The 72,089-nt window shown below is 36.6% G+C and overlaps 2 protein-coding genes and 1 long non-coding RNA gene across 4 annotated transcripts; 2 read left to right on the top strand and 1 right to left on the bottom strand.

Moving 5' to 3' along the window:
* Nucleotides 1-13,333: 13,333 nt before the first annotated feature.
* On the top strand, nt 13,334-15,118 carry LOC114371643. Its single transcript, XM_028329015.1, has 2 exons — nt 13,334-14,098; nt 14,930-15,118. Exons 1-2 carry the CDS (start codon nt 13,334-13,336, stop codon nt 15,116-15,118), a joined length of 954 nt encoding a protein of 317 aa, XP_028184816.1.
* A 3,069-nt stretch (nt 15,119-18,187) lies between these two features.
* LOC114370967 lies at nt 18,188-20,167 on the bottom strand. 2 transcript variants are annotated; one of them, XR_003657975.1, is made up of 6 exons: nt 20,148-20,167; nt 19,623-19,751; nt 19,098-19,416; nt 18,794-18,920; nt 18,535-18,633; nt 18,188-18,226 (listed from the first exon to the last, which is right to left on the bottom strand). It is a non-coding gene; the product is annotated as an uncharacterized LOC114370967 (long non-coding RNA). The 2 variants fall into 2 exon arrangements; XR_003657974.1 differs by lacking the exon at nt 18,188-18,226 and having other exon boundaries at nt 18,360-18,633.
* Nucleotides 20,168-45,354: 25,187 nt separating this feature from the next.
* On the top strand, nt 45,355-47,169 carry LOC114371644. The gene is made up of 5 exons (XM_028329016.1): nt 45,355-45,704; nt 45,783-45,909; nt 45,992-46,270; nt 46,414-46,515; nt 46,801-47,169. The coding sequence occupies exons 1-5, from the start codon at nt 45,355-45,357 to the stop codon at nt 47,167-47,169; spliced, it is 1,227 nt and encodes a 408-aa protein (XP_028184817.1).
* Nucleotides 47,170-72,089: the final 24,920 nt, after the last annotated feature.

The following is a 72,089-nucleotide window of genomic DNA, read 5'->3' on the forward strand; positions in this document are numbered from 1 at the left end:
ATTTTTTTAAAATAATTAAATCATCTATCTATATACAAACAAGGCCCTGGGGTGCCACGTGTCGCGATTTCGTTGCCCCATTTCCCGCCCAAAAATGTCCAATCATGCTACAGTACCCCCCCCCCCCAACGCAGCATTTTTTGTCAACCTTATTTTTTTTCCTTTTTTATTTTTTTCTTTTACGAATACCAACGCATTTATTGTTTTTTCCTTTTTTGCGTTTACGGCCATTTCGCCTTTTCATTGCCCCATTTGTTGTTTGTTGTTGCTTGTTTTCGTGTTTCTTTTCTCTGCCGTGAGAAAAAAACATGGAAGACAATGCGTTGGTACTATTGTTCATGTTTTTTCTTATCTCACCACTACCTTTCCTTCACCTTAGGTGCATAGACGCATAAATGGAACCCGTCTTCTGCTAAAGATGCGATTTTTAACATGACATCTCTTCATTTGCCCACCTGTCTTCGGCATTTTTTCTTTTTGTTTTTTGTCATTTCGCTTCCTATGTTCTTTGTTTGGCAGAGAAGGTGGACGCACACACTAAAGCTGCGATTTTGATGAGTATAGGGACGTTTTTGTTGTTGCTTCGATGTTTCTTTTCTTGCATGCTATTCGTTTCACAGAGAAGCTCGAAGAACACACTAAAGCTTCAATTTTTGGATTTTTAGAGGTACGGTTGCATTTATATTGATCTCCTACAAAGCTTTCTCATGTTCCTTTGCTTAAACTTATATTGCATGTTATTTCTTTCGCAGAGAAGGTCAAACAACACACTAAAGCTTTGATTTTTATCTCAACAAAACGGCGATTTTTATCATCGTAGGTGCATAGACCCATAAACAGAACCCCTGCTAAAGATGCAATTTTTAACATCACATGTCTTCATTTGCCCACCCGTCTTCTGCATTTTTTCTTTTTATTTTTTGCCATTTCGCTTCCTATGTACGGGGGGTTTTCTTTGTTCCTTTAACGTTTCTTTTCTTCCATGTTTTTTGTGGGTGTTCCTGATACTTCGAGCTACTTTGTTTCGCATAGAAGCCCAAACAACACTAAAGCTTTCATTTTTATCTCAAGAAAAGAAGCAATTTTTATCACAAAGGTGTGTTTTCTTTGTAGTTCTTTCAAAGCTTAATTTTTTTTGGTTTATTGTTTTGGTGTTCCTCATCCTTCTACTACTTTGTTTCGCATAGAAGCCCGGACAAGACTAAAGCTTTGATTTTTATCTCAAGAAAAGCAACGATTTTTATCATAACAGGTGCGTTATCTTTGTAGTTCTTTCAAAGCTTATTTTTTTGGTTTATTCTTTTGCTGTTCCTGATCGTTCTTCTACTTTGATTCGCATAGTAGTTCGGACAACACTAAAGCTTTCATTTTTATCTCAAGAAAAGCAGTGATTTTTATCACAATAGGTACATTTTCTTTGTAGTTATTTCAAAGCTTAATTTTTTTGGTTAATTGTTTGGGTGTTCCTGATCGTTCTTCTACATTGATGGTGCTTTCTATCATTCCTTTTTTTATTGCTTCTACGTTTCCTATCTATTATATTTGGTTGGACTTTTTGTGTTTCAAATGTTAAATTGCACCTTTTGTATCCATTGCTGCTGGGTAGATTATTTTTATCACAACAGGTACGTTTTCTTTGTAGTTATTTCAAAGCTTAATTTTTTTGATTAATTGTTTGGGTGTTCCTGATCGTTCTTCTACATTGATGGTGCTTTCTATCATTCCTTTTTTTTTTTGCTTCTACGTTTCCTGTCTATTATATTTGGTTGGACCTTTTGTGTTTCAAATGTTAAATTGCACCTTTTGTATCCATTGCTGTTGGGTTGATTGTTTATTTGTGTTCTACCTCAGCCCTAATATTTGGTTGCTTTAGTGTCTTTTGCATTTGTTGGTTATGATTTTTTTTCTGTGGGTGTTTAACCATGTCATTTGAAGATAATAATTTGTTTGCTTTTGTAGCAATGGTACATTTTGTATCACATACTTATTATTTGTGTGTGCATTCTGTTGTTTCAAATATTGAATTGCACCTTTTGTATCCATTTTTGCTGAGTAGATTGCTTATTTGGGTTCAATTTGTATTAATATTGGAAAATAAAATTCTACTTTCAACTTTTGTATTTCAAAAATTAATTTATACATTCTTTGGTGGATGTCTATGATTCTTTTTTCTTTAGACTTTACCTTTCCTGTGTATTATATTTGGAGAAATCTAAGATGTTCAGGCAACCCTTCACAAGGCAAGACAACACTGTTATTCAAACCTGTGTTCTTGCATCCTCTGCATAGCCTTTAGCGGAACCTTCTTTGTTTCATTCTATTGTATGCCTTTGTGAATTTGTTAATGTTGTTGTCATAGTTGTAGTGTTATGAATTGGTTAGTTGTTGTGATTTGTGATCCTGTTTTTTTGGTTCTGTTTCAGATTCTACAATGTGATAGTTTGTGGTGGCTTTGCATTTTATCAGCGGTGAAAAACAGTTACCATGTTTTCAGAAAATTAGAGTCATGATCATCCCATTTGTATGGTTTTTTTTTTCTTTAGCTTTTACGTTACCTTTCCTGTGTATTATATTTGGTTCGACCTTTTACCATTTCTATGATTCTTTGTATCCATTGCTGTTGGGTAAATTGCTTATTTGTGTTCTACCTCAGCTGTGAATGACTTTTTTTTTTCCTTCTACCTTTCCTGTGTATTATACCTAAGCCTTCTATGTCAGCCCTTATTTGTTTGATTTTACCTAAGCCTTCTATGTCAGCCCTAATATTTGTTTGCTTTATTGTCTTTGACATTTGTTGGCTATGATTTTTTTTTCTATGGGTGTTTAACCATGTCATTTTGTAGATAATAATTTGAAAAATTAAGTTGCACCATTTGCACCATTTGTATTATGTTGTTTAGTTAATTTTGTTTATATTTTGGTATATCCTAACTGACATTGGTTTTTAATTTTGACCGAGACCAACAAACTACACAAATAATAGTGTTTGGCATTTCAAATACAACTTTGTTGAAATTTTGATATTGTTTGCAATATTTATTGTCCTGAATTGAAGTAATCCAAATTCAGAGTCACCGGCGATTGTTACTTTGCTGAAGTAATCCAAATTCAACAACACCTTTTTGTATCTTTAACCGGAAAATTTAGTTTGGTGTACAAATAATGTTGTATGCATGAATGTTGATTTTTTGTGTTTCTTTCCTTTGTCTTTTCAAGGTAACGTATAGACCCCTACAAAGTCCCGTCAGCAGATTTTTTGGAATTTGTGTTTATACAGGTGCTAATGACTACTAACACTTTATCCTGTGGATATCAACATGTATTATATTAATAGTCTTTGTGTAGTGACCGTCAATATTCTGATTTCAATCTTTGAAATAGGATGTCACATCCATCATCCCTCATAATTATTATAGTACACTACCAGATGTTTCCTAAGGTATAATTTCCCGTGTAATTAATACACTACTAGATGTTTGCTGAGGTGCAATTTCCCAATGTCAAAACACTACGTGTCTATTCATATTTCATACATCGGGAAGTAAAAAACATCATCTTTTCCATATACACATAATTACTGTTTTTGATAAAGAGTTACTGTTATTATTTTTTAAAATTTAACCTTTGTATGTAATTATTTATTACTATTTAATTATACACCAATAGTCATCATAGACTAGCACGGGAAGTGTACTAGCCTCGCAATAAAAACACAACAACAGTAACCATAATAAACTAGCACGAGAAGTGTAAAAGGTTATCAGTTACTTTGTACATTGTTAACTGTTCTTGATAACTGTTCACCCTCCCCTTCCCATAATTAAAACGCAGTATTATATATATCTATAACCACCCAGTATCCTCAAATCTTCACCCATTTGTCGAAGGACTTCTCCAAACACAAAACACTATGAATACATCATCATCAAATGTGTCTGATGTTGTAAGTTTAACTTTTCCATCCTTTATGTTTACCTTCTTATATGTTCGAGTTTGCTTCATCATGCAGCCTTCATCCTTCTATCCTTGCTCTTTTCGTTCATACTACATGTTTGATATTGCGATATTTATCTTCTCCTTTCAATGGGTACATCTTTGTTCACTTACTCATTACATAAACGTTTCTCATCTTAGGCCCATCAAATTTACATGTACCGAGAATTGTGCACCGATTTGAAGCGTCATTCCATGTTCAGCAGGTTACGACTCTCACCCCTAAACATTTAGTTATTTATGTTAATATCAAATAAATAATATGCTTCAAATTTTAATATGCAGAACATCATTGAGGTTCCTTTGTCTTATCATAGACAATGGTCCCCAAATTATCCAAATTATGTGTTATTCGACTACGAAGGAGACAAACATTTTATAAAGCTTCATAAATATGGTAATCGTTTCTATTTTGGTGATGGACTCAAGGAACTTAGGAGAACCCATGGCATTCATGAAAGTGTTCTCATGTGGTTTGTTGGAAGGGACAAAAATACTACTTTCAGTGTGGACGTTGTGGGACCTCTACACCAAAGGGCAGCCCCAACCATAAGGCACCATGTTTTTACCATTGATGTCTCTGAAGATATGATACATCAAAATTATCAATTGGTAGGTGTTTCTTAATTTAATCATAATCCTTTATATTATTTATTGTTGACTTCTTATATTTAATCACCATGTTCCTTCTAACCTAGGTTCTGCCACCAGAGGCTTCAATTTATTTAACTACATCAAAAAAATATATGGTTGTAGATCGTGGTAGTGGTAGGCATTAGAAATGGATGATCACCATGAACAATGGCCTGTCATGTGTTGCTGACGCGTGGATTCATTATTTAGGTGACTGTCATTTGAAGGCTGGAGATGAGGTCATCTTTTTCTACAACATTGACCAACATTTATGGGAGGTCCTCTATAGGAAGCAAGTTACATGGGATGACACAGAGGATGAAGCTGACTCACCTTGAAGAAATATTTAATTACTTATCTTTGTTTTATTTTGATATATTATGTCTGTAATTTAATTACCCTCGGGTAATGAACAATTTTTTTTTTTAGTTTTGTTTGTTTAAACATTGCTATCAACAGTATAATTATTATTATGTTTTATTCTATATTTGTGGGTTTAATTTTTCTATGCTATATTTATTATTTAGTTTGATTCAATTTTGGTGTTTCCAAATAATATTACTTGGGCTTTCGAAAAAAGCCTGCACTTTAGTGAAGGTGGTTGTTCACCTTTGCAGAACCAAGGGACAATGAAATGTAGATCTTCAAATGCTTCAAGTACATGTAAGTTATTTTTCTTTGTATACTTTGTGATTCATTTTTATTTACTTATTGTATACATTTATTGTTGTAGATCATTGAAGTTGTCGATGCTTATTGTTTGAGATCAGAGACCCTAATTCAAGATGGAACCTCATATTTTATGTGTGTTTGACATTGTACTTTGAATTGTAATTACATTAGCAGTCTTTTCACAGAATGTTACATGTTTTTACATTAGCAGCCTTTTCAGTCTGTATTATCTGTTTGAATATTTAAATTAATTTTTCGTACATTTTTTAAAAGATTATTAATATTTAACAATTAAGAAATCTCAAATCCTAGAATGAACACATGTTGGTAATATTCAAATAGGAGTATGAGCCCGAGCGTTCACACGGACAAAACTCTAGTTATATAAAAAATAAAATGAAAATATTTTCTATTTTTAAAATATTTATTTATGTAATTTATTGATAATATTTTTATCTATAATACAATAAATAACATGAATTTATTAATATAGATAAAAAATATTGTCACTAAATCAGAAACATTATTTTAAAAAATATTGTCACTAAATATTGTCACTTTGCCAGACAAAGTGACGCCAACTGAGCCAAAAGAAAAGCACCCAGATGATACTCTTGAGGACTGGAGCGTGGTTCCCAGTACAAGGAAGGATAGAGGAAAAACAAAGCAGAATGAAGGAACTCCATCACCTATCAATTGCAAGAATGGTTTTGAGACACTAAGGGTTTCGAATGGCCCTTTAGTGATTCGAGACTGTGGTACATGATCGTCGCTTGGAACGTTCGGGGGCTGAACAAAATGGGCAAGCTAAAGGAGATTAGCTCCCGTCTCCTACAGCTTGATCCAATGATTATTGTACTAATTGAAACTAGAGTGAAGAAATCAAAAGCTACAAATATTAGGAAAAAAATGAGGTTCAAAGGTATGTATCTTGATAATTATGTTGATCATGATAATGGGCGTATTTGGCTGTGCTGGGATAACAATAGAATAGACCTAAAATTTGTCCATAGTTCTAGCTAGTTGGTGCACTGCGGTGTGTATGGTCTGGATGGGATTTTTAGATATTGGCTCACTGCGATTTATGCATTAAATAAGCTTGAGAATCGTAGAAGTCTATGGAAGGATATTGTGACTTTGCATAGCCACCAGCAAGGTCCATGGTGCCTGATAGGTGACTATAATAATGTCACAAAAGCTCAAGATCGCATAGGAGGTAAAATGGTGACGGAAGCCGAATATACTGATTTTTCTGATATGCTTGAGCAGACTGGTCTGGCCAAAATGGATAGTCAAGGAGACTATTTTACTTGGTCAAATAAGCATGTAGAAGGCACCATTTACTCGAGAATTGATAGAGTTATGGCAAACATTTCATGGTTTCAGAACAATCTGGATGTGAACCTTCACATCATGCCCCCAAATGTCTCAGACCACGCTCTTCTATGGCTGCAACACCGCGATAGGGTAATTCTGAAAAAAATCCCACTTCAAATTCATTAATGGAAGTGTCGATCTGGATGGTTACAATGATGCAGTCTCAGCCAGCTGGAGAGAGCCAATCACAGGCAGACCTATGTTCGTGGTCTGGGAAAAATTAAAGCGTCTACAGCCAGTTCTGAGAAATTTAAGTAAACCACTGATGCATCTCAAACAGAATATTCTCCAAGCCAGGGGGAACCTGCAGTAGGCTCAACTTGATCTCTCCATCGACCTGATGAATAGTACCAATATTGCTAAGGTAAAAAAGTACACTGATGAACTTATTTACTTTCAGGAACTTGAGGAAAATGTTCTTAGGGAGAAGGCGAAGATTGATTGGCTAAAATTAGGTGATGGCAACAATTCATTTTTCTACGCAACCGTTAAATCGAGGGCTAATGCTAAAGGGATGAACATGCTAAGGAAGATTGATGGTACAGTTTGTGCAACTCAGGAAGATATTGAGAATATGGTCCTGGAGTTTTATGGTGAGCTGATGGGGAAAAAATCTACCAATCTGAAGCATATAGATGCAAATGCTATGCGAAGAGGTGGGTAACTTTCAATGGAGCAATGACAGCTTCTTGTTGCCCCAGTCAGTGATCAGGAAATCCTAAAAGTGCTGAATGGTATAGGCGATTTGAAGTCTCCCGGTATTGACGGATACGGGGCAAAATTCTTTAAATCCAGTTGGGATACTATCAAAGATGATATCAATAATGCAGTATATGACTTTTTCAATAATGATAGATTGCTTAAGGCATTTAACTGCACTATTGTAACTCTTATTCCCAAGCATGAGAAGGTTGTCTCTGTGAAAGACTATAGACCGATTGCAGGATGCACTATCTTATATAAGATTATCTCAAAAATACTTACAGCTAGGCTTGGAAAAGTTTTGAATAGTATTGTAAGTCCGTGTCAAGCGGCCTTTGTTCCTGGACAGCAGATCCATAATCACATTCTGCTGGCCTATGAGCTTATAAGAGGGTATGCTAGGAAGAATGGAACCCCCCGATGCATGATTCAATTAGACCTTCAGAAAGCGTATGACATGGTGGACTGGTTTGCTCTAGAAACTATTCTGCTTGAAACAGGTATTCCTAAACAATTTGTTAAGTGGATTATGCTTACTGTCACTTCCGTCACCTACAGGTTTAATATCAATGGTAATTACACCAAATGTATGAAAGCTAATAGGGGCATACGGCAAGGGGACCCCTTATCCCCGGTGTTGTTCGTTATTATCATGGAATATCTAAATAGACTCCTCCACAAGATGCAAAGGAATCCTGATTTCAATCATCATTCCAAATGCGAAAAGCTAAATATTACTAATTTGGCCTTTGCTGACGATGTCTTGCTTTTTGCCAGAGGAGATTGCAGATAGTAGAGATGTTGATGCAGACCTTGAATACCTTCTCTGAAACAATTGGTTTACTGGTAAACTCGAGTAAATGCAATATTTACTTTGGGGGGGTTGATGCTCCTATGAAGACTGATATTATGAAGCTGACAGGTTTTAAAGAGGGGCCCCTCCCTTTCAAATACTTAGGTGTACCCTTGACTAGTAAGAAGTTGTCTATTTCTCATTATCTCAGTCTAGTTGATAGAATAACTGGAAAGATTAATCATTGGAGTAATAAGTTGTTGAGTTATGCAGGCCGGCTACAACTCATTAAGAGTGTTACCTTTTCCATAGCAAACTACTGGATGCAATGTTTTCCGTTGCCTAAGTTTGTTATCCATAAAATTAATACTACTTGTAGGACTTTCCTTTGGACAGGTGGTGTTGACAAAAGTCGTAAAAGTCCTGTAGCCTGGACTAATGTATGCAGGCCTAGGAAATATGGGGGTTTGAATGTTATTCACCTCCAAACGTGGAATCATGTCACTATGATGAAACTACTTTGGAGTCTTAGTGAGAAGGCAGATAATTTGTGGGTAAAGTGGATACATATCTACTATTTAAAAAATCAAAGTATAATGGAGATTCCATAGAAGACAACTCAGTCTTGGATTATGAGATCCATTCTCAATCAAAGAGTTCATATTAATAATATGCAGAGTGATTTGGACCAGAAGGATAGGGGAAAATTCAGTATGAAGACACTGTATCTGAAGATGCGATGTGAAGGCTCGAATGAGGTTGTGTGGAATAGACTTTTCTGTGGTAACCCTGCTAGACCTCGCGCTTTAATGACTCTATGGCAAGCCTGCCACGGTAGGCTACCCACAAAAGATCATTTGCTAAGATTTGGAATGCTAGGTGATAAGATTTGTTGCTTCTGTGAGGGACCAGAATCCCATGATCACCTTTTCTTTGGATGTAGTGTCCTTGGTGATGTGTGGAAACAAGTCCTTGAGTGGATTCAGGTAAAGCATCATCCTCAGGAATGGAATGAAGAGCTAAAATGGATTATTAGGCACGGTAAAGGAAAGGGACATAAGGCCTCTATTCTAAAGCTGGCGATGACTGAGACTGTCTATGGCATCTGGAAACACCGCAATGCTAAGATTTTTGAAGAAACTATAGATAATACGAACAATAGTTGATTATATTATAGATAATATAGTTTATAGAGGGTGGTATAACAATAAACTGAAATCTCACATAGCTCATTTCATGATGTTTTGAGTTTTTTCCTCTTTTTGTCCTTTTGTCCTTGTTGATGGCAGGATCATTTGATGGCATTGTAATTTTGGTTTTTTGAATTAATAAAAGTTCCTTGATTCAAAAAAAAAAAGATAAATATAATATATAAAATAAAAAACTTATATAAGTATACCTATTCTAATTTATGTGAATAGTACTTTTTACATATATTAAGATTAAGTTAATTTTGTTATTTATTAGAATAGTATTTTTTATTTATATTTAACTTTATGTAACCAAGTGATTATTTTTTAAAAGAATTAAATTATATAGTAAATAAATGTACTTAAATAAAATGAGAATATTTTCTATTTTTAAAATATTGATTTATGTAATTTATTGACATTATTTTTATTTATATTACAATGAATAACATGAATTTCTTAATATAGATAAAAAATATTGTCACTAAATCAGAAATATTATTTTAAAAGATAAATATAATATATAAAAAAAACTTATATAAATATACATATTCTTATTTATGTGAAAATATAATTTAATCTTATATGTTATGTATTAAAAGATAATATATAAGATTATAAAAATATAATAAATACAAAAATTGAATTTGAACTATTTTTGCATAAAATTTATATTAATATCATATTTTGTATCAAATATTCAAATGATCACTTTTATGTCGTCATAAAAGAGTGTGTTTCTCATTCTAAACATCATGGTTCTCGTCCTTCCTCAAACATTTTTAAAATTTTTATTTTTTTAAGAAAATGTTAGTCAACTTTTTATTATAATCAATGTTTGAAATTTAACCATCAACGGTTAAAATTAGGTGTGGGTAAGCAGGCCGTCTCGCCCGACATAAGCCCACAATGGTAGCAGACGGACCACTCTGTCTCGCACTCTTACACAAACTTAATACATTAGTCCGCACTCGCCTCGCAGGCCTAGTTTTTAAAGAAACACTTAAATTTGAAAATAAATATAGTTTTTTCTCTTTAAAAAAAGTCAATTACACTCAATTATATATATTTTTTTTAAAAATCTTAATAAATCTCTAACAAATACTCAATTACAAAATTTTTAATACAACCAAATCAATTTTCAACATAAATCAAAAGAAATTTTGGATTAGGCTTTTAGGATTAATTTAGTTTGAGTTGGCCTTGGTTAGTAGTTGTGGGTTTGCGGGTCAACCCATGAATCCCGTCGTCCAAACCCACACAGCTTGCGGATTATGTTGGACGGACCCAAAATCTTGCATAGCCATGGATTTTATTAAAAAAATGGTTTGTGGCTTGCGCGAACCACAAACCTTGCTATCTGATTCATGAACCCGAGCCTCTTTATCCACCCCTAGTTAAAATCAGTGACTCAAATGGGAATTAAAAAATAGGAGGACTAATTTGGTGAAATTATAGGTAAAATAGGGGGACATATTTTGCAATTAAGCCTTAAATCAAAGTAAATTTGGGATTTTAGTGAATACATATGTTTCGCATTGCATCTTATTGGGTCTTGCTCAATGCACATGTTGTACTAAAGTCAAATTGGGTCTTTATCAATGCATAAATTTTACTTATGTCATATTTAAACTTATTGAATAATTCTCGTGTTACACTTATATCTTATATTTTGAATTACCTAATTTTATAAATTTTCATTATCATATATTTTCAGACTATAAAGGGTATTTATTATCATTTTTAAATATTTATTTTGTAAAAAGCACAAATTAAAAGACTAATGATAAGCATGCCTTATTTATCTATATCAAATAATGTAAATACTAATTTCTTAATTGAAAAATATTACTAATATACTAATTTGAATATTTTTCTAGTATAAAATATATTTAAGTATATTATATATTTATAATAAATACAATATTTTTTTACTTCACTTATATAGAATAAAGAAATTTTAGTCGCTAATTCGGTCACTAATCTCAAAACAGAAATACGCATAACGATCGAATTCATTTCGGTCGCTATAATCTTCATTAAGCGACCGAAACATCTTCGGTTGTTATCTTCAATTACATATCGGTCGCTACTTCGGTGGCTAAAGTAATTTTGTTTTTTAACATATTCAGCAACCGAAATAGCCACTGAAGTTTTCAGCGACCTTTCATTTCGGTCGCAAATTCAGTCGTTGACCCAAGTTAAACATCATGACCAATTTCGGTCGCAAATTCAGTCGCGAAATGCAACGTTAACTGTGTAGTTGCTAATTCGGTCGCTAACAGAGATCGAAAATTTTTGGTCGCTAATTTCGATTGCTAAATTGCATTTTTCTAGTAGTGGTGAACAATGACTCTAACACCTCACAAGTCTCACTCTTTAAGGATTCACTTCGGGTTCGTGCTATGAATTTGAGATTTCATGGTTTCGAGTTCCAGGAAGAAGGATAAGCTCAAGGACAAACAACTTGTCCGAGGTAATTACCAATGAGGGTTGAGGTAATTACCACAAATGGTTAAAAGTGTGCACCAAAATGTTGTTCAATCAAAGCCGGACACGTGGCAGTCCACGTTCGCAAGTAACAGTTAACATCCAATTTCGGGCTTCGGGACTGAAATAAGGGACTGCAAAAAATGGGGGACTCAATCTGTAAATTAAATTATAGGGGGACAAAATTCAAAATTTGAATCAAATAGGGGGACTAAATTTGCAGTTAAGCCAACATTAAAAGAGTACAAAATAGCAGAGTAAAAATTGTAAAAAAGTGTGAGAAAAATCAAAGAAAGAAGAATTTAGATAGAGAGCTGAAACTATAGATCTGAAAATGTAATTTCACAATTTCAAAAAATTGATCTATACAAAACCTAAATGTATATAGTTACATAGTTAAGCTCAGTTACAACTCAAAAATAACTTAGACAAATCTAAAGTAATTGCACCTAACAGTAGAAATTATAGAGAAGTCACAACTAAACACCATAGGTTAAAGTTGTAAAATACTAACAGAGTAACAGCAGTAATGTGACATCACTCCAATACTCCCCCTCAAAGTCAAGAGGGGCTGATCCGAGAATTGATAAAAACAAAAAAAAACTGAGTTTTTGTTGAAGTTCTCTAAAATGGAGGTGTGACAGCTTTGGTTCAGTTAGAATGTGAGTACATTTGTCTAGAGCAGAAACATAATAGAGATGAAAGCTTTGGTTGTTCACCTTCCTTACAAATAATAGGACAAGTCCCACATGCTTTGTTCTAACATGAAGAAAGGGATTACGAGCTGGTGACTGTTAGATATTAATTAGAAAAATAATAATAACAAGTTTTATGAGCCTTAAATTGTGGAAGATGAAAGTTGTAAGGTTGTAAGTTACAAAGTCTTGAATAAGCAATTATGTGAGCATTTAGTATTCTTGAATAAGCAAATTATGTGAGTGGTCACTCCATTTTAGTATAAATAGGGGATCATACTCTTGTATTTTGTGTGCCAAATGAAATAAAATCTTCTTCTTCTTCCAACAAAGTGGTATCAGAGCTTGAGTTCTAGAGTGTTGAGAGAGAAACACTTTATGAGTTGAGAGAGAAATACTTTGTGAGTTGAGAGATGGCAAGCAATGGCTTGAGTATGTTTCAATTCACTCGTCTTACCAAAGAGAATTATGATAATTGGTGTCGTCGCACGAAAGCCTTGTTAGGTTCTCAAGATGCATGGGAGATTGTAGAAAAAAGTTATACCCAACCTCAAAATGAGGCTATTTTGTCACCAAATGAGAAAGAGACTTTGTTGAAGTCGAAGAAGAAGGATCAACAAGCACTTACTTTCATTCATCAAGGTTTGGATGAAGCTATGTTCGAGTTGGTGTCAAATGCAACCACATCCAAAGAAGCATAGGAGATTTTGAAAACCTCCCTGGAAGGTGTTGATAAGGTAAAAAAGGTGCGCCTACAAACTCTATGTAGAGAGTTTGAATCATTGCATATGAAGGAATCTGAATCTATCTCAGATTTTGGCAACAAGGTGTTGGCTATTGTGAACCAAATGAAGCGTTATAGAGAAAATATGGAAGATGTTCGTGTGGTGGAAAAGATCCTTCGGTCCTTAATCGCTAAATTTGATTATGTGGTTTGTGCTATTGAAGAGTCTAAGGATTTAGACTCAATGACCATAGATCAATTGATTGGTTCTCTTCAAGCCTATGAAGAAAGGTTCAATAGAAGACATGATGAGCCATTGGAGCAAGTCCTCAAAGCCAAAGCTTCTTTGAAAGAAAATGGAGGAGAAAGTAGTCAAAAAGCACGTGGACGTGGTCGTGGACGTGGTCATGGCCAAGGAAGAGGAGGAAGAGGAGATCGTGATAATTTTGACAATAATGAATGGAGGAGCCATCAATCCACTAGAAGTCGTGGAGGAGGAAGAGGAAGAGGTAGAAACAATTATGAAAAAGCATATGAAAGGAGGTATGATAAATCTAATGTTGAATGTTTTAATTGTCATAAATATAGCCATTACTCTTGGGAGTGTAGAACAAATGTTGAAGAGAAGGTCAATCTTGTTGATGATAAAGAAGATAAAGAAGTTGAAGAGTCAACACTACTACTATCACTTAATAATGGTGAGAAGGAAGACAAATGCTTATGGTATCTTGACAATGGAGCAAGCAATCACATGTGTGGATGCAAAGAGAAATTTGTGGAACTTGATGAGAAGGTGAAAGGAAATGTTTCTTTTGGAGATTCTTCCAAGGTGCAAATCTAAGGAAAATGTATCATTTTAATTTCTTTAAAAGATGGTGCTCACAAATTAATCACGGATGTTTACTATGTTCCTAAACTAAAAAGCAATATTTTGATTTTGGGACAACTTGTTGAAAAAGGGTATGAAATTCATATGAAAGATTGTTGTTTATGGCTTCGAGATCAAAATTCTAATTTGATTGCCAAGGTGTTTATGTCAAGAAATAGAATGTTCACTTTGAACATTAAAACCAATGAAGCAAAATGTTTGAAGGCTAGCATAAAAGATGAATCATGGTGTTGGCATATGAGATTTGGACACTTGAATTTTGGAGCACTAAAATCCTTAGGAGAGGAGAAGATGGTGAAAGGGATGCCTCACATCAACCATCCTAATCAATTGTGTGAAGCATGTCTCCTTGGAAAGCATGCAAGAAGGAGTTTTCCAAAAGAAGCTAATTCAAGAGCAAAGGAGCCTCTCCAACTTGTTTACACCGATGTGTGTGGCCCAATCAATCCTCCTTCATGTGGTAACAATAAATATTTCTTGTTTTTTATTGATGATTATAGTAGAAAGACTTGGGTTTATTTTCTAAAGCAAAAATCTGAGGCATTTGTAGCTTTTAAAAATTTTAAAGCTTTTGTGGAAAAGGAGAGTGGTTATGTAATCAAAGCTCTAAGATCCGATAGAGGTGGCGAATTCACATCAAAAGAATTTAATGAATTTTGTGAAAAATATGGGATTCGTCGCCCTCTAATGTTTCCTAGATCTCCATAACAAAATGGGGTAGCGGAGAGAAAAAATAAAACTATTCTTAATATGACTAGATGTATGTTGAAGGCTAAAAATATGCCAAAGGAATTTTGGGCCGAAGCTGTTGCATGTGCCATTTATTTGTCCAATCGCTCCCCAACAAAGAATGTCAAAGATCAAACACCACAAGAAGCATGGAGTGGAGTGAAGCCAAGAGTTGATCACTTGAGAGTATTTGGGAGCATTACATATGCTCATGTACCCGACCAAGGATGATTCAAGCTTGATGATCGGAGTGAGAAACATGTGTTCATTGGCTATGATGCAAGCTCAAAAGGCTACAAATTGTATAATCCAAACAATGGAAAGACAATTGTGAGCTGAGATGTCGAGTTCTATGAAGAAGGCACATGGAATTGGGAGGAGAAAGAAGACACTTATGATTTTTTTCCCATACTTTGAAGAAATAGATGAAGAAGCCTTGACTCCAAATGATTCAACTCCAGCACTTTCACCAACTCCTTCAACCAATGAAGCCTCATCATCTTCCGAAGGGAGTTCAAGTGAAAGGCCAAGAAGAATGAGAAATATTCAAGAATTATATGATGAGACTGAAGTTATAAATGATTTGTTTTATCTTTTTATTGATAGTGAATCCTTAAACTTTGATGAAACAATGAAAGACAAAAGGTGGAGACAAGCCATGGAAGAAGAAATCAAAGTCATTGAGAAGAACAACACTTGGGAGTTATCAAGCCTTCCCAATGGTCATGAAGCAATTGGAGTCAAATGGGTGTTCAAAATCAAGAAGAATGCAAAAGGAGAGGTTGAGAGACACAAAGCAAGACTTGTAGCTAAAGGTTATAAGCAAAAATATGGAGTTGATTATGATGAAGTGTTTGCACCGGTTGCCCGCATGGAAACCATTCGTCTTCTTATTTCCTTGGAAGCTTAAATGAAGTGGAGAATTTTTCAGCTTGATGTAAAATCAGCATTTCTAAATGGCTATCTTGAAGAAGATGTCTATGTTGAACAACCAATGGGTTTTGTCATCGAAGGTCAAGAAGGAAAAGTCTTGAAATTGAACAAGGCGTTGTATGGTCTAAAGCAAGCACCGAGGGCATGGAATACTCGCATTGACAAGTACTTCCAAGACAATGGGCTTGTTCGTTGTCAAAATGAGTATGCTCTTTATGTTAAAACTTTTAATAATGGTGATGTCTTATTTATTTGTCTTTATGTGGATGACCTTATCTTTACCGGCAATAACCCAAATTTGTTTGAAGACTTCAAGGAGTCTATGTCTCGTGAATTTGATATGACAGATATGGGACTCATGTCATATTACTTGGGAATGGAAGTGAAGCAAATGGAGAATGGTATCTTTGTCTCACAAGAAAGCTACACAAAAGAAGTGTTGAAGAAATTTAATATGCTTGATTGCAATCCCGTGAACACACCTATGGAAGGTGGCTTGAAGTTATCAAAGTTTGATGAAGGAGAGAAGGTAGACTCCACGGTTTTCAAGAGTCTTGTGGGGAGTTTAAGGTATCTAACCAATACAAGGCCCGATATTCTATATGCGGTGGGAGTTGTGTGTCGCTTTACGGAGGCTCCTACCTCTCCTCATCTAAAAGCCGCAAAAAGAATTCTTCGTTACTTGAAAGGTACAATTGATTTTGGATTATTTTATTCTCCCTCCAATAACTATAAGCTTGTGGGATTTTATGATAGTGATTTTGCCGGAGATATTGATGATAGAAAAAGTACTTCCGGATTTGTATTTTTTATGGGTGATTGTGTTTTTACATGGAGTTCTAAGAAGCAAGGCATTGTGACACTTTCTACTTGTGAAGCCGAGTATGTAGCTGCAACTTCTTGCACATGTCATGCCATTTGGCTAAGAAGATCGTTGGAGGAACTTCAGTTGTTGCAAAAGGAAAGCACAAAGATCTATGTTGATAATAGATCTGCACAAGAGCTTGCCAAGAATCCGGTGTTCCATGAACGAAGTAAGCATATAGATACAAGGTATCATTTCATTAGAGAGTTCATTACAAAGAAAGAAGTAGAATTGACACATGTGAAAACTCAAGATCAAGTTGCGGATATTTTCACCAAGCCTCTCAAATTTGAAGATTTTCGAAGATTGCGAGCAAGACTTGGTGTGCAGAAGAATTTTCCAATTAAGGGAGGATGTTAGATATTAATTAGAAAAATAATAATAACAAGTTTTATGAGCCTTAAATTGTGGAAGATGAAAGTTGTAAGGTTGTAAGTTACAAAGTCTTGAATAAGCAATTATGTGAGCATTTAGTATTCTTGAATAAGCAAATTATGTGAGTGGTCACTCTATTTTAGTACAAATAGGGGATCATACTCTTGTATTTTGTGTGCCAAATGAAATAAAATCTTCTTCTTCTTCCAACAGTGACATAGTACTGAGATTGGCACATAGGATAGTGGGTGTAGTAAATGTTAGAAAAATAAAATAAAAAAATGAAATAAAATAAATACGAAGAAGATGCACAATCTTGAATTAAATAACAAAACAACAGTAGCAAAATAAATTTAATTGACAACACATGAATAATGCATTATAACATACAATAAGCACAAGGAAAAAATAAATTAAGGGAAAGAATTAAATAGCCTGGGTTGAAGCGCGTAAACGTTGTCCTTAGAGAGAAAACGCCCCCACTGCACGGGTAAGAAATTTTGATTGCGCTCCTCTCCCAAGATACGACAACCCGTTGGTTCCGATCGTGTGCAGCGAAAGAATCCCCGAACCTTATGAACACCAATGCTCTTACTCTCAAGAAATAAATTATTTTATAAGAGAAGAAATATAAAATTTTGGGAGAAAGAGATGAGACCGTAGCTCTGTCGGTATTCTCTCTCTAGAGAGGAAGAAAGATATATATAAGCATTTATGCAACAACAGAATAATATGACCGTTGGAAAATATGATTGTTAGATAACAACTTAGAGGTATCAAAACAACCTTAACAAATTGTTAACTCATTAAAACAAAATCTTAAGAAAATCTAAAATAAATATTTTATTTTATAAAATAGAATTAATATAATTAATATATATTTATAAATTTTAAATTAAAACACAAATATTTATCAACAGTAAATTCAACCCCAAGTTCTGTGAAAAGAGACTGCAGCCATAATACTTTTTTCTGTTGCGTGTCAAACAGAAATGCTTTACCTCCATGCTCGATTGGGCCACCAAGGTTTGTTTCTTAGACCGCCAAGAGACTAGGTTAGGAGCAAGAAATACGCAGGACACATATGTGAAGATTCCAACATCTCAGGTTAAATGCCTAATCAACATCACGGTAGGCATGGAGAGCAAGGGGCAGAGCTGAATTTGCTGGTTGAAACAACAGACCATGATTAACTGTGCCTTTAAATCAGCCAATATATTATTATCATAATTATAACAACCAACTTGAAAGCTCAAGAAAAATTAGAGAAAGTGAAAGAAGAATTCTGAAAATGACATTTTATTATTTCATAAAACTGATCTCATCCATACAAAACCCAACTATGTAAGGTAGGTAAGTTGACTCAATTACAGCTAAGCAATAACCATAGAGAAATCTGAAGTAATTGGAACTAACTGTAGAGAAGCTATATTCAAACACTGTAGTTCACAGTTATAGAAGTTGTAATACTTACTCCAATAACCATATTGCTTATTTTCAATTTCAAGTTGGATTTCTGTCTGTTATGGATGATGCCTTAACCTCTGTCCATATGCCCCTTCCTTCTTTTAATCTATTAAATCCACAAATCATCAACTTTCAACTCACAAATAAAACAAACATTAGCAAAAAAGACAAGTTTCTTTTCCTCACTGATAACCACAACAAGCTCTATCAATTGATGACACACCCCCAAACAGAGGCCATTGACATATAGAAAATGTTGTACATACCCAGATATAAAGAGACGTTTCCTGGATCGAGCTTGAGTTGGGCCCTGAGCCTGCCTCCTCCACAATGCAGTGTTGAGACCAAAATTTATTAGCAGCATGTACTCATAGACTGGTAAGATGGCAGGCACTATGAGAATTTACAAACAACATATGTGAGTAAATAGGGATTAGTCCATTTGGGTTTCATTTTGAAGAATGCTACAAACAGATGGACAACAAAAGATAGCATAAGTTCAGTCATGGAGGGATAAAAATTTAAACAGCATAAAAAAATGGTAGAGCATTGATTAATTGTTATACTCACCACTGAATAACCGCTTTGTGTCAGATCATCTAAAGTTTGTCGAAGATTCTTTGACCAAAGAAAGGAAGAAAGTGATTATTATACATATAAGAAGTTCATTCACAATTATCAATATAAAAATTAAATTTCATGAGAAAAGAAAATAACCAAAACAAATGGCAGCATCAATATAAAAGTTTGCCGACAAAAATAAAAATACCACAACAGGACAACCAGCTCTCGGGATACTATCTGATTGCAGACCGCCAAAAGGATTTAAACCCTCATATTCAACAAGAATACATACATTTATTCCCCAAGCTTCATAAAATTCCCCAACCTGAGCAAAAATTTAAAAATAAATAAATAAATGATACCGAGAAAGAAAGAAAAATTTACTTCATGAAAGGTAGAAATAGAATGCTAGTGAACCAGCTAACAAACAAACCAAATTTTATTGGCAATGCGTAACCATGCTCTCTTCCAACTAAATTTACAAGAGCACCAGTGACAAAGCTCTCAATGAATGATATAACTATTACTTACTCTGCAAAGCAATACTTGACGTGGAAATTTTGGCTTGAATTGCAACATTTCCCAGTTAAGTGTTCCTTCCTTCAGACTACACACATGAAAATTGATTCCTCCATCAACTTTCTCACAATAATACCATCCCTAGAAATAGAGAATAAGGGAATTCAAGTATTTATGTGCAAGTTTATTGAACAATAGCCAATGTAAATGGTTAAGAATAAAGGGTTATGAATTATATACAATCTTAAATCTTGAATAGCATTCTTGTTGACATTGGTCCATTAGTTGTGAGTTTGTATTTGAACAGAAAAGAACTTACCTGTATTGCAATTTATGCAGGGGAAAACAAATCCTTTATATTGAGAATAGAATAAAAGTGCAAAATAAAGCATGGTAACAGTTTGAAAGTAAACTTGTAAACTATAAAGCCCTAATAAATCTGTAGGTAAATGTTTTAAAAAGAAAACCGCAATTAATGTTTTCATATTTTTTATTACAAAAATGACGAGAACGCACATGAATTTCATACAAACTCACCTTCCATTTTTCATGTTGGAATTCAGGCCAGGCAAATTAGAATATAAAAATAACTTATATATAAATAAAAAATACTATTCTAATAAATAACCGCTTGGTTACATAAAGTTAAATATAAATAAAAAATACTATTCTAATAAATAATAAAAATAACTTAATCTTAATATATGTAAAAAGTATTATTCACATAAATTAGAATAGGTATATTTATATAAGTTTTTTATTTTATATATTATATTTATCTTTTAAAATAATGTTTCTGATTTAGTGACAATATTTTTTTTACCTATATTAAGAAATTTATGTTACTTATTGTAACATAGATAAAAATACTGTCAATAAATTACATAAATAAATATTTTAAAAATAGAAAATATTCTCATTTTATTTAAGTACATTTATTTACTATATAATTTAATTTTTTTAAAAAATAACCACTTGATTACATAAAGTTAAATATATATAAAAAATGTTGTTCTGATAAATAATAAAAGTAACTTAATCTTAATATATGTAAAAAATACTATTCACATAAATTAGAATAGGTATATTTATATAAATTTTTTTATTTTATATATTATATTTATCTTTTAAAACAATGTTTGTGATTTAGTGACAATATTTTTTTATCTATATTAAGAAATTCATGTTTTTTATTATAACATAAATAGAAATACTGTCAATAAATTACATAAATAAATATTTTAAAGATAGAAAAATTTTCTCATTTTATTTAAGTACATTTATTTACTATATAATTTAATTCTTTAAGAAAATTAACCACTTGATTAAATAAAGTTAAATAGAAATAAAAAAAACACTATTTTAATAAATAATAAAAATATCTTAACCTTAATATATGTAAAAAAATAATATTCACATATATTAGAATATGCATATTTATATAAGTTTTTTATTTTATATATTATATTTATCTTTTAAAATAATGTTTCTAATTTAGTGATAATATTTTTTATTTATATTAAGAATTTCATGTTATTTATAATAATATAGATAAAAATACGGTCAACAAATTACATAAATAAATATTTTAAAAATAGAAAATATTTGATGAAGAAAGGGAAAATGAAGCGCCAATGAAAGAGAAATATTTGGCAACCATGAATCAGATCCAACGCCTTTTATTCAGCGTTCACCTCCCAAAGCCAAACCCTATTTCTCTTTCTTCCCTATTTGGTTCTAGCGAGCACAATGAGGAGAGGAGCTAAGAGAAAGATGAAGCAGGGTCAAGAAGCCAAACACGATGCACCCGAAGATAACAAGCCCAAAGCTCAGCCTCGAGCTAAACGAGCCAAGACCTCCAAGCCTCAATCCGAACCTGAGTACTTCGAAGACAAGCACAACTTGGTTAGTTTAATTAACACTTCACCATGGTTGTTCAGTTTTTTTATTTCAATTCGAACCTTAGAAAGAAAAAGGACATAAAAAATGATGAAAAGAAAAAAAAATAAAAGAAAGAAAAGAAAGAAAAAGGAAGGAAGAAAGAACACTACAAGAAAAGAAATAAAAAAGAAGCTAAATGTGAAAAAAAAGAATTTAAATATAATAATAATAATAATAATAATAATAACAACAACAACAACAATAATAATAATAATAAAGAGAAAATAAAAAAAAAGAGATAAAAAAGAAAAGAAAAAACACAGAGAAAACAAAAGAAAAGAAAAAGAAAATGACGTCAAAAATGATGAAAAGAAAAAATAAAAGAAAGAAAATGAAAAAACAAAACAAAGAAACACACAAAAAAACGTGAAAAGTAGTGTAGTGCTTTTTGAAAGAAAGAGAGTAAAGGTCTAGTGCTTTTTGAAAGAAAGACAAGAAAGAGTAAAGGTTATTGTACAGTGATTTTAGAAAGAAAGAAAAGAATGAGAATAAAAGTTATCAGTTCTTGCTCTTCCTAGGGTTTCATCTTTTAAATTTCATCTACATTGCAGTGCACGCTATACCTTCCTCTCTTCTGGTTTGGAGCTCTTACATAGTAAGTTATTTCATCTTTTTTTTTTTTTTGCTTATTCTGTTTTGGGTTTTGAGTTCCCTGTTTTTTCCAACACTTTTGCTCCGATTTAGATATAATTAGAACAATTTTTGCTAACTGAAATATTGCTGCTGTATGTTGAAATATATTTTTTTATGGAATTTCTTTGCTCTGAGTTTTGCATTGCCAGACCTAGGTTGTGGAACTTCAATTTTTTTTTTGCTGGTTGTGTGTTTTGAGTGCTTTGTAGTAGGGATAAGTGATGAAGAACCCCTCAAATTGCCTCTATGAAACCATCTTTTAGAATTAGTCCTCCTTATCTCAGACAAACTCATGTTTGTGGTAGATGAAGTGCCAAGAACAGTCTTGTCCGTGATGATTGACACATTTCAGGCACTCAAAACACTTCACATGTTTTAGGACATGTTTAGTTCTGTGTTTGACTGTGCAGTGTGTGCTAGGTTGGCATGCTGGAAGCACAAAGAAGGAATAAAAAAAACGAAAGGTAGAATTAATGGTATTGTAGGGTTAACACTTCCCGTGTTTTAGAACAGTATGATGTGACTCTCTCTAAGAAAAAAATTCATTCATGAACCCCAGTTCACGTTGCTTGAACACTAGACCAATGCAGGACTACAAATAAAATTAGGATTATATAAATATAAATACATGTTAGAAAAAATTAGTATAATTGGCTAACAAAAAGAATAAATAGAAAGGTTTATCGATAGATAACATCAAGTATTATGATTTTCAATGAAAGTTTTATTGGCAATGGTCTTAAGGGTAATATAATTAACAAAATTACTTGATGTTCAGAAATAATATCCTGACATAAGTGTACATAAATCAATGTCTAGAGTGGGGAAAAGATTAAAAATGCTAACATTTCCTTAATGTTTAGGAATAATATCTTGGCATTCCTTATATATTAAACTGGCATGGAGTATATGTTTGGTTGTGAAATGATATCAATTCACAATGTTCCTAATTGTTAGAGAAAACACCTTGAAAATAATTCTTTTAAATAGTTATTGATTATAATTTGTGGGTTGATCTGTCCAAATACAATTTTTCATACAAAATAAATGCAAAAATTTTAGACAAATTATTGCTGATAAATTTGAGTGCGATAATTAATAAAAGATTATCAAAATTTAATAAGTATCCAGGTTAATCACTCTCTTGGCAGAGGAACTAGCTACAGTGGTCGACACATCTCATTGGACCCCTCTCTTGGTTTGTCTTTTTTGTTCATGTTTAAATTGTTGCAGTGTATGTTATAATATTGATACAATAAATTACTTAATTAAATATATTTAAATTTAAGTTAAAGATAATTCAATAGATAATTTAAAATTAATCATTCTTTTCTATTTTATATTTTTTTACGCTCATAATTAAATGTAAGCAAATTTATAATTACTTTATTTGAACTAAGCTCTGAACAATAGTTTTATTTTTCTCTACTAGTATAGTACTACTATAATTCATTAATTTCACATAATAGACACAATTTTATTTTTTTAAAATAAAAAAGACTTATCCAAGCTAGCCCTTAGATCACGGGACACAAATTGATTAAGGAACATGAATGATATTAGAAAAAAGAGCATTGCATGTGTAAGTTTGCACTATTTTTCCCTATTAACTATTAAAAATAAATATAATGTATTTATTAATTTTGTGTAGGAGTTTTTTCTTCATTGTCTAATTATACCTACATTGAGGTACTTGTAATACACAATATCCATGTTCCATCATCAACCTTACTTTATCTAAAGTTTCAAATCAATCATAGTAAATAAACATTAAGTTGACTGTTTCAACTTCCATGCAAACACTATAGTAGTATGTCTTTTGTGTGTTTGCATGAACACACTCCATTGAATACTATCGAATCATTTCATTTGATGATGATATTTTCTTGCTTCTTGACTTTTCTTGATGGAGATTTGTTGTTGGTAGTTTGTATCAATGGAGATTCCTGAGAATCGAAGGTGGATGTATTAGAGGTTGGATGATAATAAACGTTGGACAAATGAGTTTAGAGAAGGAGTGTTTGAATTTGTACAATTTGTTAGTAGTTAGGACATGTTTCAAATGCAAGGAGAACAAACAAGGTGTCCCTACAAGAAATGCAAATGTAAAGTTTTCAAGTTTGTGGATGATGTGATGAAAGATCTTTATGAGGAAGGGTTCATGCCAAATTATTATTGGTGGACAAACCACGGTGAAGAGTTACCATGATTTCCTCCCATAGTGTTGCAAGGTTCCTACTTTGAAAGTGGTAGGCAAAGGAAAGAATTGAATCCTTACGAGCAAATGATCATGGATCATGCTGGACCATCAATTGGCCAATACATAGAACAACAGGGTGTAATTGAGACAGAATGCATGGAGGAGAATCCTAATCCTGAAGCTCAAAAGTTCTTTGATATGCTTGCAACTGCTCAAGCACCATTGTGGGAAGGATGTGAGCATCATTCAGAATTGTCAACTTCTTTGGCCTGTCTTAGCTTGAAATCTGATTATAATATGTCAGAAGGGTGTTTTAATCGTATGGTTCAACTTATGGGCAACACCATGCCAAAAAAAATACTATGGTTAGTAATTTTTATCAAGCTAAGAGGTCAGTGCAGAAATTGGGTCTCAGTTGTTTGAAAATTGATTGTTGCCCGAACGGATGCATGTTGTATTATAAAGAAAATTCAGATAAAAGTATAATGAATTACTTTTTTTTGTAAAAGTGATCGGTACTTGACGGTTAATAGGAGAGGGATTGAAAAGAAGTTTCCTGTTAAAAAAAATGTGGTACTTTCCACTCATTCCAAGACTAAAATGATTGTACTCTTCAATGGCCACTGCATCTCACATGAGATGGCATAGTGAAAATCAGAGGGACCCAAATGTCATGTGTCATCCATCTGATGGTGAAGCGTGGAAACATTTTGATAGAATGCATCTAGAATTTAGTCAGGACCCTAGGAATGTTAGATTGGGATTATGTTCAGATGGATTTAGTCCTTTTGGTCAATTTGGGAAGACTTACTCTTGTTGGCCGATTATTTTAACTCCATACAATCTTCCTCCTGGCATGTGCATGAAGAGAGAATTTATGTTTTTAACTGTCTTAATTCCAGGTCCATCAAATCCAAGGCACAAGATTGATGTGTACTTGTAACCACTCATAGATGACTTATGCACCTTATGGAATGATGGCATACCAACTTTTGATGTGTCATTGAAGCAAAATTTTTTGATGAAGGCTGCTTTGATGTGGACAATCAATGACTTCCCAGCTTATGAGATGTTGTCAAGTTGGACAACTGCTGGTAGACTTGGTTGTCCCATATGTATGGAACGATCAAAGGCATTCACAACTTTAAATTTTCACAAGGTCTGTTATTTTGATTGTCATCGCCAATTTCTTCCGCTTAATCATGCATATAGGAGGAATAAAAAGTCATTCAAGAAGGGTCGCATTGAGACCTCACCCCCTCCTCCACGTTTGTCTAGTCTTGATGTTTGGAATAGAGTTGCACATTTATCGCTCTGCCTTGAGTCGCAAGAAGAAAAAGATTTTCCTGGTTATGGTGTTGAACATAATTGGAAGAAAGAAAGTATATTTTGGTTGTTACCATATTGGAAAACCCAACTTCTGGGTCATAACATTGATGTCATGCACACAGAAAGAAATGTGTTTATGAATGTCTTTAACATTGTGATGGACATCAATGGAAAAAGCAAGGATACACACAATGCTCGAATGGATTTAGAAGAAATATGTAATTGGAAGGAGCTTGAGCTGGTAGATGTTGGTCGTGACAAGTTCTTTAAACCAAAGGCAGCTTATGCAATGACCAAATCCCAAAGACTCGTTGTTCTTAAATGGGTCAAAGAACTAAAGTTACCAGATGGCTATTGATCGAGGCCGTACCCGAATCAAATAAACATGAAAATGCAGTAACTAGGAAGTGATCCTAGGTCGTTTCCCAACGAGCAGTGACAAGCCAAATGTTCATAATATACTTGCAGTAACAGTAACGATGGGGGGGGGGGTTTAGTTGTTTGGTAATTAAAGAGCAGAACAAATAAAATGGAATACGAAACTACTAATATTAAAAACGGGTTATTTCCTCTGATTCAGAAGCCACTCTCTTATCCTGGGTTATGGAGAATTCGTCCCTAACAGTCAACCACTTAATCCAACCCTATTTCAATTTACTAAGCGAAAATCAACTTAGGGTTTTCAATACGTGATTAGGCACCACATACACCAGTTAGCCCTTCGTCCATTAAGCATGAACGCAAGTTAGGCTCAAAGGCAATTAATCGAACACGAAGCGTGCACTAATTAATATTCACGAAATTTGGGATAACTGGTGAAGGGAAAACTGCCAGGAAACCACATTACAAACGAAACCTCAAAGAGAGTTGGGCTTCGTCCTCAAAAGGAAACAACACCAGAAAATCTAGCCTTCCATGGATTTAAACAGAAAACGCAAATGAAACATGAAGCAGAAACGTAAATGAACAGAAACGTAAATGAAAGTAGAAGAAGAAGCAAGAATGAACTCGTAATTAGAAATAGAAAACAGAAATTTGCATTAAGAACGAAAACTGTAACGAGGGAACAGAAAAACGTGAAAACCTAAAACCAAAGCTCTAAATAATGAAAATAGCATAGCATAATAGAATGCCCTGCACGAATCCCAAGGCAGCTATTTAAAAAGAGTCGCTCAAAGTCACTGGGCCCTATTACAATACTCTGGCCCCAAAACGAAATAAACACTGAACAACATAAAATAAAATTGCGAAATTTCCTAATTAGAAATTAACTAAGGTAAGCGCTGCTTTATTTGCCCTCTTCAAGTCCACAACCAAAATCCGGATTAAGCCCAATGTTTCATTAATTCCTGAAATTAGATTAAAAACATCAAATTAGCTAAATGAGCCCAAATAATAAAACTGCCTAATTAATTGACAATTAAGACCAATCAATAATTAAAATGGTGCAAAAAGGGTTTAGAGAATAGAAGAAAATGATGGCACATCAGCTATGCCTCCAATTTAGGTCGGTGTGTGGATCTTAACAAGAGAAAAATTCATGGAATGAAAAGTCATGATTGTCATGTTTTCATGCAACGGTTGCTTCCAATTGCATTTGACTCATTACCAAAACCTATTTGGAAGCCACTTGTTGAACTTAGCCAATTTTTCAGAGAACTAACTTCGACAACTTTAAATGTTGAGCAACTAAGAATTATGGAAAATAACATACCTGTGTTGTTGTGTAAGTTAGAACAAATATTCCCACCAAGCTTCTTTGATTCAATGGAGCATCTTCCAGTTCATTTACCTTATGAGGCAAGACTTGGTGGTCCAGTCCAATATCGTTGGATGTATCCTTTTGAGAGGTATAAAATGAGTAATCATTTATACACCATTGTATTATATACATATAGTCATTTGAAAAAAAATACTTATTCATATTAATTTTAGGTTTTTGCACTCCCTCAAAAATAAAGCCAAGAATAAAGCTAGAGTTGAGGGATCGATTTGTGAAGCGTACTTAGTGGAGGAGACATCTACCTATGCCTCATTTTACTATCCGGATCAAATTGCAACAAGAAGGACTAGGATGCCGCAAAATGTTGATGCGGATGAAGGTTCTTCATCTTCTCATCCTATATCAATTTTCAATTATCCAGGAAGAGCGAGTGGTAAATCCAAAACATATTTTTTGGACCAAGTTGATGTTCATGTTGCTCACTTGTACGTTCTTCAAAATTGTCCAGAGGTTGAGCCATATTTTGAGTAAGATGATTTTAATACTTTTATAACTCTAATTAATATTTTAATGATGTTATGTTTTTTACGTTGACTAATTTGTTTTCTCTTTTCCAGTATTTATGAGAATTTTTTAAGGGAGTTGAATCCCACTACTTCGGATGCTCAACATAACCAAGACATTTCATCCAACTTTCTTGCATGGTTCAAGCAATATGTAGGTTAACACCTTATATATTATTGAAATAACATTTCTTCCATAATGATACGATGTTATATATGGTGTTAATTGTTAAATTTTTTAGGTTATGAATCCAGAAAATAATATTCAAGATTCAATATTGGTTAATTTGGAATGGGGACCTAAGAGAAAAGTTGAATCATGGCCTATCTAAATTATAAATGGATACAAATTTGAAACAATTAGTTGAAATGAAGGCACGAATTATTCAAATTATGGTGTTTACGTGTGGGGAATTGATGGTCAACTAGAATCTGATTTTTATGGAATGTTGTCTGATATTATTCAATTGGAGTATACTGGCATCCCATTGATGAAGTTAGTTCTATTCAAGTGTGATTGGTTTGATAATACTCCTTATATAGGGACATGAGTAGATAAAAAGTATGACATTGTTGAAGTAAGACAATAAAAAAGATATACTAAAGCATATGACCCATTCATATTTGCACAACAAGCAGAACAAGTTTATTACACAACATATCCTGAGGGACATCGAGGATGATTAGCCATAATGAAGACAAAAGCTCGCAGCAGAATCACTGACAATATAGTAAGTGAAATTGAACAAGAGGCTCCATACCAAGATGATGAGCTTGTAGGGCTTCAAGAAGTGTTGGAACTTGACCCTGATGTCATTAATGAATCTCTTGCGGATGTTGATGGAGGTGGAGACGAGATAGATGCAGATTTACTCAAACAACTAGACTTGATCAAACCAGACAAGGATGAATGCATGTTAAGTGAGAATGACATTGAGAGTGATTTTGATGATACAGATACTTCTTACGTAATTCATCGATTAAAATTGATTGCATGTTTTTTACTCTTGTAGTGAATATGAAAGAGAAGATAAGTGACATATTTTGGTGTATAAAACATTTTTATGTGTGCTTTCATTAACAAGTTGGATTTATTTGTTTACTAAAGTGTATTGCTTATGTCACTTCACTTTTTATTTATTGTTCTTAAATGTATTGCATGCCTTATGTTCAGTGTGTGTGTGTGTGTGTAGTTTTACATTTGTATGATGTGGTTTGCAATAATTATTACTTTTACTCTTGTAGTGAATATGAAAGAGAAGATAAGTGACATATTTTGGTGTAGAAAACATGTTTTTGTGAGTTTTCATTAACAAGTTGGATTTATTTATTTACTAAAGTGTATTGCTTGTGATACTTCATTTTTTTATTTATTTGTTCTTAAACATTATTGTCATACCCTAATTTCGTCCGGGGATTATAATTTGATTATATACAACCATTGATTGGCCGCTTCGAGATATTTGGCACCCATTGTTGCACAATATGTGAAGTCCCGAGACATGCCGAAAATCAAAAGGAAGCAGGCTTACGCGATCCGTGAAAATTCCGTGATGTGACGGAAATCGAAAGGAGGTATTTTTCGCAATCCGTGAGTTTTCGTAACTTCTTCGAAAGCTAAAAAAGAGTAAATACATAATCTGTAAGGACTTGTAACCTTGCGGAAGGAAAATAAGTATCGTTACGAAATTCGTAAATTTTCGTAACGTTACGGAAAAAGAATTACCAAAAAGGTAGATGGGGTGCATTTAGTAAAAAGGGGGGTACAAATAGCAATCAGGCCCACTTGGGCCTTCCAGATTCTTCCTCCAGAAGGCTGTTGCTTCTGGAGGAAGCAACCTTGCTCGCCTGGGTGAGCTGGGTGGCAAGCTCCTCCCCTATTTTGCTATAAATAGGGGGAGGAGTATAGGGAGAAGGGATTCAGCCTTCTTGGCACTTCTTATTCTCTCGAAATTGCTGAGGAAAATTATTTCTGTGAAGAAAATCCAAGCCGAGGTGCTTCCGTAACGTTTCCGTGAGTAATTACGCGAAGATTCTCGACCGTTCTTCAACATTCATCGTTCGTTCTTCATTTTCTTCAGTCTTCAACGGGTAAGTACTTCAAACCGAGCTTTTCAATTCATTCTATGTACCCGTGGTGGTCCACATTTTGTTTCATGTATTTTTATTCTCATTTTCATTCGCTTTCTATACCTCCTTTTGACGTGTTTAAGTCATTTATTTAAGTCATTTCTCGCCTAATCTAAAAATAAAATAAATTTCCACCGATCATTTAAATTGTAGTATTCGTTAATTTCTTTTAAAATGAATTCCGACCGTTCGGTCGTGTCGTAACCACGTTGGAAATAAAAAAAGAGGTAAAATAATAATATAATAATAAAAAAATACCTTTTAGTAAAATGAAGCGAAAAATCAATCGGACGTTTTCTCTTTGGGATTTCTCATTCTTAATTGAATCGACTAATAACTAAAGTGAAACTAAGGCTAAAATCAACTCGCCTAGTCAAGCTCGTCCACAAAAAATAGGGTTTTGAAAGTTTATCATTTCAGTTTCTTACCAAGTAAAATGAATCATTTTTAAGGTCCAACGCCTTAAAATGATCACCCTTCAAGTAAAAAGAATCACTTGATTCACGCATAAGAAAGAACTACGTAGGTCTAATTTCCTCTTCGATGGAGGGTACGTAGGAGCAAAAGCCCCGCTTTTGTTGACCTCAAAAAATAAAAAGAAATAAAAGTTAAGGTAATACAATTTCCACAATTCTAAAAAATAGGTTGTTGTCCTTTGAGACAAACGTGAGAGGTGTTAATACCTTCCTCAAACGTAAATACAACTCCCGAACTTAGAATTTTCATTTTGACCGGTTTCCTTCGGTTTTTCCGACGTTTTCCACAAATAAACGTTGGTGGCGACTCCACGTATCTTTCCTCCTTTGGAAAGCGCACCCGTGAGCCTCGTCCTCGCTCTCCCGCAAAGGGCACGTTGCGACAGTTGGCGACTCCACTGGGGACCTTTTTGTGAGTTAGGCCTATTTTAAAGAATTGTGGAATTGTGAAACTTTGTGTGTGCATTTTGTTGAACTGTGTAAAATGTAAATAATTGTTGTCTATTTCGCATTCTTTACACTGCATTGTAAGCACCCACGGGTTTGAGTAAAAAAGGGGCCCTATACCCGGGTTCATGGGAATTTAAGTAGTGGAGGTGAATCTATCATCATGCTAGGTCTCCGACTTGCTTGATAATAGTGAAACCTCGTCTAGAGCTTTCTCTCTTTATAATGTGTTGTCGCTGGTATTCCATACCGCCACAATATTATTATCTTGAGTGATGATACCTCTAGAAAACAGCCGTGTGAGTTATGAATTGTTGGGGAGTAGTTATTAGAGACCCCTAGATATTGTCCTATAGGTTCCCGAATAGGGGCAAAGAACAAACACGCTCCGTGCCATTCGTTCTCATGCATTTTTTGGTAAATAGCACTAGTTTATAGTTTTGCTAGTGATGTTTGGTTTCTTTAGAGTAATACTTAACCTTTTTAATATTACGTTGAGGCGCCATCATGCCCAAAACGTCGCATTAAAGTTGGATCTCTGTAGTTTCGTATGTGTGAATTACCCCTTTGTGTTGTTTTCTTTCTGTTTCATGCTTGCGCATTTGCATCATACCGTCACACATGCGTTGTATGTGGGTCTCGTCTTTTGTCATGGGAAGCCGGAAGATCCATATCATCTTCTTAACTGCACACATGGGGCACTGCGCCCCCCAAATGCGCAATAAGGAGAGATAATTTTCCGGGCTCTCGTGTCCATAAATGCATTCATATCATGCACCGCATAAACATGTCTTCAGCATCATAATGAACATATCGTTCCTGCATTTGTCGGTTATTACATTCCCATTTTGCATGAGTCATTGCATCATCAAGCATATGCGTTCAACATACTTTTTGTTCTACATGTTTGCTCATACATGATCCTTGTATTTTCCTCTACAAAACAAAAACAAAAAAGAAAAGAAGCACGAAAATTCACGCTGCATTCTTAGTTGCATATATTCGGTACCATGAGCCAACCATGTTGGGATCATAAACCCATTTCACTTAAAAACAAAATGATTGAACATGGTACCTAATGCATGGTTAACTAAGAAAGGGTGTTTTTTCGGGCATCTCAATTTCATGATTACATTTTCCATGCATATCATGCGGATTCCCGAATCTTTCATCCCTATGAAATGTTGTTGAAGTATTGGCGATCAAAATTGCCATTCCCTGGGTTATGGGGTTGAACCAAGCTCGTGCTTTTACGAAAAAGTTCATCAAGTCAAGTTGAAGCATGGAAGTAACCATCTTGCAAAAAAATTGGGGCAAAAGATGGATCGTGTTACATCGCTCCTTCGTCTACTGCCAAACACATTTAGGGTTGTCGATGTCCCTGTTACTTCCAGTTTCACCTTGACGGAGATGTCATGGACCATGTTGAAAATCTAAATTGATTCAACCCCATATCCTGTGTAAAAATTCGCAATACTTCAATTGTGCATCATTCGCATACATCCATGTTGTTCATTGGTTGCATTGCTCATTGCATTCTTTCCTTGAAAAGAAAAAGAGAATCTAATCATTGTTATAAAAAAGAAAAAAAAATGCTTTACGGTGCCCTCACCGAACCTGTGCTAGAGCTAGAGTAATAGGTAAAGCGGAGGAGGTACAAGAGTAGATGGAGGCCGACATGGAGGCCATGAAAGAGCAAATGGCCGCAATGATGGAGGCCATGATGAGCGTGAAGAAGATAATGGAAGCCAATGCGGTTGCAATTGCCGCTACCAGCGTTGTTGCTAAGGTGAACCCGACGTCCCCATCTGGCCTCAACCAAATGAATCATCCGACCTTAGATATGGTAGGCAAAGATTTGGGAAGTAGGGACGGCCTCCATGATGTGCAAAATCCAAACATGCACGCCTTCCCACCACAAGGCCTGCCTCCCAACTATACACCACCCAATGTGGCATACACTCTCAATGAGGATGTCAATAACTCCACTCCTATACCCATTGAGAGCCGGCAACCCCAAACTGTTCATGCACATGTCTCTCAACCCATGGGTGAGACACATGAAATTCCCCATCACAATCTAGCCGACTTCGAGCCTTGGCTCGGATATGCCACTGAAGGGCAAGCAGTTGGTGGTATACCCCTTGAAAACACTTCGGAAGGCCCTCAGTATCACCCACAACTACACCTCTTGCATTCCACGACAAGTAAAAACCCTCATGCTATGGCAGAAATGGGAAAGTTGGATCATCTAGAGGAAAGGCTCAGTGCCATTGAAGGAGGTGAAGATTATGCCTTTGCTAACCTAGAAGAGTTGTTCCTAGTACCCAATATCATCACCCCTCCCAAGTTCAAGGTGCTGGACTTTGACAAGTACAAGGGGATTACTTGCCCCAAGAACCATCTTAAGATGTATTGTCGGAAGATGGGGGCATACGCAAAAGATGAGGAATTGTTGATACATTCCTTCCAAGAAAGTCTTACTGGGGTAGTTGTTACCTGGTACACTAACTTGGAACCTTCTCGAGTCTATTCCTGGGAGGACCTAATGGTTGCCTTCGCTAGGCAGTGTCGGTATAATAGCTTCGGATAGGATGCAACTGCAAAACATGTGCAAAAAAAAGGGGCACGGATCTTTCAAAGAATACGCCCAAAGGTGGAGAACCTGGCAGCTCAAGTGGCACCTCAATGACGAAAAAACGATGACAATGATAGTAGACACATTACCAGTATTCTACTATGGAAAATGGTGGGCTACGCACCTTCAAAGCTTTGCGGATTTGGTCTTTGCCAGTGAAAGGATCGATGTGGGTCTGGAAAGAGGCAAATTTAGTCATCCTGCTTGGAAAAATGAGAAAACTGGGGCAAAGGAAGAGGGTGAGGATGAAGGAGAAGCCCGTGCTGTGACTGCCATTCCTATACAGCCAAGTTTCCCCCCAACCCAACAATGTCATTACTCAGCCAATAACAAACCTTCTCCTTACCCACCGCCCAGTTATCCACAAAGGTCATCCCTAAAACAACCACAAAGTCTGTCTACCGCACTTCCAATGATGAACATCACCTTTAGCACAATCCAAAAACACCAACCAAGAAATGAATTTTGCAGCGAGAAAGCCTGTAGAATTCACCCAAATTCCAGTGTCCTATGCTGACTTGCTCCCATATCTACTTGATAATTCAATGGTAGCCATAACCCCAACCAAGGTTCATCAACCTCCATTTCTCCGAGAATACGACTTGAACGCAACGTGTGCTTGTCATGGAGAAGCCCCGGGGCATTCCATTGAGCATTGTAGGGGCCTGAAGCGTAAGGTGCAAGGTCTGATTGATGCGGGCTGGCTGAAATTTGAGGAGAATCGCATGTAAATCCTGACATTAACAAGAGATGCGACACATGGGGCAATTTTGAAAGCTGTTGTTAGATGTCTCTAATGACCCATCAGGATTTTCAAGTTTGTACCATTATTGTAAACCACAGTTACAATGTTAAATGAAATGGATAAAGTTGATATCTTTGTTCCTCATCCTCTCACAAATGCATCTTTGCTTATTCAACTTTCACTGGAATGTGGGGGCAAGCCATTGGTCTGTTTGCTCAAGCGACCTGTGCTCCTGAGTTTGGACTTCCAAGACCGTTCAATCAGAGATTACTCGTGTTGCACGTTGGTGGGGGCTGCCGTAAAACAACAAGTAAAGTTCAAAACAAATAAATTTCAAAATAAAAATAAAAAAGGGTTCAAAAAGAAAAAGAAAAAAAAGCATTTGATTGGCTGTGTTTTCAAGACGTTCATGTGACCTCATTTTATCATTCCGGAAAGTTTGTCTTTTTAGAGAGAAGTGAGTTATCAAGAATAGGATGTTGGACAAATGGCCTCAGTTAACTTAAGAAAAATGGGGGTTGAATTAAGATACGAAGACTATTCCCCAATTAAACTTTCACTCTCTCTTTTTGGATTAACAATGCACCCTTAACATGAATTACTCAAAAGACAATTCAAAATAAACTTCTTTAAAGCAAAAGATAAATAGCAATAAATAAAAGAAGTTTAAGGGAAGAGAGGAATGCAAACTTGATTTATATTGGTTCGGCCACTTCCCGTGCCTACATCTAGCCCTCAAGCAACTCACTTGAGATTTTCCACTCTCTTGAGATTTTCCACTCTCTTTGTAAAACTCCTTTTACAAAGTCTGAACCACACAGGGATAACCCTTCCCTTGTGTTGGGGAATCCTCTACGACAAGAGACCCCTGGTCTCTTAATCCCTTTTCAGAAATAAGAAGAAGAGAAGAAGAAATCTCTCTTAAAAGAGATAGAATGTACAATGAAGATCAATCAAAATTCCTTATTGAATATGCAAGTGGTTGACCAAGGAATCTTTTTGAGAGGATAAGACAGTTCAGTTCAGAAAAACTCTTAATCTTTCGAGAGGATAAAACTGTTTGGGCAATGAAAACTCTCTTTAAAACATTTGAATGGCCATTCATAAAACATTTGAATAGATATGTCTCTTGGAAATTCTTTTCTGAAAATCCCCTCTGGTAATCAATTACAAGACTTATGTAATCGATTACAGGTTTTAAAAATTTGAATTAAAACATTTTCAACTACTGGTAATCGATTACCAGAGAGCAAATCTCAATTTGAAATGATAGAATTCGTTGGTCAAACCTTTTGTTTGTTTTCAATTTGGAAACTTCTTCCTAAAGATTCTAGAGATCAACTTGATCATATATCTTGATTTTCTTGGATTCTTGTCTTGAATAAAACTTAGAAGCACTTGATCCTTTAGCATCATCAAGACATCAAAACATCTTGCTTCTACATAGGAGTCATTTGACTTAATCCATCAACTGAAAAATCCTTCAACTATTTCTCGTCCTTGGAAAATTCTTTTTGCAAGAATCAATTGCTTCTTTCATTCTTCCTCACTACGAGGTTGTGAAGACAAGACAACAATTGGTACCTCAAAGCCTTACATTGGGGCAATGAAAGGTACCATGCAAAAACCTCAAGCGAGCCTAGGGGCAGATTAGAAGTTCTCACCCGATAGGTTCCCAGCTACAAGGTCATGACGAAAGACAACAATTGGTACCTCAAAGCCTTACACTGGGGCAATGAAAGGTACCATGCAAAAACCTCAAGCGAACCTAGGGGCAGATTAGAAGTTTTCACCCAATAGGTTCCTAGCTACAAGGTCATGACGAAAGATAACAATTGGTACCTCAAAGTCTTACACTGGGGCAATGAGGGGCATCGTGCATGAGCCTCAAGTGAATATAGGGGCAGATCAAAAGTCCTCACCCGTCGATGTTTTTAAATAAAAAAAAGGTGGGGGGAGACAAACCCTGGAATTTCAAATAGATTGATTAAACGTCAAACGACTCCATTGTCGTCACTCCAAAATGGTCAAGTGACTAAATCAAACAGAATATACACTCTGAGGGAGTTCTCGAAGAGATTTGCAAAAGATAGGATGAGGTTGCATGAATTATCGCCTTTTTCAAAAGGACAGTCAATCTGTGTTTTCCAAAAAGATTAAATCAAAATCAAAATCACAAAATAGGGAAAGAAGGTCATGAACATTGTACAACTTTCCATTGCATTGCATTGTTTCATATGAGGTCAACGTTACCAAGTTTCACAACAAAGGTTGCATGTGTCTGCATCCCTAAAAATCATGTTAACTGCATAGATTTCCTACATCTCGTGTCCAATCTTTTTGGATGACCGGCTCTCTCGATGAGTCAATCTCTTGCTTTCTCATAAAGGTGGACCCTTGGGTACTAGTACCTATCACCTTTAGAGGACTATATGTCCTCGCCTGTAGAGGGCTGCACGCCCTCGCCTTTAAAGGGCTATGCGTCCTCGTTTTCAGTGTGCTCCATATCCACACCTTAAGAGAATATAAGGTCCTTTGCCCTTAGATGCTTCACCGAGACTTGCGCTCCCGGTTAAAGGGCCAGTAGTTTCCTTTTATCAGTTCCTAGGCCACCCCCTGATATTAGAGGGCGACCAACTGTGCGAGCACATCCAGAGAGGGAGGCTATCATGCATCTACTATGCATACCGGGGCAAGATTTCACCCGTGCCGCTGCAAAAAGACGAGTGTGGATCATGCGCACCAACATGACCACTTTTACATGGATATGGATGACGTTGCTATTTAGTAACATTCTGCCTGACGACCACAATGCCAATCTCCCCCTGCTGATGTATCGGTTGGTCTGTGCCGTCATGACATAGGTAAGTATGCACATGGTTCAATTGATTTCTGATGTCATCTATTGTTTGCAGGGATTGCGCCCACAAGACGCCTAGTGGGCCTGAAGAAGTCCAACAGGGCCCTGGGGTTTCCAGCTCTGGTTACGGGCCTCTGTCAGTCCTACAAGGTGCTCGTCCCCCCAACGAGGTCATGCCATCGTGACATAGGTAAGTATGCATGTGACTCAACTGATTTCTGATACCATCTATTGTTTGCAGGAATCGCACCCACAAAGACACCCAGTGGACCCGGAGAAGTCCAATAGGGCCCTGGGGTTTCCAGCTCTGGTTACGGGCCTCTGTAGTCCTACAGGGTGCCCGTTCCCCCCGGCAAGGTCACGTCATCATAGGTAAGTATGCACATCGCTCAACTGATTTCTGATTTCATCTATTGTTTGCAGGAATCGCGCCTGCAAGACACCCAGTGGACCCGAAGAAGTCCAACAGGATCTTGAGTTGTCAAGCTCTAATTATGGGTCTCTGTCAGTTCTACAGGGTACCTATCACCTCCAACAAGGGCATCAGGCCCCCTACTAATCGAGCTTTCATCAAGAAGTACTGCGGCTCCAGGCAGGCGCAGGGTGAAACACCACAGCAGCCTGGGGATGGCGAGCAGCGGGCAACAGACGCACCGCCATCACCTCTAGAGTTTACCTCAGCTCATCCACAAAAAGGTTAGAGCGTTGCTTACGACCCATGGCCGACCAATAGGCAACCAAGTCCAGAGCCAAAGGTAAGCAAAGTACTAGGTCCGTGACCGACAAGTCATCAAGCGTCCAGCTCAAGACGTTAAAGAAGCGCTACTAGGAGGCAACCTAGTAACTTTTAAATCTTTGCTTGTTATTTGATCACCTTTGTTTCTCAGGTAATGGTAGGACACACCTAGTTGCTCATGATCCTAGGAACTTAAATAAAATGAGCACAAGCTCGGAAGGTAGTCATACCTCACAATATATATATATATATATATGTATGTATGTATGTATGTTTAGGTATAAAGATACCTCGGATATGCATGTATGTAGCAAAAAATACTTCACAAAATATATATATGTATGTTTAGGTAGAAAGATACCTTGAATATGCATGTATGTAGCAAAAATACTTCATAAAATATATATATATGTATGTTTAGGTAGCAAGATACCTTGGATATGCATGTATATAGCAAAAATATCTCACAAAACATATATATGTATGTTTAGGTAGCAAGATACCTTGGACACACATGTATATGGCAAAATACCTCACAAAATATGCGTATGTTTAAGTAGCAAAATACCTTAAAAAAAAAGAGAGAGCAAAAAGAGAGCGAGCAAGAAAAGAATAAGAAAAAAAATAATAAAAATTTGTCTAGCTAAAAAATAACATGCTTGTGAAAAGAGATAATTTCCAACTTTTCTTTGAAAGATTTTACTGATCTTAACCAGTTTTTGAAAAAAAAATGTGTGTACACATTTGAAGGGTAAATGCTGTGAAAAGTTTTTCGAACACCCAAGATAGACTCGGATGAATGCACAAATTGATAGAAGAACATATTTTGGAAATACTGGGTTGACTTAAAATAGGGAAAATAAATCCTGAGCCCTAGTGTCACATGACCATAAAAACTTGATGCTTGAGTGTCCACATGGGTGCATGCATGACCAGTTTTGCATAAAATTTCCTAATCATCATTTGTTGCATGTGTATCATGGGAATAATGTGGGGACATCCCCTTTATCCCCGAACCGCTGGCCAAATCCTGACATGTATCATGACCAGTCGTTCTACAAGCCTTGAGCCAAAATCCTAACTCACCATAATCCTTACCCTCGGAAGAAAACACAAAGAGAAGGAAAATTCCCAATCCAAGAAAGGGAGAAGACACAAAACAGAAAGAAAATTCCCAATGAAAGAGTGGGAGAAAGCAAAAAAAAAAAAACAAGGAAAATTCTCGATCAAGGATCGGAAGAAAACATAAGAAATATGCAGAAAGGTCTTCAGACCAGACAATATCTGAACAATACAGAATTGTCACCAAGTAAACAAAAAAGAAAGGAAACCACGACCCAAAGTGGCCCTCTCCCTTTGATTGCCAACCAAAATCCTGTACGCTAGTGACTTTCTCGCCACGCACTAAATAAAAACAGAAAAGGAAAAGGCAAAAACACTCAAAGCCAAATTCCCCACCTAAAAACCATTCCCAAAATAAGTCCTATTGATCCATGATCACGCATGTAATCTTTGATTTGATAGGAAATGATTTGCAAAATCAAGTCATGACATATCTATGGTTCGGAATTAGGATAAAACACTTACCTGTGTGAGATTGATACACTTTGAGTGATTTTCTCCTATCTTTGTTGGACCCAGTGTTTCCTCTAAATGGTCGTTTAGAAATGAAATGCTAACATCCAAAATCTCATTTACGGTTATGAGAAAATTTCATCAGCATACTCTCCTTCCCCGATAGACACATTGTTTTTCATCCAAAAAGCATATGTTGCTCTGATCAGTTGGAAGTTTTGTCTCTTTACTAAAGCATGTTCGCATTTTGGTGAAGAAAACACCGAGACTATTTTTAGTCTCACAGTTGTCAAGAACTACGTAGGTCTGAGTTCCTCATTACAAATTGAGGATACGTAGGAGCAAAAGCCCTGCTTTTCTCGATCACCCCACTTTTTGTTACCGTGACCCAAGAGCCTGGTGGCATGCGGAGCCACATGACCGTGGGATCCGCAAATTCGTATGTTCCATCATTTATCATTTGTATGCTATCTTTTGTTTAACTGAGGGACTAACGTTTGTTTCATTTTGATTGACTTTTGTTTTGTGCATACATGTCGTTTGAACTGTTACGTTAGTATTTACTTTGTTGTTGTCAATAGTGTTTTTTGAAATTCTGGAGTCGTGTGGAGTTTTCCATTTAGGAACGTCGTCCTAAAAATAAAATGAACCAAAATCATTATAAAAAAGAAAGAAGCATTGTGAATAAAAGTCATGTTCGTAAAGAAAAGAAAAAGGTTTTTATTTATATATATGTAAAAGGAAAATGTGTATAAAAGGATTTTTGTGTGTAAATGATGCGTGGAAAGGAATTCTTGTGTGTGTGAGCAACGAGTGTATATGAAGAAACTTTTGTATGAACCATAAGTGTGTGTTGGGAAAAATGAAAAAATCTTTGAACGTAAATAGGGTTTGTATATAGACCGTGTGACGTAAAGAGAAAGAGTTCCAATGCGTGTACAGAAAAAGTTTGTCATGTATAAGAATGTAGATGTACAAAGAAAAATTTCTTCATAGAGGATCATAGGTGTATAATTTTGTGAATATATAAAAATGAAACAAAAATGAAAAAGAAAGAAAGACCGCGAAGGTTGACATGTTATAGTTAAGAAGTATAAATCATTCGTAAAGAGCAAACGTATCTTCTGGAAACAAGGGACTGATGCTAAGAGTTTATTTTCCGGAATAAACCGAGATAAGAATGGATGAATTCATTGAACTGATGAAAGAACATAACTTGGAAACGTTGGGTCTGTCTGTGTAAATTCCCAATCGTAGTATCACAATGTCATAAATGGGATGCTTGAGTGCCCACCTGGCTGTAGCCATGACTAATTTTGCACGTTGTTTTCAAATCATCATTGTCACGCGTGCCTTATGGAATAATATGGAAGTTCGGCCCGAAATCGACACCTTGACACCCAAATTTGTTTCGCCCCAGATATCAAGATTGGGGTTCCCACAATAAAAGACCCCATTGAGACACAACCTTAGACCTTTTTGAACCTTGGCCTATTAAAAAGGAATCCTCATCCTTTCCCCCGAAGCAAAGGACAGTGGAATCTCCTCAAGGGAAAGCGAATAGAATGCTAAAACCCGATTTCCCAAAGAAAGGGGTGGAAAAGGAGAAGTGAAAAGAAAGAAAAGGAAGAAATGGGAAGAAGGAAAAAGAAAAGATGAAAATAAAGAAAAGAACAATAAAAAAGAAAGAAAAAGAAGGATTCCCGATCAAAGGTTGAAAGAAAGTAAAAAATGGAAAGGAAGCAATTCTCAATCAATGGAAGAGAGAGAACGGAAGATCTTCATACCAGATAAATTTTCGGCAAGGTAAGTGACTGCCGGCAAAGGAAAACCCATTTTTGGTGTCTCTTCCTTTCAGATTGCCATTCTCGACTGGCGATATCCCACCCCACATGAACAAAGAGGAAAAGACCGAAACACCCAGCTTCCTCTCCAAAAACACTTCCCTCGAGAAAATCCTATTGGTCCGTGATCGTACGTTTGATCTTTGATTTGATAGGAAGTCGTGTGCAAAATAGAGTCATGGTGTAGTTATGGTTTGGGAATAGGATAAAACACTTGCCTTGTGAGTTTTATACACTATGAGTGATTTATTTTCAGCTTAGCCTGATGTTTCCCCTGCATGTTCATTTAAAAGCTAAAAGTTGACATCCTGCCCTTCATTCTCGGTTACAAGGAAGATTACCCTTGGCACAAGTATATTGTTTCTCTAAGATATAGTGCTCTCGCGAATGATTTATTTTTCTTTACAAAAAGCATGTTTGCCTTTCAGGTTGAAAAACCCGGTGGACCGTTCGGTCCTGCCAACCCTTTTTTTTGGAGCCCCATGAATTGCGTTTTCGTTCATGCGTCCTCCACCCACGAGTTTGGAGCCAAGCGTAGTGATTGCTTAGTGCAATTCTCCATTCTCTACCCCTTTTTCGGAGCCCCATGAATTGCGTTTTCGTTCATGCGTCCTCCACCCACGAGTTTGGAGCCATGCGTAGTGATTGCTTAATGCAATTCTCCATTCTCAACCCTTTTTCGGAGCCTCATGAATTGCGTTTTCGTTCATGTGTCCTCCACCTTCGAGTTTGGAGCTATGCTTCATGATTGCCTAAGTGTGGACCCTCAAGTGCATTCCTCCATTCTCCCCTTTTTTTCGGAGCCCCATGAATGTTATTGCCTAGCGCTGTTCATGTGTCCTCCACCTTCGAGTTTGGAGCTATGTTTCATGATTGCCTAAGTGTGGACCCTCAAGGCAATCCTCCATTCTCCCCCTTTTTTTCGGAGCCCCATGAATGCTATTGCCTAGCGCTGTCCATGTGTCCTCCACCTTCGAGTTTAGAGCTATGTTTCATGATTGCCTAAGTGTGGACCCTCAAGGCAATCCTCCATTCTCCCCCTTTTTCGGAGCCCCATGAATGTTATTGCCTAGCGCTGTTCATGTGGCATCCACCTTCGAGTTTGGAGCTATGTTTCATGATTGCCTAAGTGTGGACCCTCAAGGCAATCCTCCATTCTCCCCCTTTTTTCGGAGCCCCATGAATGTCATTGCCTAGCGCTGTTCGTGTGTCCTCCACCTTCGAGTTTGGAGCTATGTTTCATGATTGCCTAAGTGTGGACCCTCAAGTGCAATCCTCCGTTCTCCCCTTTTTTTTCGGAGCCCCATGAATGTTATTGCCTAGCGTTGTTCATGTGTCCTCCACCTTCGAGTTTGGAGCTATGTTTCATGATTGCCTAAGTGTGGACCCTCAAGGAAATCCTCCATTCTCCCCCTTTTTCGGAGCCCCATGAATGTTATTGCCTAGCGCTGTTCATGTGTCCTCCACCTTCGAGTTTGGAGCTATGTTTCATGATTGCCTAAGTGTGGACCCTCAAGGCAATCCTCCATTCTCCCCCTTTTTTCGGAGCCCCATGAATGTTATTGCCTAGCGTTGTTCATGTGTCCTCCACCTTCGAGTTTGGAGCTATGTTTCATGGTTGCCTAAGTGTGGACCCTCAAGGCAATCCTCCATTCTCCCCCTTTTTTCGGAGCCCTATGAATGTTATTGCCTAGCGCTGTTCATGTGTCCTCCACCTTCGAGTTTGGAGCTATGTTTCATGATTGCCTAAGTGTGGACCCTCAAGGCAATCCTCCATTCTCCACCTTTTTCGGAGCCCCATGAATGTCATTGCCTAGCGCTGTTCATGTGTCCTCCACCTTCGAGTTTGGAGCTATGCTTCATGATTGCCTAAATGTGGACCCTCAAGTGCAATCCTCCATTCTCCATTTTTTTCGTAGCCCCATGAATGTCATTGCCTAGCGCTGTTCATGTGTCCTCCATTATCAAACGTGGAGCCTCTGGTGACTGGGAAATATGTTCTTCTGTTGTTTTCCGGATCGGTTCCTTCGCCAAACATGTGTATATGTATATTATATTCGTTGTTCTTGTTGTTGTTTGTATTTTGTTTTGTGGTACAGCAAAAAAGGAGTAGAGACGAGAATCGTCATCACGGAAAGGGCAGGATGGGTGAAATCAGTGTCTTATCTTTGCTTTCCTCTTATCTCCGATGAGAGGTAAGTAAAGAGGGGCAACTGTCATACCCTAATTTTGGCCGGGGATTATAATTTGATGATATACAACCATTGATTGGCCGCTTCGAGATATTTGGCACCCTTTGTTGCACAATATGTGAAGTCCTGAGACGTGCCGAAAATCAAAAGGAAGCAGGCTTACGCGATCCGTGAAAATTCCGTGATGTGACGGAAATCGAAAGGAGGTATTTTCGCAATCCGTGAGTTTTCGTAACTTCTTCGAAAGCTAAAAAAGAGTAAATACATAATCCGTAAGGACTCGTAACCTTGCGGAAGGAAAATAAGTATCGTTACAAAATTCGTAAATTTTCGTAACGTTACGGAAAAAGAATTACCAAAAAGGTAGAGGGGGTGCATTTAGTAAAAAGCGAGGTACAAATAGCAATCAGGCCCACTTGGGCCTTCTAGATTCTTCCTCCAGAAGGTTGTGGCTTCTGGAGGAAGCAACCTTGCTCGCCTGGGCGAGCTGGGTGGCAAGCTCCTCCCCTATTTTGCTATAAATAGGGGGAGGAGTGAAGGGAGAAGGGGTTCAGCCTTCTTGGCACTTCTTATTCTCTCGAAATTGCTGAGGAAAATTATTTCCGTGAAGAAAATCCAAGCCGAGGCGCTTCCGTAACGTTTCCGTAATGTTTCCGTGAGTAATTACACAAAGATTCTCGACCGTTCTTCAACATTCATCGTTCGTTCTTCATTTTCTTCAGTCTTCAACGGGTAAGTACTTCAAACCGAGCTTTTCAATTCATTCTATGTACCCGTGGTGGTCCATATTTTGTTTCATGTATTTTTATTCTCATTTTCATTCGCTTTCTATACCCCCTTTTGACGTGCTTAAGTCACTTATTTAAGTCATTTCTCGCCTAATCTAAAAATAAAATAAATTTCTACCGATCATTTGAAGTGTATCATCCGTTAATTTCAGTTAAAATGAATTCCGACCGTTCGGTCGTGCCGTAACCACGTTGGAAATCAAAAAAGAGGTAAAATAATAATATAATAATCAAAAAATACCTTTTTAGTAAAATAAAGCGAAAAATGAATCGAACGATTTCTCTTTGGGATTTCTCATTCTTAATTGAATCGACTAATAACTAAAGTGAAACTAAGGCTAAAATCAACTCGCCTAGTCAAGCTCGTCCACAAAAAATAGGGTTTTGAAAGTTTATCATTTCAATTTCTTACCAAGTAAAATGGATCATTTTTAAGGTCCAACACCTTAAAATGATCACCTTTCAAGTAAAAAGAATCACTTGATTCATGCATAAGAAAGAACTACGTAGGTCTGATTTCCTCTTCGATGGAGGGTACCTAGGAGCAAAAGCCCCGCTTTTGTCAACCTCAAAAAATAAAAAGAAATAAAAGTTAAGGTAAGACAATTTCCACAATTCTAAAAAATAGGCTGTTGTCCTTTGAGACAAACGTGATAGGTGCTAATACCTTCCTCAAACGTAAATACAACTCCCGAACTTAGAATTTTCATTTTGACCAGTTTCCTTCGGTTTTTTCCGACGTTTTCCACAAATAAACGTTGGTGGCGACTCCGCGCATCTTTCCTCCTTTGGAAAGCGCACCCGTGAGCCTCGCCTCGCTCGCCTGCAAAAGGTTACGTTGCGACAATTATATATATATATATATATATATATATATATATATATATATATATGTATACACACACATGTGTAACAAAATCAAAAATGCAGATGGGAGACAGAGGTAGAGGTAGTGGTCGTAGAACATTTAATCGTGGTACAAGACGTGGTACCCACAGTTTGAGAGCTCCAATTATCGTCAATCCTTCCCCCTCATCCATTCACATATCAACCTCGGAGTCGATTATTCATGTTGTTGCACAGACTCCAAACACACTTCCTACAGCTCAAGACCAACCAAATCCTACCTTTGTAAGGGAGTCAATTCCTACTACCCCTGTTAGAGATGCTTCACCTTCAGCACCAGATGATTCTGTTACACTTGAGTACCCAACAAATCCAAATTGTGAACATATTGTTGATGAAAGGCCTTTCATTCGTGCATATAAAGGAGAGTAAGTGCATTTTATTTAACTAATAATTTTCTTAAAATGTTTTTTTAAATATGGTATTGACAATGTCTTTGTACATAGGTTTCAACCAACACATGGGTGTTGTAATATCATATTAAATATTATTAGGACAAAATTTGATGAACCAGCTCCAAGTTGGTTGAATGTGTCAGTTGACCTTCGCGATAGGTGGTTTGGAGAGTTTAAGGTAACTTGAATTATGGTGTAATTTAAAATTTATTGTTTCTTGTATGATTTCTAATTTAGTTCTTGTTTCATATTTTATGCAGAAAGAGTATAGGTGGCACCCACAAGAAGAGCGAGCCATTAGAGTTGTTTTTGAGACAAAATGTTCATGTATTTTAAAAAGTGCAATGAACAAGATTAGAAATGGTCAAGATAAAGGAAAGTGGATAACAACTAATGTTCGAGCAGCCTTGGACGAACATTGGGGTTCTACAAATTTCCTAAACAAGTGCTCCACTGCCAAGGCGAATCGATCTGTTGATAGAGGAGCCTTAGCATACTGTGGTGGTTCCATATCTACTGCAACTCACTTTGAAAAGCTAGTAATTTTACTTCATATATATGTATGTATATATGTATGTATGTATGTATGTATGTATGCATATATGTATATATACTTCATTGATTTTCAATTCATTGTAATTAATTAAATGTTTTACAATTTTAATTTCTTAAATTTATGTAGTCAAAGGAGTTTCAAAGAACACCAACTGTTTGGGAGGTGATGGAGAAAACTAAGAAATTGAAGTCGGGAGAATGGGTCAATGACAAGTCCTGTGAATTTGCTGTAAGTTGTTTCTTCTAATCCTATCACTTTATTTGATATATAGTGCCTAGTATTATAAATGAACTCTTACCTTTGATGAATATCTCTTGAACCTATTTACACATCTTGATTTGCTTTTCTTTAGTTAATGTTAAATGTTTGTGATTGGCTAGTATAAACTTTGAAGCCTACTATAGTAGATTAAAGTCATTTTTTTTCCTGTATTAGTGATGGTTTTCTTGAATATTAATCCTTATATGTCTACACATTTAACAATTTATCTTCATACCTCACTTTATATTGAAGGAGAAATATCAACATCATCGAGATGAAATCTTACAACATTCAACAGAGGAAGGCACATCTACACAGGGTTCCCCTAACACTGCTACTTCTATTAATGATAATGAAATATATTTGAATGTTGTTGGAGGTCCAAATTACAAGGGGAACGTGTATGGCCTAGGTACTTTGAGCAAAACGTTTAGTTGCTCAAAATCAGCTCCATCTACTTCTATTGCTCCTGTGGAAGACCAAATAGAGGAAATGCGTGAGACAATTAATAAATTGAATGTTGAGCTTTTGGCAAAGGCAAATAAGGAGAAGACACTTGAGGAAAAGATGTTGCAGATGATGGAGAATCATGACCACCAAAGTCAGGAGATGCGACAATAGATGCAACAACAAAATGAGCAAATTCGTCAACAAAATGAGCAAATGCAACGTATACTACAACACTTGCATATTCAGCCTATCATACCAGCTCCTAGTCTATCACCTACCATAGCAGATGGAACATACCACCATGTTAATGATACTCAGGTTGATCGTCCTCATGACATGGAAAATGATCATTGACGCTAGTTATTGTTTACTTTACTTTGATTAGGTCACGTTAGTTATGAATTTGAATTTTATTAACTTTTACGTTGCATTTGATTAAACTTTGAAAACTTTGAATTTGCACTTTAGGAATCTTTAAAATATAACTTTGTTATAAGATATATATTTACTCATTATGAATGTCTAATTTTATTTATAATTTTGATTATACAATTTAATTAAAATTTATGTTTATAGTTGATAATTAATTATTAAGCTGGTCAAAACGTAACTGGAAAAACAAAACATACAACATAATTTTGCATTAAAAAAATTAATATTAAATAGCGACCGAATTAGCAACCGATATCCATTAAATTCTGAAATAAATTATATACTAGCAATCTCATTAGCGACCGAAATATATTTTATTGCAAATTCAGCCACCAAATTCACGATCGAATGGCCTTTTTTTAAATTATATATTAAAATTGATTATTCAATAGCGACCGAAATAGCGACCAAACTCCTTTTGAATTTAGTTTATATTTAAGTTTAATTATATGATGGTGACTGAAATAGAGACTAAATATTTTTTGATTTTATTTTAAATTTAAAATATAATTGCATATTAGCGACCGAATTAGCGACAAACAATGTCGGTTATAGAACTGGTCCCAAGTAAAATAGCAACCAACTACATAGTGACCAAAATTATTATTTTAGTGCATCGCTAGTTTGGTCGCTAAATAGCAGCCGAAAATAAATTCGGTTACAACGGACTTAGCGACTTGGGTTTTTGCAACGTAATGGCTTCGATCGCTATTTCGGTTACTAATACTAATAATGATCGAATTTAATGATTTAGCGACAAAATTTGTCGGTTGCTAAAGCGCTATTTTTTAGTAGTGAACGGTGGTCTTCCTCGCGATTTTGGGCTTCCGTTTCAGTGGAAGTCATCGTCACTTGCTTTTTGAACGAGGGGAGGTGTGGAAGGTTTGTGACTTTGTGCGCGTGAGCATCACAATAATCGTAAGGAGATGGAACGCCAATACTTTTGCAGGTAAGTTAGGTTATTGTATTGAAGATTTTTGTATATAACCATGGTGGATGGTTGTGATCCCTTTGTGGGGTTGTTTGGTTGATGTGGTCCACGATGTGTTTTCCACGTGAGTGTTAATTTTTTATTCAAGTTTTGGACTCCACGGGGTGTGTGGATGTTTTTGTTTTGTTGTGGTCCCTTATGCATTCCTCGCGACTTTGGCTTTTGTTTTCTTGTGGGGTTGTTTGGTTCATGTGGTTTTTATTCATGTTTTGGGTTGTCTTTTCATTCATGTTTTTTATTTATTGAATGGACATATAAAGTGGGTTTTACTGTGTAAAAGAATTTTGTTTTCTTATTACTATAATTTTTTTTCAGGCCAACCGAAGAACAAACAGTGATGTTAAAAATTCACCATGGTGGGATGTTCATTTATCAGCCCTTTACTCTGTATATCAATGGTCAGATTGAAGAAGAAGAATGGGGTTGGGATGTGGATACTATGTCTTATATTGACTTCAAGAAGAAGATTAACTTCCTCGGGTACAAATCATTCATGTGCTTATGGTATAAGGACCCCAGAAAAGCACTGAGCAGAGGGTGATTGACACATCCTCAAAAAAGTTGAATGATGTTGAGGATGACGACGTTGTTGTAATTGATGGAGTGGAGGCTCAGGTTGAAGCTGTGGCGGAGGGTGAAGTTAAAGCAGTGGTGGAGGGTGAAATTATGGCTGAGGGGCAAGTTGATCAACAGGCTTTGGTTGAGGTTCAGGTGGAGGTTGAGGTTCAAGTTGGTGAACAAGGTTTGGTGGAGGTTCAAGTGGAGCCTGTAGGGGAGACTAATGTTCAAGCTCAGATGGAGGCTGAAGTTCATGTTCATGAATAGACTTTGGTGGAGGTTCAGGTGTAGGCTGAAGGGGAGGTTGGTGTTCAAGGTGAGATGGAGGCTGAGGCTGAAGGGGAGGCTAGTGTTCAAGGTGATGATGTTGAAGCTGAGGAAGATGATGATGATGATAGTAGCGAGTATAGTGAAGTTTCAGATAGTGACTTTGAAGAAAATTGGGATTGGACAGAATACCATGACCCTGAGACATTTACACAGACAGGTTGACCCACATATTAGACTAATGAAGCATACTTGTATGGTTATAATACTTCAGCTGCAACAAATTTTGATTTTGGTGATGAAGACGGACATTCTGATGAGTTAGATACTCCATATTGAAGTGATGTTGAAGCTAATCCAAAAGTCAAATTTCCTCAGTTTAAGGTGTTTGAAAATGATCACTACTAAAAAAAAGTTTTCTACATCGCCCAATTAACATCGATTATAGCTAAAACCGATGTTAACGAAAGTGCGGTGGCATTTTTGTAATTAAATGGAGTTACTTAACATCGGTTTTAGCAAAACCGATGTTAACTACTTCATGTTAACATCGGTTATTTAAAAAACCGATGTTAACATGATGTTAAGATGAATATGGTAACATCGGTTTGGGCAAAACCGATGTTAACTTCATAGAGTTAACATCGGTTTTGAGGGAGCCGATGTTAAGGAGTTGATTTTAACATCGGTTTGTTAAAAAACCAATGTAATGTATTTGATGTTAACATCGGTTTTTACAAAACCGATGTTAAGTACATTTAGTTAACATCGGTTATCCATAAAAAACCGATGTTGTTGTGTTTATAAGTTAAAAAAAAATAGAGATTTTAGAAGCCACGCGCGTTTGAAAACCTTGCCCTACCTCTTCTCTTTGTCATCCTCCTGCCTCAAATCGCTGTTCTCTTTCTCCTTCCGCCCAAAATCTGCCGGAAACCGCTCCGTCGACACCCACATTGTCGTTGGTCGAACCCACAGAACCCCCTACACTGCCGGGAAACCCACATTGTCCTCGCTGGAACCCACAGAACCCCCTACGCTGCCGGAAAACCCATATTGTCGTCGCTCGAACCCCACAGAACCCACATTGTCCTGGGTCGAAGAAAACCCTAGATACAGAGTTGCTACTAGGGTGCTGAAACAGTCGTCGGTGCTCAAAGGTCAAACCTTTCTCTGCGAGGTACGTAGGTCAAATTCGTGTATGCTAAGTTTCGTTGTGAGTGGTTTGACCCGAATTGGGAGTGGCATCGGATAACATTTTGTTTGCGATTGTACAGGCTCCGCTGACAAACGTGTGTTGCTGGGTTCTCTTCATCAAGGTAACACTAACTTCTATACTTCATTTGACCTATTTTATTTTTTCTGGGTAGTAATAAGTAATGTTGCATGATTTTTCGTAAGGTGTTATTCTGTTTGCACTATAACAGAGAATCAACCATGATTTCTGTAGATGGATCCACAGGGTTGTTGAAATTGCCTGCAATTGCTTTAACATTTTACTGTCCAACAGAGGGGGCTTCACTATTGTTGTTTTAACATATTTTTTGTTTCTTGAGCAAGTAATGCTTAAGTATAGATAATGTTTTTACCCAAGTGGATTTAAGGAACTGGGTTGCTTGCTCTCTTTTCTATTTTATTCGCTTAATTGTTGAATGCTTCCAGACTGTTTATAAACTATTCACTTGCCTCGTATTGGCAGTTTCCAAAAGTTCTCATATCCTGTTATTGCAAATTATGCTTGTAACTGTTTTAAATAGTTAACTGTTGATATTAAAATAGGTTATTACATTTAGTTATGTTACGATGTGGGATTAAAATAGGTAACTGTTGATAACTGTTTTGGACTATAAAAATAGGTAACTGTTGATATTAAAAACAGTTACCTATTCAAAGTAACTGGGTTCGCCAGTTCTCATATTCTTGTATTGCATTTAGTTATTATGCTTGTAACTGTTTTACAATAACATATCCTGAAGTGAACTGCTTACCTGAAAATGATGAAGGGTTTCAGCCTTTATAATGTTAGGATTTTCCACCCAGGTGTCACGAATCTGCAACCCCCTCAAAGCATTTCTCCTCGTCCTCAAATTAATAACTCTATGAAAATAGGATGTGTTGATGTCCCCCTCTTTGATCCATCTGCATCTTGATTTCTGCTTATGTTGTTTTTATTCAATAATCTATTGCCATTTGCCTGTTATATCTGGCTATAGAAAATAAATCTTGGGTTATTAGATGAGGGTTATTCTGGGAGGGTGAGACATGATAAATTATACTAGGCTCTTGCAATAATTTACTTCTATGCTGCTACTACCATTTAGATTGTTTAAATGGATGTGTGGCTTGATATTGTATTAACTGACCTTTATGTTATATAGATCTTGAGGCTTGCTAGGGATCTTGGAGATTTTCTACTTGTTGGAATACACACAGATCAGACAGTCAGGTTGACAACCTTTATATCTCTGCCTCCCTACTGTATTTACTTTTTTATTTTATTTTTGTACTTTTTTTTTGGAAGGCATAATGTATAATATATTATTGAGATAAACAAAAACAGTACAAGTGGTACTGAATGAAAAGATAATACAAAGCACCTCTGGTGCTGCCTCCATTTACCCAGCAAAGCTTCATTAAATTTAGATATTTCTTTAATCCCCAAACCACCTTCCTCCTTAGGTAAGCAAATAGCTTCCCATTTTACCCAGTGAATTTTCTTTAAGGTGCAGTAACCAGTGGTAGGCTAGGATCATCCCTGTCACTTTGAACCAAGTCCTAGAGGAAAGCAAAATATTGTATACATCAATCTGAGAATTTTTCAAGGCATAATAACCTTTTGTGCAGATTCAGTTACCAGTTGGAATTTATCAAGTCTAACTTACCATTTTATTCGCAAACATTTAATGACCGTAGATAATGACAGACCCAAAAATTTCTAAAAGTTTAAATACATAGACAATAGTAACAGTAAAGGCTTAGTACATCAGATCAAAATTTAAAGGAGATTAGGATGAACTATGAATGTTCAAATCCAGGATCTAGCTTGATCATGATCCTTGAGCATGCAAGCCCTTTGAAAGAAAAATTGTCATTCAGTTTATTGTTCATTTCCAGTTTCCAAAATAATTTGGCATCCAAGATAGTAGTGTTATGTTAGGAGTGATATTGGGCTTCAGTGTGCATTAATTCATAGTATCACACTAGTAATTGATCTAGAATATTAGTATAAATAGGAAAATAACATTAGTGATTTATTATCACAATATAACAATTATATAGAGTCCTATTGGTAAAATAAAGTATATTGTCTCTTTTCAGTTTTCCACCCAGTACCTATAATTTCAACATGTTACCAAAGCAATGCCATTCATCATGACCATGCTATGTCCACGGTGTTTCAACATTCAAGTTTCCAAAATATGGAAGTCCTCTGTATTTTTACTTTAAAATACCCAGTCTCCTTATTGGTTCTAAAGAATAAATTGAAGTACTAAGCCAGTGTATTAATCATCTCAAAATGACAACCATTTGTTGTCCTAGCATCATATTTACTTTCTATTATCTTTTCCTTTCAATCACAATGATTTCGGTAGAATCCTTACAAGCTTGTTAGCTTGATGACTTGTCAGAAACAATTTCTTGACTAGCGTTAAATCAGAGAATTAAACCTGGACATCTTTTAGAAATGCTTGCTGAATTAAGACAGGCAGAAATCCAGTGTCTCCACTTGGGACAAAAACCCATTCTTTGCAGCATATAATCCAAAAAAGCCCATGAGACTGAGTCATAGGCCTTTTCAAAATCCACCTTGAAAACCATAGCTGGCCTTTTGCTTCTACAAGCTTCCTCAATCACCTCATTAAGAACTAGTATGCCATGCAGGATGTGTCTGTTTTTGATGAAAGTTGTCTGCCTCTCATCAATAAGACCAGATATCACTTGTCTCAATCTATTTGCTAATAACTTAGCTATCACCTTGTACATACATCCAATCAAGGAGATTGGTCTGTAGTCATCAAATGACTGGGGGTGTTTGGTTTTGGGAATTAGAGCTATGAAAGAAGCATTACTGCCTCTAGGGAAGCTGCCATGCACATGGAATTCATCTACAAATCTTCTGAAGTCAGTTTTCATCATTTCCCAAAATTCTTTAATGAATTTGAAGTTGAAGCCATCAGGTCCAGGACATTTGTCCCCATCACAACTCCACACTGCTTCTTTGATCTCCAAATCCGAAAAGGAACAGCCAAAAACTCCATCTGCTCCTGGTTTATTGAAAAGAATTGCACTCCATCAAGAGTAGGTCTACAAAACTGCTGCTCAGTAAATCTGTTGAGGGAAAAATTCACAGCCTCCTTCTTAACATCATTGGGGTTCTGAATCCATTCACCCTGAATGAGAATTCCTTGAACACCATTATAATGTCTTCTGAAATTGATGACTTTATGGAAATAAGTTGAGCTGCTGTCCCCTTCTTTTAGCCATTTAGCTCTAGATTTCTGCCTTAATAAAGATTCATAAGCTGTTGAGGCCTCCCACAATTCTTGCTGTAATTCTCTCTTAGCCTTTATCTCATCATCAGATAGGCTTCTATTAGATGCTAAATCCTCCACTTCATTGAGCTTCTTCTGAATTTTGTGGATCCCCTTATCATTTATGAATTGTGCAGTGTGCAAATGAAACAACTACTAGTACTATTGTAGACAAGTTTTCCTTCTCCATTACTCACGGAAAAAGCTAAACCCATTATCATTATGGTTCTTTTCTATTTGAATACTGGACAACCCTCATATTGTTGATAAAAGGCTTTAAATACACTGTGGCTAATTTCTGTATGGTTTCTTTTAGGGTTATCATTTACTACTGCTAATTGGCGTTGCTGTGGAAGCGCTTTGATTATATCTTTGAAGCCTCGAACTCAGGTATTTATATGTTTGATTCGAAAACTAATTTGAAATTGTCGTTGTATGCATTACTGGTATATTTGTAACTTATGCTATGCTTGTCTACATAACCTTTCTTTCATTGGACTGATATGTTCATGCCTTTTGTATATATATGTTATGAATGCCATTGTCGTTCTCTCTGTCTTCTATTATGTTTTTTTTTATCAGCAAAATTATAATTTGTATTAATAACTGTGAGTACCAAAGGTACTAAATATACAAGTTAGAAACCAGCAGACTAGCAGAACCATAGGTCCTACGAATCAGGTGCCAATCTAAATAGAATACAATAACCCTGCACTGCTACCCTAATCAAAAAATGTTGTTGATAAATTACTAGACCAATAGTTGTAGGGCTGGGCAAAGCCTTTCTCCAGCTGTCTTCTCCGCAAATTCCCTTTAGTTGAGATTCTATCTTTGATCAATCGGCAAGCAAATGTTTTTTTTTATCAGCAAAGATAAATATATTATATTGAAATAAAGTACCAGAGGTACTAATTACAAAGGTATGGACTATTATATGTAGTACATAAGTAGTCTAATAGGTCTACTTGTGTAGTGTACAAGTATTTCTGAAACTATGTGCACTCCCTCTACAAAAACAAAAAGCCTTGTCTAATATTACTTGACCACTGATTATAGTGGACTGTGAAGTCCTTCTCAAATTGTCTAAGCTAAGTCCAAATAATAAAGATAGCATCTTCAAAAAGCCGATTAGTATCAAATTCTGCATTTGCAAACAAAATTCTGTTTCTGAGCGTCCATATAGACCATGTTACTGCCAGCCACCAATACCTCCATCGCTTAGCCCTTAATCCTTCGATCTAGATAGAAATGTGCTGCATGAAGTGCTGTTTCGGGCTGAAGGGGAAAGCGCCTTTTATATTCATCCATGACATCGATTCCCACCAAATTGGTTGGATTTTGATGCAATGAATAAATAGGTGAGATTCATCTTCCATAGCTCCACTGCAGAAAGGGCAAAGCATATTGTTGATTTGTATGTTCCTTTTTCGCAGATTCTCTTTTGTGGGCAGTCTGCCCCTGCATAATCTCCAAGCGAATACCACAATTTTGCTAGGTATCTTTGTCTTCCATAGTTCCATACTCCAATCCTTCTTCTGGCCACCAGCAATTTCCTCCCATATCAGATTGTAGGCGCTGCGAGTTGTGTAAATCCCTGATGAATCTCCTATCCACTCCCAAATGTCTATTTGTTGTTGCTGTATGCTTTGTCCTTGTACCTCCCTAAGGAAACTGATGGCAGTATCAATTTCATTGTCAAAAAGCAGTCTTCTTCATGAAAAATTCCATTCCCAGCCCGTGTCATTTTGAGTTCCCATCTGCCTAATGGTGTGATTCTGCTGTGAGGATATAATAAGCAGCCTGGGGTACCTTTCTGCTAGCGACTCCTCTTGATTAATCCACTTATCTGTCCATAATCTAACTTTCTCTCCATCCCCCACCTTCCACCTCATGTTATTTTGAATAACCAGTCCCTGTTGAGATTGATTGAAAGCTTGTTTTACATCCCTCCACCAAACACATTGTTTTGCTGAATTTCCTATTTCTTCAAGGTTCCTCCATCCACCATATTTGGAATTCAAAACTCTGGTCCACAGCTCACCATTTTGTTGCATTAATAGCCCCTATAGGTATGCCAAGATACACAAAAAGAAAAGTTAAGCAGCTGCAGTTCAAGTACTTTGCTGCATCATGCTTCCATTGATCAGAAATCCCGAAAGCTCTGAATCTACTCTTAGCAAAATTGATTTTCAGACCCGATAGTTCAGCTTCAAATTCAAGCTTGTTAAGCCCAGCTTCTAACTTCTGGACCCTTTTAACACTGCATCGCTTTGTGTGCATCTTCAACACACACACACACACATACACAGCCACACCTCCCCCCCCCCCCACACACACACAAAGAAACACATACACACACAGAAACACACACACATAAAAGACAGAAACACACACACACACACAGACACACACACACGCAGAAACACACACACACACAGAAACACACTGACAGAAACACACACACACTGACTGAAACACACACACACACAGACCGAAACACACACACACACATACACAGCCACACACCCACCCACACACACACAGAAACACACACACACACACTGAAACACACACACACACACTGAAACACACACACACACACACACACACAGAAACACATACACACACACACACACACACAGAAACACACACACACACACACACACACACACACACACACATACACAGCCACACACACACACACAGAAACACACACACACACACATACACACACACACACACACAGAAACACACACACACACACACACACACACAAAAACACACACACACCCACAAGTCTCCACACTCAACAATTTTCTGCCTACTCTTCACACTTGTCTCAATATTAGAGCTCACAAAGGAATTGCCTTTGGATGGCATAGACCCTCATGATACACACACACACGTATGCCCAACTACAATAATAAAGTATAAGCACCCTTGAAACCCAGCATTTGAAATTAGTTACATAAACAACTGCTGATGTCTATATTTGTCTGTCATTGAATTTTACCTTTTGTATGTTCTTGTATGTGATCAGTGTAATTTGTTATATAAACAACTGTTGTTCATGGTGAGTGAACCTTAAATTCCCGTTTGAGACTGAATGCAATGACTCTTGCGGACAGTTTGCATTAGTCATTGTATTTAGTCTTGAATTGTCCGTTTGGACAGTTTGGGGAGACTGATATTTTTATGTTAGATTCATTCGTGAAGGTTATTATTATTTTTATTAATTTGATTAAATTTCTGTTCAATGCATTTCAAGTTGTTCTCTGAGTGCATACTTGATTATCGGGAAATTCATTTGACCGATGTCATGTCGTGTACTTGGAGACCAATGCGAAATGCTGCAGAAATTTAGTCAAATTTTTGTAAATAATGGTAACCCTGACGTTTGAGGCTAACATAAAAGACAGTCTTCCTAAATGGGATAGGGCCACACCTATAAATAAAAAAGTGAGATTTGCATGCATGGATTTGCTTAGATGGATCGAAGTTGGATCAATCAAAGTCGCATGAGCCCAGAATATGAGGATGGCGTCGAGCAGTTTTTGCAATTTGCTTTAGAAAGAGGTCGACCGAATGAAGAAGGAAAATATTATTGTCCTTGCATCAGCTGTTTGAATGGAAGACGACAACTACTTGACGACATACGAGACCATCTATTGTGTGATGGGATGAAGAAGAATTACACGACGTGGATATGGCATGGTGAAGTGACTGACATGCAGAGTGGGTCCCAATCTGAACAGTTTGATGTAGAAATGGGAGATCGCTTGGAGGACATGATTTGTGACCTTGGACAAGAGTATTTTCAAGAAGCACACGCCCCTGTGTATGAAGGATTGTAGAGTGATTCAAAGAAGCCTTTGTATACGGGGTGCAAGAATTCCTTAACCCTGTTGTCTGCGGTGTTAAGTCTGGTTAATGTGAAGGCTAGGTATGGGTGGAGTGACAAAAGTTTCACCTCACTGCTTGAGGTAGTGCACAATTTGCTTCCAGAGGACAACACGCTGCCTAAAAGTTACTATAAGGCGAAGAAGATACTGTGTCCCACGGGTATGGAGTATCAGAAGATTCATGCTTGCCCCAATGATTGCATACTCTACAGGCATGAATTCCAAGAAATATCCAAATGCCCTGTGTGTGGGACTTCGCGGTACAAAGTGAAGGATGACGAGGAAAAAAATTATGATGAAAAGTCACAGAGGGGCCCGCCAGCAAAGGTTTTGTGGTATCTTCCAATCATTCCAAGGTTTAAGCTTCCTTTTGCTAACGAAGACGACGCAAAAGACCTAACATGGCATGCAAATGGAATGATTTCTAATGGAATGGTCTGTCATCCGGTCGATTGCTCCCAGTGGAAGAAGATTGATGGTTTGTATCCGGATTTCGGGAATGAGCCAAGAAATCTTAGACTTGGACTAGCCAGTGATGGAATGAATCCATATGACACCTTAAGCACTCAACACAGTTCATGGCCAGTTCTGCTAGTAATTTACAATTTGCCTCCTTGTTTGTGCATGAAGCGAAAATACATGATGTTGTCTATGATGATATCGGGCCCAAGACAGCCAGGAAATGACATTGATGTTTATCTAAGTCCATTGGTTGAAGATCTGAGAAAGTTGTGGGACGAGGGGGTTGTAGTGTTTGATGCGTTTCGCAAGGAGACCTTTGAAATGCGTGCAATGCTTTCTTGTACCATTAATGACTTTCCAGCATATGGGAATCTCAGCGGTTACAGTGTTAAGGGTCATCATGCATGCCCTATCTGTGAAGAAAATACAAGTTACATACAACTTAAACATGGGAGAAAAATAGTGTACAGTAGGCATCGCCGCTTTCTAACACCCAATCATCCTTACAGACGACTGAGAAAAGCTTTTAATGGAAGTCAAGAGCATGATATTGCATCGATACCGTTGACTGGTGAGCAGATATATCAGCGGGTTGAACACCTGAATATTGTATTTGGGAAGACCCAAAAGAAGGATAAAAGTCAGAGTTGCATATGGAAGAAGAGGTCCATTTTCTTTGATCTTCCGTACTGGTGTGATCTTGACGTTAGACATTGTATTGATGTTATGCATGTGGAGAAAAATGTTTGTGACAGTGTGATTGGGACGCTCCTTAACATTCAAGGCAAGACGAAGGATGACTTGAATACCCATCAAGATCTAGCTGATATGGGTATACGATCACAGTTGCATCCAAGGTCTGATGAGAAGAAAATTTACTTGCCCCCAGCCTGCCATACTTTGTCCAAGAAGGAGAAGATAAGTTTTTGTCAGTGTCTTCGTCGGGTGAAGGTTCCACAAGGATACTCTTCAAATATTAAGAGCCTTGTGCAGTTGAAGGACCTTAAGCTTGTAGGGTTAAAGTCTCACGATTGTCACGTGCTCATGCAACAATTGTTAGCCGTGGCTATACGAGACATCTTGCCAAACAAAGTCAGGTTAACGATAACTCGCCTGTGCTTTTTCTTCCATTCTAAATGTAGCAAAGTCATTGATCCAGTCATGTTTGATGAGTTGGAAAATGAGGCCTCAATTATACTGTGCCAGTTGGAGATGTATTTTCCCCCTGCTTTCTTTGACATCATGATTCACTTGATTGTGCATTTGGTCAGAGAAATCAAATGTTGTGGTCCTGTTTATCTACGGTGGATGTACCTGGTTGAGCGATACATGAAAATATTAAAAGGGTATACAAAGAATCTATATCGTCCAGAAGCATCTATTGTTGAGAGGTACATTGTAGAAAAAGCCATTGAATTTTTTTCAGAATACTTAGAGAAGGCTAAACCTGTTGGGCTTCCTGAGTCTCGGCATGATGACAGAGTCGGTGGTAAGGGTTCAAGAGGATTGCAGGTGATCACTCCAAGTGTAGAAGATTTGTTACAAGCTCACTTGTATGTCTTGAACAATAGTAATGAAGTTTTGCCATACATAGTTAAGCATGAAGATTTAGTCAAATAGAATAATCCGAAAATGTCAAAGAATTGGGTGTTGAAAAAGCATAACAAGACTTTCTGTGATTGGTTTAAAGATACAATCTTTGTAGATGAGAATGCTTCAGAAACATTAAGAAAGCTAGCAGATGGGCCTAAAAGAAATGTTATAACCTGGCAAGGATACGACATAAACAGGTATTCATTTTACACAAAAGCACAAGATGACAAAAGTACAATGTAGAACAGTGGGGTCACCCTAAGGGCTGAATCTCAACACTTTGCAAGTGTCAATGACGCCAATCCCTGTGTAGCTTCCATCCCTTACTTTGGGTTCATTGATGAAATTTAGGAGCTTAATTATGTGAAATTTACAGTATGTGTTTTCAAATGTAAATGGGTTGACAGCAACACCGGTGTGCGCACCGATGATATAGGATTTACCCTGGTAGATCTAAAGAAACTTGGTTACCACAATAACCCTTTCATTATGGCAGAACAAGCTAGACAAGTATTTTACGTGCAAGACCCTTGTGATGAAAGGTGGTGCGTGGTTCTGCAGGGCAAAACAGTTGGTGTTAATGTAGAAGATGATGATTCATACATGGACACCTATGTTAGTCCTTTGACCGCTCAAATCACTGGTAACGTTGTCGGAGAAGAAGAAGCTGACGACGTTCATGCTAATCGAAATGATCATGATGAAGGAGAATTGATTAACATCGTCTAATGTAATTTTCTGCAGAGACAGAGGTCACTAAACCTAGTAAGTGACAGCTACATTTTTCTCTGATTGAGGCATCGGTTTTTTGTTTCAATTTGCCTCCTTAGGACTTCATCCAGCTCATGTTTGTCTCCAGTTTCATCATCCACCACCCTTTTCTTCTCTGGCTTCTCACGTTCATTGTTGTTAAACCCATATTTATGCTCTCTTCCCTTCATGTCTTGTTTTATCACAACTTTAGCTGAATCTCCCATCTTCAGCATAGTTGAATCTCCTGTCTCATTCTCCAATGACACACTTTGATGGCCTGTATCTCTTTTCTTCGTATGTTCTAGTGCTTCAGCTTCAGAATGCATAAAGCAATCAGAATTTTCCAATGATCACCAAAGGCTTCTACATCATCATTGACACTCTCCACCCTCTTTAGTTTATGCTTATGTGTTTTCTTCTGTGCCTCCTCATTATAAATCTCAGCTTTATTCGAGGTTGCACTAGAATGATCACCACCAATCTGTGCTTCTTCCTCATCTATCAGCTCAATATCTTTCCTTTCAACTTTTGTTTTGTAAATTACAGTGTAGTTTACAAAAACAAAGGTGAAACGAAAGATATTGAGCTGGTAGAGGAGGAACAGGCACGGATTGGTGTTGATCCTTCTAGTGGGACCTTCAATAAATCTGAGAATTATAAGGAGGAAGCACGGAAGAAAACACATAAGCATAAACCAAAGAGGGTGGAGAGTGTCAACGCTGATGCAGAAGCCTTTGGTGATGACTGGAAAATTCTGATTGCTCTATGCAATGTGAAGCTGAAGCAGTAGAACATACGAATAAAAGAGATACAAGCCATCAAAGTGTGTCATTGGACAATAAGACAAGAGATTGAACTATGCTGAAGATGGGAGATTCTGCTAAAGTTGTGATAAAACAAGACATGAAGGGAAGAAGGCATAAATATGGGTTTAACAACAATGAACGTGAGAAGGCACAGAAGAAAAGGGTGGTGGATGATGAAACTGCCGACAAACATCAACTGGATGAAGTCCTATGAAGATCCTCCTCATTCTCAAAGAGGGGAACGAGCAACAATTTGAAGGATGTACATTCAGGAACTAAAGAATTCAAAATAGCTAGTAATAAGAGGGATTTGTTTTTGGGATTTTCTGAGCACCAAGAGCAGCTACGCAAGAAGTTTGCACTTGAGGAGGGAAGGATATTTGCAGCTAATGAACAAGTTTCTTAACTATTTGTCCTTAAGATTTTACTGTTTCTTTTTGCTAATATGTAAATATAAATGGTATAAGGGTATTCCGTAAAAACATGGTCTATATTTACTTCTAAGATTGTTAGGGGTAAAAATGACCATGTCCCTATGGCATAGCCTTATATTATTTATATTTACATATAAGAAAAAAAAACAGTAAAATCTGAAGAACAAATAGTTAAGAAACTTGTTCATTAGCTGCAAATATCCTTCCCTCCTCAAGTGCAAGCTTCTTGCGTAGCCGCTCTTGGTGCTCAGAAAATCCCAAAAACAAATCCTTCTTATTACTAGCTATTTTGAATTCTTTAGTTCCTTAATGTACAACCTTCAAATTGTTGCTCGTTCCCCTCTTTCATTTCTGCAAAAAAGAAAATCAAATGCTGTGAAAACATGTATGAAGTCCTAAGAAAATCAATATCAAAGAAAACATGGATGAAATCACAATTAAAAAGCACAACTACCTATCTTTCAGAGTCCTTTGGTTAATTTGTCTTGTCTCCTTATGTGGTGGGGTTTTGTTTAATAATATTATACTTTTGCCTTCCAAAAAAAACTTATGACTGATCCTCTTTTCATTAATCCAAATTTGTATGTTATTGTATAAAAGATCATGGGTCCTCCACTTGCCTCCACTGCTCCTCCTCCTCCTCCTCCTCCTCCTTCTCCTCCTCGTCCTCCTCCTACATCGGACGCATCGGCTTCGACGTCTACCGTGAAGCGGACATGCAAAGCCTCATGTCTACGATCGTTGTCCACTAGACCACCTGGTGTTAAGAGACCAGTGGTGCATGTTGATCCTGCTACAGGGAAGGCCGACGGTCCCCACAAGAAGAAATTAAGAACATATTTAGGGATTGTGGCACGTGATAAGGTGGACATCACCTACGAGAACTGGAAGAAGGTCCCTACTGCTCAGAAGGATCTGATTTGGGAGGATATTCAGGTATTTCTCTTTTCTTATTTGATTGTGTGTAATTAATAGCCAAAAAATTTCATTATTGTAACAAATAAACTTTGTTTCATGTTGTCAGGCAGAATTTGATATCCCAGAGGCTTCTGACAGTAGGACGAAAAGGAAGTTACTACAGACCGTGGGGGAGAGATGGAGGCAGTTTAAATCAGACCTCACAAGGAAATGGGCCCTTGCAGCCGATCAGGACGGTGTCGAGGACACTGTCTATGACAAATACGACATCAGCAAGGAAAAGTGGGCCCAGTTTTGCCAGACTCGCAGAGACCCTTCTTGGGAGGTATGTTCCTTTGCCATTTAAGTTGTTTTTCATATTAAACATGATGTTGTTATATTTTCCAGGATGTGCGCATCAAGGCACAGGCCATCCAGAAGCAGAATACTGCCCCCCACGTTTTGTCTCGTGGGGGTTATGATTATTTGGAGCAGAAGCTCCTGGCTGAGAAGACCAAGAAGAAGCTGTAGGAAGCTGCACAGTCAGGAAGCGTTGATGGCGTCATCGACCCTCCATCCCCGGTCAGACGCCACGTGAAGTGGAAGATGGCCCGCACAAAGAAAACAGGGGAGATGACGACTGAGGCCGCAAAGGAAATTGCTGAGAAGATTGTAAGTCATTTTCAACTTACCATTACAATTATGTTTGAATATTTTAAGAATGCCATGTAACACTGTGTGTTTTCTGTGCAGGATTCGTTTGAGGAGCAGGCCACACAGGGATCGTTCGTCCCCCATGGGCGTCAGGATGTTCTGGCCGCTGCTATTGGACGTCCAGAGCACCCTGGACATGTCCGTGCTGCTGGAGCCGGTGTCACCATCAAGCAATACTTTGGATCGGCTCCACGGATGTCCCGCAGCTCTTCCTCCCTACCTCCTGACGAATTACAGTAGCTGACTCAGCAGATCAGGGACCAGCAAGAGGAGTCCATCACAGAGAAAGTGATGAGGCAGGTCATGGCATCCTTCAGCCAGCTTCAGTCACAGATGCAATCTCAGGCACCTCCTGAGCCTCTTGTTGGTCCTGGTCCCTCCATTCCTCGGGTGAGCACAAAGGGGAGTTGTGTTGATCCCTCAGGAAACGATTCTGAGACGGGTGACTCTGACAGGTACGGCTTGTACATAGAAGCAGATCCTGCCCGCCTGGTTGCCGTGGGGAGAGTTTATGAGGGATCCACTCTTGTTCATAACACTCCTTTGTTGCCTAGCCAAGTAAAGTTGAGTGTGGACGAGGTTAAAGATGCAGATGCTCCAGTTCATGTACCCACTGCTGAGGTTTCCTTAGTGGGGCAGGCACTTCACACCTTCCTTGCTTGGCCGACACATCTGATCAAGTATTTATCACACTAGGTACTTATTGTCCTTACTATATGTTTCTTCTTTTTAAATTAATTCATTAAGCGTGCCTCATATTTGGCTATTTAACTTTGTTTCATGAACAGGTAGCTGTGTCTCCGCCAAAACCACCTCCGAAGCCCGATCCGGAGGTCGATGATCCGCTTTATCTGATGACATTGACCATCCCAGAGCTTTTCTTGAGGCCTTAACAGGTTAGATGGGATGCCACCGTGTTCGGGGTCGTTAATCCATATTTCCCCCTATACATAAAGCACGAAGACCTCTCCAAAATCGCACACGGTGGTCAATGTCTCAGCATATCAATGTTACAGTTGTGGATTCTGTAAGTCTTTATATAAAAGGCTTTTATTTACCTAAGTTATGGCTTTCAATTCATAAATATTTAACTTTGACTTAACATAAACAGGCATCTCACTTAAACATGTATGCGAGCGGGGAATTCTGATATCTATGGATTCCTCGAGCCTTAGTCCATTCAGAGGTCTGGGCAATCGCAGTTTGAATCTGAAAGTTACATAAAGAGTTGGATGCAGAGTTCACAACGCGATGTGTATCTCGGAGCCTACCTAAATGAGTAAGTCACAAAATAACAAAATTTAATTAATGTTTACTAATGTACTAACCCATTTTAGGTTCCACTGCAGCGGACATTGGCAGATGGTGGTCATCCTGCCCAAGGAACACTTAGTTGTCTGGTTTTGTTCATTGCATAACAGGCCAGACAACAACCTTAAGGGGATTATTAATAGGTTAGTGTTCTTTTCAATACATTTGCATTGTAATACCTCAACGTACAAAACCAGTTTTTAATTGTTACTCATATGGAACAGTGCTATCAAGGGTCTTGATGATGCTCCACAGCCTAAATCAAAGGCTCTTGCTAGGTGGATTGTCGTCAAGGTACGTCATTTACATAAAACTTCCACTTATATATATTTCTTTATGTGTCTGTACACTAGTTGTTTAATTAATATCCAAATTTCATTATGTATTTAGTGTAATAGACAAAAAGGAACTACTGAGTGTGGCTACTATGTCATGCACTAGATGTCCACCATCATTTTAGGAAGTTTTAGAAATAATTGGGAAGCGATAAGTTTATTTCAAAGAAAATCGATTTATTTATAATTTGTATTACATTATTAACTAAATATGATTTATTTCCGAGAGATTAAAAGCATTGCGGATTCAATGGGCACAGTTTTATCTCCGAGTTAGAGATCAGGCCTAGGATTTAGGGACATTTTTTAACATTTTTGACATTTTCTATGTAACATGAACATTGAATTCATTTGTTGATTGTTCTTTATAATATATAAATCAATTATTTGATGTTTATTATCATTAAAACTGCTTGAAAGCGGAATAAAATGTTTATTTGTTGTGAATTGGGCCTCCTAAAATTGCATTTGACAGGTACAATTTTGGGTTTACTGTAAAAACAGAAAGTATATATAAAAAAAATATTTGAAAACAACATCGGTTATTAACAAAAACCGATGTTAATATCATAACCAACATCGATTATAATAGAAAACCGATGTTAACGTTTGTATATTAACATTGGTTTTTGTGTATAACCGATGTCAGCATTTGTATTTTAACATCGGTTATCTGTAGATAACCGATGTCAACTAGTGTACATTAACATCGGTTAATCATAAATAACCGATGTGAATATTTGAATATTAACATCGGTTATTTATAATTAACCGATGTTATACACAAATAACTACACCAAATAAGTGTATGCATCATCAACGTTGACATCGGTTTTCTAGAAAAACCGATGTTAAGGGCATACATTAACATCGGTTTTTCTAGAAAACCGATGTTAAACTAACATATTAACATCGGTTTTACTAGAAAATCGATGTCAACGTTCATCATACGTACACTTTTTTTGTTGTTGTTTATTGTGTTTAACATCGGTTATTTAGAGAACCGATGTTGTCATATGTATGTTAACATCGGTTCTCCAAAACCGATGTTAACATTCATACATTCAACATCGTCACTTTCAACATCGGTTTTAGAACCGATGTAGAATGTTCTAAATAACCGATGTTGAAAGTGTATTTTCTAATAGTGGATGAAAATGCAAAGTTTGAGGTAGGGCTGTAATTCAGTAATAAGAAAGAAATTCTAGAGGCTATCAAAACCTTTGTTATAATCTCTAAGAAGAATCTGAAGGTTAAAAAAATGATAATAAGAGAGTCATTGCAATCTGTAAGGATAAAAAAGGATTTTCCGTTTTACTTACGGGTCAGCAAGTCCATTCAAGCGACTTATTGGCAAGTAGTCACATTCAAATATCAACATTCTTGCTTTAGAACTGCCAGAAACATTCAAGCTACACCTAAAGAAGCTATATTCAAACACTTTAGTTCACAGTTATAGAAGTTGTAATACTTACTCCAATAACAATATTGCTTATTTTCAATTTCAAGTTGGATCTCTGTCTGTTATGGATGATGCCTTAACCTTTGTCCATATGCCTCTTCCTTCTTTTAATCTATTAAATCCACAAATCATCAACTTTCAACTCACATATAAAACAAACATTGGCAAAAAAAGACAAGTTTCTTCTCCTCACTGATAACCACAACAAGCTCTATCAATTGATGACACACCCCCAAACAGAGGCCATTGACATATAGAAAATGTTGTACATACCCAGATATAAAGAGACGTTTCCTGGATCGAGCTTGAGTTGGGCCCTGAGCCTGCCTCCTCCACAATGCAGTGTTGAGACCAAAATTTATTAGCAGCATGTACTCATAGACTGGTAAGATGGCAGGCACTATGAGAATTTACAAACAACATATGTGAGTAAATAGGGATTAGTCACTTTGGGTTTCATTTTGAAGAATGCTACAAACAGATGGACAACAAAAGATAGCATAAGTTCAGTCATGGAGGGATGAAAATTTAAACAACATAAAAAAATGGTAGAGCATTGATTAATTGTTATACTCACCGCTGAATAACCGCTTTGTGTCAGATCATCTAAAGTTTGTCGAAGATTCTTTGACCAAAGAAAGGAAGAAAGTGATTATTATGCATATAAGAAGTTCATTCACAATTATCAATATAAAAATTAAATTTCACGAGAAAAGAAAATAACTAAAACAAATGGCAGCATCAATATAAAAGTTTGCTGACAAAAATAAAAATACCACAACAGGACAACCAGCTCTCGGGATACTATCTGATTGCAGACCGCCAAAAGGATTTAAACCCTCATATTCAACAAGAATACATACATTTATTCCCCAAGCTTCATAAAATTCCCCAACCTGAGCAAAAATTTAAAAATAAATAAATAAATGATACCGAGAAAGAAAGAAAAATTTACTTCATGAAAGGTAGAAATAGAATGCTAGTGAACCAGCTAACAAACAAACCAAATTTTATTGACAATGCATAACCATGCTCTCTTCCAACTAAATTTACAAGAGCACCAACGACGAAGCTCTCAATGAATGATATAACTACTACTTACTCTGCAAAGTAATACTTGACGTGGAAATTTTGGCTTGAATTGCAACATTTCCCAGTTAAGTGTTCCTTCCTTCAGACTACACACATGAAAATTGATTCCTCCATCAACTTTCTCACAATAATACCATCCCTAGAAATAGAGAATAAGGGAATTCAAGTATTTATGTGCAAGTTTATTGAACAATAGCCAATGTAAATGGTTAAGAATAAAGGGTTATGAATTATATACAATCTTAAATCTTGAATAGCATTCTTGTGGACATTGGTCCATTAGTTGTGAGCTTGTATTTGAACAGAAAAAAACTTACCTGTATTGCAATTTATGCAGGGGAAAATAAATCCTTTATATTGAGAATAGAATAAAAGTGCAAAATAAAGCATGGTAACAGTTTGAAAGTAAACTTGTAAACTATAAAGTCCTAATAAATCTGTAGGTAAATGTTTTAAAAAGAAAACCGCAATTAATGTTTTCATATTTTTTATTACAAAAATGAAGAGAACGCACATAAAATAATAACATGAATTTCATATAAACTCACCTTCCATTTTTCATGTTAGGATTTAGGCCAGGCAAAGTAGAATAGTCAAGTCTTTCAGTTAGTTGGACAGTTGAAAGCTTTATGCACATCTGCAACATCTGCCATAATTTGGAAAGGAAACAAGAGTGAGAATGAAAATTCTCGCTAAAGGTCTCATGGTTTATAATCACAACAACAAAAATCAAGAATGACTAATTTTGCAATTTAACTAGATGCGAAAAAGTAGATGGACCTACCCCTTTCCACCACAATATGTGAGGAAGGTTTTTATATTCTAAACCATTATTTGGTACTTTGGGCTTTGGTCTACGTACCAGAACTGATAATGTTCGAGATTATGCAAGATTATACACTAAAGATTCTTATTTGGCTCTCTCTTTAGTCCTATGTCTCTTATCCTTAGGGGGTCTTCCTCCACTATTAGGTTTTTTCGGAAAACTTCATTTATTCTGGTGTGGATGGCAGGCAGGCTTATGTGGCCTTACTACTCCTCCTTGAAAACTTCTTTTCTGTATAACTCGATTCATTTTTTACATGTCCATTTATTCTGTTCATCAACAAGTTTCACAACTTAGATCACATACCGCAAAATAATAGATGTTTACATCATTAGGATTTCACCATGTCTACAACATATCAAATAAAACAAATTATTCTATTCATCAACAAGTTTCACAACTTAGATCACATACCGCAAAATAATAGATGTTTACATCATTAGGATTTCACCACGTCTACTTTTATATAATTTTGACTATTTTTTCATATTTTTTTACCAAATTACCGGCCTTCTAGACCTTTAGTCCAGCTTTCTCAGTGTATGTATTTTACGTTTTAGATACAAGGAAAAGAAAATACTTGTACAGTCATCCAAGAGAAAATAAATGAGATAATATTCGTTCAGTTTTTTTTTCACATATGTTATATTTAATGGGTTTCGACACAAAGGGAATCGAGATTCATAGGTGTCATACCCTAATTTCGTCCGGGGACCATTGTTTGGTGGCATGTAACCTTCGCTTGACCGCCTCAAGGTACTTAACAACCATTGTTAGGTAATTTGTAAAGTTCTGCGACATTCCGGAGGTCAAAAAGAGCATTGTTGCGTAATCCGTAAAGTTTTGCAACATTCCGAAGAGAAAATGGGTGTCGTTACGTAATCCGTAAAAGTTCCGTAACGTTTTGGAAATGGATTAGCAAAAAAAGACAAAAGGGGGTGTATTTAGTAAAAAATGGGGTGCAAATAGAAACCAGACCCACTTGGGCCTTCCAGGGGTTCCAACAGAAGGCGGGTGCCTTCTGGTGGAAGCAGCCCTGCTCGCTTGGACGAGCTGGGCGGCAACCACCTCCCTCTTTTCTCCTATAAATAGGGGAAAGAGGGCATAGTAAATTGTTCAGCCCTTCTGGTATTTAAGGATTCTCTTGAAATTAGTGAGGAAAATTGTTTCCGTGAAAAAATCCAAGTCGAGGTGCTTCCGTAACGCTTCCAAGACGTTTTCGTGAAGATTCTTCATCGTTCTTCATTCATTCTTCATTCGTTCTTCATTCGTTCTTCGTTCTTCAACTGGTAAGTTCCTGAAATCGAATCTTTCAATTCATTCTATGCACCCTTAGTTGTTCCCACTTGTTTCGCGTACTTTTATTTTCATTCCATTTGTTTTCCATACGCCTTTTTAACGTGCTTTAACCATTTATTTAAGTCGTTTTCTCACCTAATAAATAATAAAATGAATTTCAACCGATCATTTGTGTTGTAATCTTGTTTAATCACTTTTAAAATAAAATCCAACCGATCGTTCACGCTGTAATCTCGGTTAAACCAAAAAAAGGCAAAAGAATAATAAAATAATCAAAATATCTTTGAATAAAATAATAAAAAAAATCAATCGGACGTTTTTTTCTTTGGAAGTTTCCTTGGATGAATTGACTAATAACCAAAGTGAAATTAAGGCTAAAATCAACTCACAAATCAAGCTTTGTCCGTAAAAAATCACTAAAAACTGTTTTAAGGTCCAACGCCTTAAGCGGTCCTCTTTGCTTTTATCAGTTAACATGGACCGTTCCAAAACATAAAATCAATATGTAATTTTACCGCTTTTGTCGACCTCCCCAAGAGATCGTTAATGGTCCAACGCCTTAACTTTTCTCTCCTTTCAAAATCAAAAGATCGTTTAAATGGTCCAACGCCTTAAATGACTTTTTGTTCAGATAAAAATATATCTTGCGAAAAAGATCAAAACAACTTAACCAACGTTTAGTTCACAAAGAATTACGTAGGTCTGATTTCCTCATCACAATTGGGGATACGTAGGAGCGAGGGAAATACCTTTGTCGACCACAAAAAGATAAAAAATACAAAAAGCATAAAAAGACATAAAAACATAAAAAAAGAAAAATAAAACCAATTGAAGTCATATTTGCACATTTGACTAAAGGCTACCGTCCCTTGTGACGGACGTGTGGAGTGTTAATACCTTCCCCATGCGTAAAAAACAACTCTCGAACCTTTCACACTTAAAGTTTGTAGACCACACCTTTTCTGGTTTTTTTTCGATGTTTTCCTCGAATAAACGTTGGTGGCGACTCCGCGCATTTTCCTCCTACGGAAGACGTACCCATGAGTCTCGCGTCGCCTTCCCGCCGAATGGTAGGTTGCGGCAATAGGGTTGCATGGCATCAACAAGTTAGAGAGTTTGTTCTTTGGTTTTAGCGACAAAAGCAGCCTCTTGGAGGTCTTGGGTTTGTACAACACCAAGAACGTGAATAATTTGTTCATGGATTCCACAATGTTCACTACTAGAAATGTGTTTTTTTACGACGCGATTTCTAAGCCAGTTATTCGGAACCGCCTTAGAAAGTGGCGCGGTGGCAAACTTGTAATTATTAAAGCTGAGAATTGATTTTTACAACGCAAATTCTAAGGCGGTTATAAAAAACCGTCTTAGAATGTTTCAGGGTGGCATTTTTGTAATTATGGGGAAAAATTCAACGACGGGTTTTGACAAGAACCGCCTTTGTTTTATTTCCCTAAAATTATATTACATTAGGGATTCCACCATTTTGATACTACCTTCAGTTGTCCCTTTCCGTCTTCACCCAGTCTTCGAATACAACCCAGCATAATTTGGTCTTCACCCAGTGCATGTTAAGAACTCTGTGACCCATCACTAAGCTCTATTGAAGAGAACTCTGTCGTACTCATGCCCTGTTCAAGGTGTGTGGCGGTGCTTTTGTATCGTACAAACTGGTAAGTAGGTGTATGTCGTTCTTCTTCTATATTTGCTTCGGTCGTAGGTAGGGGTTTTTGGCTTTTGTTTTGACTCTATAATGAATGCCATTGTCACTTTTGAGTGTATTTGGCGTATCTTCTCACCATCATTTTATTTTGCCTTTATCAATTTTCAACACACGGACGAAGGCCAGGTTGCTTACGGCTTCAATATATATCTGTTAACCAAACCCTTAGTCATCTGGGATTTAAAGGTACCGCGCGTTCTTATTTTGAACCACATGTTTATGCTTTTGTATTAATATATTAATACTATTAATTAATAATAATAAAATGTTTTATTGTATATATTTATTGTTGGTCTGGATGGTGAAGATGAAGGAGATTGTGTAGAGGGAAAAGTAGTGTTTGGAGAGGATAAAGTTGGATGGGTAGCGGAAGAGGAGGAACTAGATATAAGTATAAGAGTGTTGTCTTCTGTGCTTTCTTTTCTCTCTTAGGTAAAGATAGGTCAAATCCAAGTCTTTGTTCAACTCAATTATGTAGCATTAGCATACCCCTTTTTATTCTTTCTTCTATTTCTGTGCAGTGTGTGTGTATGGTCTTTCTTCTATTTCTCCTGCTTTGCTGCTAACTGAAACAAAGTGGAAGTTATTTCAAAATTTGCATTTCAAGTTCAAAAATAAATTAACTGGAAGCTTCATTGCAGTTGATAGTGATTGTGGAAGCTTCTTTTTCTTCTCACTCCTTGTTAATTGTTGACAAACTTGGAGCTT

The sequence above is a fragment of the Glycine soja genome, chromosome 10 (assembly GCF_004193775.1).
Source record: "Glycine soja cultivar W05 chromosome 10, ASM419377v2, whole genome shotgun sequence".
Lineage (NCBI taxonomy): Eukaryota > Viridiplantae > Streptophyta > Magnoliopsida > Fabales > Fabaceae > Glycine > Glycine soja.

What these genes read in the sequence shown, in the direction of transcription:
- LOC114371643 (XM_028329015.1), top strand. Translation starts at nt 13,334, where the DNA reads ATGAAGGAATCTGAATCTATCTCAGATTTTGGCAACAAGGTGTTGGCT. An exon ending in CTTTTGGAGATTCTTCCAAG is followed by an intron (nt 14,099 to 14,929) that starts GTGCAAATCTAA and finishes TGTATGTTGAAG; the next exon opens with GCTAAAAATATGCCAAAGGA.
- LOC114371644 (XM_028329016.1), top strand. Translation starts at nt 45,355, where the DNA reads ATGCAGATGGGAGACAGAGGTAGAGGTAGTGGTCGTAGAACATTTAAT. An exon ending in CAACTCACTTTGAAAAGCTA is followed by an intron (nt 46,271 to 46,413) that starts GTAATTTTACTT and finishes AAATTTATGTAG; the next exon opens with TCAAAGGAGTTTCAAAGAAC. An exon ending in ACAAGTCCTGTGAATTTGCT is followed by an intron (nt 46,516 to 46,800) that starts GTAAGTTGTTTC and finishes TTTATATTGAAG; the next exon opens with GAGAAATATCAACATCATCG.